At 35.0% G+C, this 63,399-nt stretch overlaps 1 protein-coding gene across 2 annotated transcripts; it reads left to right on the forward strand.

Moving 5' to 3' along the window:
- Nucleotides 1-15,322: 15,322 nt before the first annotated feature.
- On the forward strand, nt 15,323-58,772 carry ZPLD1 (zona pellucida like domain containing 1). 2 transcript variants are annotated; one of them, XM_087871571.1, is made up of 10 exons: nt 15,323-15,428; nt 34,666-34,886; nt 37,718-37,899; nt 38,582-38,654; nt 49,700-49,797; nt 51,609-51,689; nt 53,577-53,748; nt 56,547-56,655; nt 57,588-57,621; nt 58,449-58,772. In XM_087871571.1, the coding sequence occupies exons 1-10, from the start codon at nt 15,323-15,325 to the stop codon at nt 58,621-58,623; spliced, it is 1,251 nt and encodes a 416-aa protein (XP_087727697.1). In that variant the 3' UTR covers nt 58,624-58,772. The 2 variants fall into 2 exon arrangements, with proteins under 2 accessions (XP_087727697.1, XP_034271159.1); XM_034415268.2 differs by having other exon boundaries at nt 57,588-57,617; nt 58,445-58,772.
- The last annotated feature ends 4,627 nt before the right edge of the window (nt 58,773-63,399 follow it).

Below are 63,399 nucleotides of genomic sequence, written 5' to 3' on the forward strand. Positions count from 1 at the left end.
TACCCTCTATTTTAACTTGTATTAGTTTTATTCTTTTTTGTGTATGTCCCTCTCTGTGTGTATTCTACTACAATATGAGTGTTTCCCCGATGGTATTGCTAAATATCAGTTATTCCTAACACCCCTAGAGTTAATCAAGGGCTTTAATTAAAAAGATTTGGCAGATAGCAGAATGTTGAACTTACACCTGAGTCCTCAAATCCTCAAACTAGGGATGTGTGCCAAGTAGATTGATTTCACGCCACATCATGTTCTTCCATGCATAGTGATCTTTGTAACAGCTCCTTATTGAATTATTCAATTTTTGTTAGCAAAACATTTTCTCCTCATTCTCCTTTCCTAAATTTATATAATACAGTATAACTCATTATACATTTATTCTTAAACCTATGTTGATAGGGAATTAATTTTATAACTATGTGAGGATATGTCAATCCTAAAAAGTACACCAGAACAAGTGGTACATATAGCCAGTCTTTAAAATTTTGGGCACTGCAGCATCCTTTCAGTCATATGATTGTAATCTAGGAGCTAAGTAATGGGCTCAGACACATGGTTGACATGTCCTGTGTCATATGATTGTCATTTGTGACCTTCCCTGTTGGCTTCCCATACACAGTCAATGAGGAAGCTAGCTAGGGAATGTTGCAAGTTGCTTTGGCAAGACGTTCATATTCTCACAGCTTTTTCCTTTGATCATCCCAATATGAAATACAGGTAGTCCTTGACTACATTTAGTGACTGTTTAAAGTTACAACATCACTGAACAAAGTGACTTATGACCATTTTGCACTCTCATGATGGTTGCAACATCTCCATGGGATTCAGATGTTTGACAACTGGTTCATATTTATGACGGTTGCAGTGTTGCCTTTTGTAACCTTCTGACAAGCAAAGTCAACAGGCAAGCCAGATTCACTTAACAACAGTGTTATTAATTTAACACCTGCAGTGATTCACTTAACAACTGTGGCAAGACAAGTCATAAAATGGGACAAAATTCATTGAACACATTTCTCACTTAGCAACATAAATTTTGGGCTCAATTGTAATCATAAGTCGAAGACTGCCTGTATGAGATCTGTGGGATCTTGTATTTCAAAGTGCACACAAGTGTGCCTCCAACGCCTTCCTGCATATAGTGGCCACCTGCATACTTCACGCACCCAGCAGCAGCCACCCTTACTTCATTATGTTTGCATCCTGTTGGACTTCCATTCACTCTTTTGTACTCTCCTCTACCTGGTAGCAGCCACCTCTGACCCTGCTGCACTCATGATGGCTACCCATGCACCAGTGGTAGGATTCAATTTTTTTTACTTCCGGTTCTGTGGGCATTGCTTGGTGGGTGTGGCATGGCTTGGTGGCCATGGCTTGGTGGGTGTGGCAGGGGAAGGATACTGTAAAATCTCCATTCCCTCCCCACTCCAGAGAAAGGTTATTGCAAAATCCCCATTTCCTCCTGAACAGCTGCGACTTGGGAGGCAGAGAATAGATGGGGGCAGGGCCAGTCAGAGGTGGTATTTACTGGTTCTCCGAACTACTCAAAATTTCCGCTACCAGTTCTCCAGAACTGGTCAGAACCTGTTGTCATGCACCCTCAAGCACCTGGCAGCAGGCACTACTGCCTGCCAGCCTGCTTTCATTGCACCTGTGACTTGTAACTTCCTGTAAGCTTCCCTTCTGACTGAAGCTGAAGTTGTGAAGTTGTGAGGGCAACAACCTTGCTTTATGACCCCTGATCCTCCCTGAATGATGACAATGGGGAATGCTGGGATTATTTTATAACTGATCAATTAACAATGGAAATCCCAATCACCATTGTAAGTCAAGGAGTACTTGTACCATGTATCCTTTAATATAATTTTATAAAGCCTTTTGTAATAAAGTAATTCATAACCCTGCTAAGAGTAATCTGCTCCTTTTCTGATAGGAAGATAGAAAGAGGGAACAGAGATACCAGAAAAGCCCTGCCTCCTTTTTACTCTGCAGCACCCATGTCATAAAACTTTAAACAGGAACAAAGATGATATAGGAAATAATGAAATGAATATCAATTCATTCATTTTTTAACAGTAACATTAATTCCAATTAAATTGATTTATTTAGCTGAAGCTAAAAGTTTTTCTTTAAAAAAAATAACTATATTTTGGCTTATACTCACTGTCCTTTCTATCATGCCTTTAACTGAGGTATGTCTGTAGCTCTTTTGAATAATGGCTTATCAAACCACATTTTTTTCAGTAAACAGGAAATTATGTTTGCAAAGATATATCTTATTATTGCCTTATGTTTTATGCTTTCTGAAACTTTAATCAGTTCAATAGCTGTGGCTGTTTAACATTAGCGAAGGAGTGCAAAATTTTCAGCCTTTTATTTGATTAAGAATATTACTTTGTCTCCTTTTTGTCTACTTTAGCAAAATGTTCTGAATATCAGGTTTTTATTTATTTGCTTTTACTATGCTTGACTTTAGGCATTCTCTGTGATATGAGAATATGAACAAACACCACTTCAAATTTTTAAGAGAAGTAAGAGAAAAGAAACTAAGTTCCATAAAATTTTCTGGAAAGTTAGAATTAGGTATTAGAATTACTGATATCAAACAAAGTGCAGATGTAAGCATTCAGAGTCCCACATGGACATCTGAAAATAAAGGAAATGTCTGCCAATAATGAGCATAGGGCTTTGTAGCAGTGATATTTCAGGCATACCATAGCTAAGTCTCTCTTTTGCTTTCTAATCTTGTGATATATGAGGTAGTTATATGCAGTTTTATTAGTTCTGCTTACAATATCTGTTCACAGTTGCCATGAAAGGGCCCAAAGAACTCTCTGCTGGTTACATAGCAAAATTTTTCCTTTACAAGTGAAGACCATACAGCAATAAAAAATATAAACAGTTTACGAAGTTAAAATTCTTTGGGAATGGAATAGCTGATGCTGTTTTATGTATCTAAAAGAATAAAGGGAATAGGGACTTGATTTCTGTTTCTCTTGACATGTTGAAAACCCAATATTCTGCTAGTGCTAATGAATAAATATAATTCTTTTTTGTTATAAAATATTTATCTCACAAGATCTAAGAAGTACAAAATGTTTATTGTTTGGCAATCACAAACAGATCTTACTTATTTATTTATGGGCTGTTGTAAGGGAATATATTTGTTTCTATTCTGTGTGTCTGTTGATGGTGTTAATTTGCTAATTTTATTATTAGTATCTTTATGATCTTCTTTTGTATTATATGCTATACACCATGAGAAATATCTTGCTGAAAAAAAGGCTGAAACTTTCAATGAGAAATTGTGTTCTATCTCTTCTGAAGAAATATTCACACATATTCAGCATGGTGCTGCATTCATGTTCAACTGAGATTTAATTGCACCAAAATGGGCTGCTGAGTGCTGCCATTATTACTATCTTTGAATCATAGAGTTGGGAGGTCTATTTGGGGCACTGAATCTAATCTTGTTCAGTAGAAGAACCCAATTAAAGGATCCCAAGAGATGATTCACTTGACTATATCCAATGAAGGGGACACACCACTTCGCTAGGAAATGACCTGCTGTTATTATTAGGAATCACTCTCCCTATAATATAAAACCATTATTTTTTGGATTTTTATATTTCAAGTTTGGTATCATATATCTCCTTTGTTGAAGTGGTTATTTCACCACTGCTTCATCTTTTCTATTTTTTTCAATTATATTTTCTATGTAATTAATACCATTGAGATTGATGATTCTCTTGTACTTTTCTTTATTCCCTAAAGGACAATATTTTCAGTAATGCAAGAGAGGAATTTTCTGGAAAGACCATGCTTGACAGATTTTGTCTCACAGCAGGTGTTTGACAAATTCATTAGGATTTCATGATCTTTGAAATGCCTGAAATTTGCTTTTGGAAAATATCCTTCATACCTTTTTGGTTGGGAGTATGCTAGTAGGTATTTAGCATCATTGCCATTATTTTTTTTCTCTTTTATTTTACCCTGGTTGCTTTCTACAGTACTACTAAGTTTATCCATTTTGACTTCTGAAAAGGAATATATATGCTTAACATCTAGTGCAATTTCTGTTTGCTTTTAACTAGTCTGTTCTTTTCAAACAATTTTTTAATTGCTGTATTCCTTTTGTATGAGATGTCTCCCAGCCAGGGGTGGGTTCTACTTACCTTTACTACCAGTTTGCAACTGGGTTGCGCACAGAAGCTTCTGCGCATGCGCAGAATCATTTTGATGACATCGGGGTCGGTGGGCGGAGCTTCTTGTCGGTTTTACTACCAGTTCTGTAGAACCGGTGCGAATTGGAGGCAACCCACCACTGCTCCCAGCTCTTTGTTATACCTATTAAATCATATCTGAGCATCTACCCTAAGTATTTAATATTTATTTCCTGTACTTCTATACTAATGATGTATAAACAGTGAAGATGATGAATATTGAAAGCCATGTCATTTCAACCATTTTTAATTGTTTAAAAGGCCTAATTTCAGCACAAGTCTATAATAAGACCAAAAGTTTATAGGAACTGTAGGCATTGCTTAAATGACGCTGTTTAACTATGCGGCCATTACCGCAGGATTTAATTTTAATAATCCACCACATATAGTTTAAAATTTTATGAATTGTACCAATGATCAAATACATTTTACCAGTTCTTGTGAAGTACAACCCATCATGCAAAAACATCTGGACCTCTTAACTCGACCAGGGCAAAGCAATAGAAGCAATTTACATAGAGTTCTGTAAAGCCTTTGATTCAGTAGTGCACGACAAACTACTTCTGAAACTAAAAACTTATGGCATTTCTGGACCCCTGCATAATTGTATAGCTGCATTCCTGTCAAACAGGCAATAAGTGGTCAAAATAGGCAGCGCCCTATCAAATCCTGCACCTGTTAACAGTGGTGTTCCCCACTTTCTAGATCCAACACTCTTTCTGCTTTATATCAACGACCTTTGTGATCAAATTATAAGCAGCTGTGTCCTCTTTGCTGATGATGTTAAACTATTCAGCACAACAGACAAAATGACCTAAATTATGTATCTGAATGGTTAAACAATTGGCAACTCCAAATTTCTGCCAACAAATGCTCAGTCCTGCACATTGGCAATAGAAATAAGAACATCAAATATTTGCTGTCTGGAAATGATCTAAAAGTTGACCCACACTCTGTCAAGGACCTAGGAGTACTCACTTCAAAAGATCTAAGTCCCAGAGCTCACTGTAACATCATTGCAAAAAAGGCATTAAGAGTTGTCAATCTTATTTTATGAAGTTTTCTCTCTGGTAATGCTATACTTAAAACTAGGGCATATAAAATCTTTGCCATACCTATACTTGAATATTGCTCACCTGCCTGGAACCCTCACTGTATTTCAGACATCAATACATTAGAGACAGTCCAGAGATATTTTACTAGAAGAGTACTCAAATCTTCTGCTCGAAATAAAATTCCCTATGCCACCAGGCTTGAAATTTTAGGTCTGGATAGCCTCGAACTATGCCATCTACGTTCCGACCTATGCTTAGTTCATAAGATTATTTACCAAAATGTCCTACCTGTAAATGAGTATTTTAATTTCAACCATAATAACACAAGTGCCATCAATAGATTCAACCATAATAACACAAGGGCCATCAATAGATTCATGCTGGTGTGCATAAGCACACCAGAATGCCTACGGTCCCTGTCCTACTGTTCCCATTTATATATAATCATTCTACAGTATGTGTTTATGGCTATGTTTTACCTATTTATATCCTTTGTGCCAATTTTTTTCATGTGTCCATGTCTATGTCTATACTGTTACTTGTTTCCTTGTACTTGTTGACAAATAAATAAATAAATAAATAAATAAATGTTACAGCAGTCTACCATCTTAATAACTTAGAAGCTTGCCCCAGAAATAAAATCTATTCTGTCTTCTGTGCCATAGTAATCATTCTGCATTTTTCAAAAAGATCAGTTTCACATAGCACACTATAAAATTAAAACAACCTTTTTTCCCTTTGAGTCAATCCCTATGAACAAAGCATACATGATTCCTATTTCCCGGAAAAAGCGATAAATTAAACATTCCAAATAACGAATCTCTGCTGCTGTTTAAATATGAAAAAAGACAAGTATGTAGAGAAGTATGTATTACTCAGAATGGGTAAAAGTGATGGAACCTCTCTAAAGGCAGTTGCCTTTGGAATTCAGAATTTGGTAATAAAGATATATAGTGACTTTTATGCTAGTTAAATCACAGAAATAAGACTTTTCTCACTAAAGAACTCATGTCTCCCCATCATAATTTCTCTAGTGGAACCCGTATAATTAGGGTTGTGAAATCCAAATTAATTTTTGAAAAATTGTAACAGGATTATGAAATTTAATTTAGCTTGCTTTTTACATATAAGATGTATCTATTAGTTGATGGGTTTCTATCCTTTAATCAGGCATCTCTTTGTGTGAAGCCTAAGCTGGAGGAAAAAAAAGGAGAAGGAAAAGAAATCCATGTTTTTACTAATTGCATAATCTGATCTTTGGCTGGAATGAGAAAAGGATTTTGAACTCTCAGCTAGAGTCTCAGAGTAGGAATTATATTATGTATGCCTGCAGAACAATTGCAAAGAACACTCAGTCACTGAAATTGTAAAATAAGAAGATTATTTATTTTTTTATATAATAAATATATATAATGTATATATATATATATATATATATATATATATATATATATATATATATATATATATATATATATATATAATATAATAAATATAATAAATATATTATATATATATATATATATATATATATATATATATATATATATATATATATATATATATATATAATGTTTTCTCAGGTTTTCGCAGGTGTTTGTATGTAGGTCTTTGGTTATTCGGGTCTTCTCCCACGTAAAATTGGAAATGTCTTGGCGACGTTTCGACGAAGTCTCATTCGTCATCTTCAGGCTGGTGTTCTCGGCTTCGTGCTTCCAGGAGCAATGTGAAATCGCAGCTGTCTCTTCCTTTTAACTGCTAGTGGGGTGTGAGCTGATTGGGTGGGAACTTGGCTGTGTTCTGATTGGGTGGAGGTGTGTTCTGATTGGTTAGGGGCTTGGCTGTGCTCTGATTGGATAGGGGGTTGGTTGTGCTCTGATTGGCTGGGGGTGTGTTCTGTTTGGGTGGGGGCTTGGTTGTGCTCAGCTTAGTCTGAGTTGCAGGGGGATTTGAGCTGGTGAGCTGCGTTGTTGTTGTTTGGCTTCGTGTTTGTGGCTGTGCGAGCTCTTCATGGTGGATGTCAGTCTGCTTCATGTATGGATTGGAGGGGTTTAAAGTGGCTAATGATGCAGCTGCGGTCTGGCTTCTGGTCCTTGGTCGTGGCTCATTATCAGTGTGGGTTTGAGTCTGCTTTCTGCGTGGATGTGTGGTGGTGACATCCTGTGTGGCTCTCGTGAGTGTGGGTCTGGTGTCATTCGTCGTGTTAGGGACTCGTTTGTCAATAAGGGCGGGTTTCCAAATGGCTGGTAGGCGGGAGGTCTTGTCTCGTTTGTTCATGCTGTGTGGGCGTTTTTCTATCTCGATGGCTTCTCTGATTATTCTGTTGTTAAAGTGTTCAGTTTTGGCGATAGTTCTGGTCTTTGTAAAGTCAATATCATGTCCTGTGGCTTTAAGGTGTTGGACCAGGGAAGAAGTTGGTTCCTCTTTTCTGACAGAGTTCTTGTGTTCTTCTATGCGTGCACTTATTCGTCTGTTGGTTTGTCCGATGTATGTGGTGGGACAGGCGGTGCATGGGATTTCATATACTCCTTGATTTTCTAACTCAATTTTGTCTTTGGGGTTCCTTAGGATGGTGGATATTTTTCGGTTTGTGCAGAATGCTGTCTTGATGTTATATTTGTGGAGGATTTTGCTTTTCCAAAGAAATAAGATCACCAACCTAATCCAAAAAGAAACCCCCATTAAAATCCAAGACAGAGAACAAGAAAACGGCAAAGCCCTCCTCCCATACATAAAAGGCACCACAGACAGAATAAGCAACTCCAACTCAGGTGAACGGTGTAGGACTTACAGCAGTTTGCATATGTGCCTCCCACTTGTTAAGGGACCAAAAGTAATGGGACAGAATAATAATCATAAATCAAACTTTCCCTTCTTAATACTTGGTTGCAAATCCTTTGCAGTCAATCACAGCCTGAAGTCTGGAATGCATAGACATCACCAGATGCTGGGTTTCATCCCTGGTGATGCTCTGCCAGGCCTCTACTGCAACTGTCTTCAGTTCCTGCTTGTTCTTGGGGCATTTTCCCTTCAGTTTTGTCTTCAGCAAGTGAAATGCATGCTCAATGGGATTCAGGTCAGGTGATTGACTTGGCCGTTGCATAACATTCCACTTCTGTCCCTTCAAAAACTCTTTGGTTGCTTTTGCAGTATGCTTTGGGTCATTGTCCATCTGCACTATGAAGTGCCGTCTGCAGCATTTGGCTGAATGTGAGCAGATAATATTGCCCAAAACACTTCAGAATTCATCCTGCTGCTTTTGTCAGCAGTCACATCATAAATAAATACAAGAGAACCAGTTCCATTGGCAGCCATACATGCCCACGCCATGACACTACCACCACCATGCTTCACTGATGAGGTGGTATGCTTAGGATCATGAGCAGTTCCTTTCCTTCTCCATACTCTTCTCTTCCCATCACTCTGGTACAAGTTGATCTTGGTCTCATCTGTCCATAGGATCTTGTTCCAGAACTGTGAAGGCTTTGTTAGATGTTGTTTGGCAAACTCTAATCTGGCCTTCCTGTTTTTGAAGCTCACCAATGGTTTACATCTTGTGGTGAACCCTCTGTATTCACTCTGGTGAAGTCTTCTCTTGATTGTTGACTTTGACACATATACACCTCCCTCCTGGAGAGTGTTCTTGATCTGGCCAACTGTTGTGAAGGGTGTTTTCTTCACCAGGGAAAGAATTCTTTGGTCATCCATCACACTTGTTTTCCATGGTCTCCCAGATCTTTTGGTGTTGCTGAGCTCACTGGTGCATTCCTTCTTTTTGAGAATGTTTCAAACAGTTGTTTTGGCCATGCCTAATGTTCTTGCTATCTCTCTGATGGGTTTGTTTTGTTTCTTCAGCCTAATGATGGCTTGCTTCACTGATAGTGACAGCTCTTTGGATCTCATCTTGAGAGCTGACAGCAACAGATTCCAAATGCAAATAGCACACTTGAAATGAACTCTGGGCCTTTTATCTGCACATTGTAATTGCGGTAATGAGGGAATATCACACACCTGGCCATGGAACAGCTGAGAAGCCAATTGTCCCATTACTTTTGATCCCTTAACAAGTGGGAGGCACATATACAAACTGCTGTAAGTCCTACACCGTTCACCTGAGTTGGATATACATACCCTCAAATTAAAGCTGACAGTCTGCAGTTAACGCACATTGTGTTTGTTTCATTCCAACTCCATTGTGGTGGTGTATAGAGCAAAAGATGTTAGAATTGTGTCGATGTCCCAATATTTCTGGACCTGACTGTATGTATGTATGTATATATAATAAATATATATATTAAATATAATAAATATATATAATGGAACAACTATTCTCCCATTTACATGAAGAAGTTTTATTCTTATTGGCTCTAACTATAAAAATGAGTACTTGAGGTATTTTTTACCTTCTGACTCATTTTTCTTCTCCCTATGCAAGATCTATAAAGAGAAGATTGCATAGATTACAAGCATGTAGCTAGGATTTAGCTTATTATTGGCATTTATAAGTAGTTCTGTACATTTTTATTTGTCAAGAACTAGCAATTTTTCTTTTAAAAATGAAATGTTTATAAACTTACATATCATTAAAGAAATGCCCCAAGAAGTATAATCAGAGTAAAAATAAAGACTTAATAAAAAAATGATAAAGAACAAAACTATTCAATACTGATCATAAAAATATCGATAATATTATAAAAATGCCAAAACAAGGAAGGAAAAGAAATATTATGACCAGGAGAAGGAAAGGAAAGAAGGGAAAAGAAAGAAATATTATAAATAACACAAAATAGTCTATGTGCATTAAAACTAGAAGACAAAATGGCTGAAAAAGTCCATGAGTTTATAGCATCTGTTCCAAAAGGCCTTTCAGTATTAAAGAACTGTACTTCAAAAACCTCGAAATTTTCCTTACTTCATTTCTTCTTAACACTTTAGCAAAACAAAAACAGCTGTTTGTATTTTTTAAAATTCTAGGCTATAGAACTCTCTGCTCTTCTTACATCCTGTTCCTACATCTCATTCTTTCAAATTTTGCTTGAGAACCAAGCAATGGAAGTGATTCCTTCTGGACTGACATGCCTAATCAGGATGGACATTTAACTACCCCTAATTAAAATGACCTTTTCTAACAAGTCTATTTTTGTACATTAAACATTAGTTCATCATGTATTTTCTTTCATTAGAATTGTATAATATCTATCGACTAGAGGGGCACCTTGGTTTTATTTGGTATGAGGAATCATTTTGAAGAAAGATTCTGAGGGTTTAGGGATGAAATCATTCTTTAAACCTCTCTAAGGCAGAAAGAACCTGTCTGTTAATTCCCTTTCATCCCTTCTGTCAATGCATATTGAAAAACCCAGTTTAATTTTATATCATGTTATTATATTTTCAAATACAGATTTTCCCCTTCCCATTTCCATGCCACAAAAGTGAATTAAAAATCTGCAGGAGATTGTGTTTTAAGCTTTTTTTGTAAGCCAATCTTAGCAATGTATGCTGTTTTGCATACACATCACTACATTAATAACAATAAAAATTTGGAAACATATAAAAAGACAATAATGTCTTAAAGTTGGTTTATTTTGGAAATACAAACTACCTACAAACACAAATCATATTAAATCTGTCCTGGTTTACAATAAATAGTAAATATTACTTCAATGACATTTACAGTACAAATTCTGCCCTGTATCTCATTTGATCTCAGTACTGAATGCATTTTCATTCCTTCCCACTCTGTTGTAGACTATGAACACCACTGAAAAGAAGTTAGAAATTTCTCACAAAGCACAACGGTATAGTGATAACCTTGTGAGCTAGTGACCGATATTATCTCTCTGCTCATTTCTTTCCTCTTTTTATCTTTTTTTCCCTACAGATAAGACTTTCTTTCAATGTGCTGATGACAGAATAATATCTCCAGATTGATTGCTTACCCCACACGGACCTGTTGAAATATTTCTACCTTGGAAAGCTGGAGATCAAAAGCATCAGAAAAAAGAATGGGGGATGGGTGGGATACAAAGCAGAAAAAAGCTATCATAAAGAACCTACTCAACTTTCAGTCAGAGGATGAAGACACTTAATTTTTTTTCAGACCTGACAGAGTTTTCAATCTAAAATCCAGACATACCTAAATAATAAATAAATAATAAATAATAATAATAAAAAATCATAATGGGTACCTCTTCTCTTCTGAGGAACTGGTGAATTTTTCTGCAAAAGTTCTGTTAAGCTGTGATATTTAACACTTGATTACATGTAGCAGAACAGGATACATGGAATACTGCTAACTCAGCAGGTACACAGGATTTGGGTAAGTGACTTTTTATAGAAGCCACTTAAAATATTATCTCATTTTTAAAATAAACATCAAAGATTGTTTCTGAACTTTTTCCCCCACTATCATGCAGTTTATATTCAATGTTGGAAGTTATAATGGGCATTGTGAAATAAATTTCTGTCAAAGTTCCAATGGGCAGAAATTTTTGTTTTTCTTTTCAATTGTTGCTTTTGTTCAGAGAAGGGCCTTATTGTGGAAGTCATTTTGAGATGATGATGATGAAGACCTAAACAAAACTCTGTGAATCAGGGAGAACAGACATCTGTATGTCAACTATGCTATCACTCTAAAATGTACCCAAATTAGAAGCGTGAGGGAAGGAACCTTATAATGTGCGATTTTTAATCAAGATTCTACTGTCGCTGATGGATATTAATTCAGTAATTGGAAGAATAATAAACCAATTATCATTGAGTTTCTGATATTTTTAAAGGACATTTTAAGTGACAGAAAGGATGAATTTGAAATAAACCTCATTGTATTCTGGGAAGATTTTCATTTTTCTCAAGAAATAAAGTGTACATACAGATTCTACCATATTCATATAATTTATACAGAACATTTGATGCTAAATTAAGCACTTCTTTTGAAGTAGGAAAAACATGTTTCAACAATTGCTTCCAGGATTAAAGTATCTCTTAAATCCAAAATGAATACTGATCAAGATTTGAAATAAATAAATTCTATAAAAATAGACTTTTTAAAAAAAGTATCACCATAAAATTTGGCTTTTTAGTAATGAAATGTAGAAAATGTTTTTATACAGTTACTTAATGAAATATCAGAAAACACACATGTCAAAGGTATGAATGACTTTTGAGAATTAGATGGCTATGAAATGCTACAGCTAGATTTTATACGAATGAAGGCAAGTTTTTATATTCCCAATCTTGAGATCATGATTGCATGTAAAGCAATAATGGGATACAGCCTTTACATTCAAACCCAGACAGAACAACTTCACTACTTTTATGTTATTTCATGTGTTATAACTCAAAGAAGAAAGGCAATGCAATATCAACAATACAATATCCATAATTTAATATTAAAATGAACTATAATTGCTATTATTGCTAAACTTTCAGCTGCTAATGAAAGACAGATATTCACATTCTTGTTTACTTCCTCAAAAGTATTCAGAACAATTAAAGGCACCACGACAATTACTTTGATTTATAGACGCATTTGCAATTAGTGAATGTTGACCCTATGAATCTTTGCATGTTCTCGGAATAGTATTTATTATTCTAGTCTGGTATTGACTATTTGAGAGATAGACAACAGCAACAGCTTTTCTTCCACAATACTTTAATCCCAAAAATTGTATCAGTCAGATGAAAGCCATCTGCATGCGTTTGATGTTGATCTATGGGTCATTCCCAAAGGAAACAAAATCTTCAGGGTGCTTCCAATTTAGCAAAGTGGTTTGTTTAGTATGAAATATGCAGAGCATTTAAAAATGTTAATTAATTATGGCAGCTGTGAATACAATGACATTTGCTCCTTGTCAGAGTCCACAAATGCAGCTGTACCAGTATATGTGCTTATTAGTAATTGCACAAATATTCCCAAAATATACACCTTTGGAAAAGGTTAAAGCAAAAAACCATGAAGAAATGAGAATGGAAATCCTAAACACACCTGAGTGGGAGTAGCACTAACTGAATATACTTGTATTTATTATGAGTATTCAGTATAATGTCATTATTTTCTATTGCTTCAATACTGATGTGATTTTAATAAATATATATAAATAATGCAATGTTTCATAAATAATATTTTAAAAAATGTTTCTGAATGGAATAATGGAATGATTTTAATGGTCTGAACAGATATTTGTGGCTGTTTTGTGTTGTTGGTGATGTTAATACTTGAAAGACACTTATAAAGTTTTGGTAGTACTGTGATAAAACTTTTTAAAATACTACTGTGATTTTTTTTTAATAAATAGGAATAAATTATTCATTTTATTATATACTAATTATAATACTGACAATATATATGTATTAAAGAGTTAAATATGTTATTTCTACTAATTACTAACTTTTTATTCTATGTTTTTAATTTATATTGACCAAAATGTTTCCTACCAAATGGGACCAGATACACATAAATAAACAAGCAAACAGATCTTAGAAAGGATTGGCAAGAAAACATCTCATAAACCAAGCATGTCTCAACCCACTTTGCCCAAATTTAAGAATATTAAAAATTTAAGGATTTTTTTTTTCAATATTATGGAAATGGAAATACTATTAACTTCAGGATTGCAACTGGGAATGATTATTTATGGCTGTAGCATTCAGGCTGAATAAATATAAATGTAATGTTGAAATGCTATATATTATAAAGTTAATAAATATAAATACTAATCTGTATATAAAATCTATATATTATTTACAGATTTTTATTTTCATCATATGAATAATATTTCAATCTTGGGTTGAGACTCATGAATTTCTGGGGAAAAAATGAACTAACTGTTTTTCCATTTCTTACAGTAAAAACACTCAGGGTGATTGAGATATATTTTAGACAGTAGACATAAACAATAATTTTGTTTTTAATGGGATGTTTGAATACAATACACTTTAAGAGTTTGGATAAATATCAAATTACATATTGTTATTGTACTAGTATATTTTCTAACTGTCCATTGGTACAATAGAATATATTAGATATTTCTTTTCAGTGAAATGAAAACCAACAGATATTAGGAGAAATGTACTCATACCAAATGTAAGATTTTTATTTAATGAATTGTTTGGACTGTCTCATTAGAAGGTAAAATCTATATGAACAGTAGTCTATCATTATAGTTCTGATCTACTATTATTTGATTTTTATTATTATGTCCGTGTGTCAGTATTGTGTCAGTATTTATTCTTGTTGATTGCCTGGACAATTCCCTGCACTTTTCATGACAAGATTTTCAGAAGTGGTTTGCCATTGCCTTTTCCCAGGGCTAAGTGAAAGTGGCTGGCCCATAGTCACACAGGTCCCTATCTGCTTAAGAGGGACTAGATCTACATTTTCCTGGCTTCTAGCTTAATGCCTTAATCATAACACTAAATAGGTTGTCATTATTTGATTAGTGAAGATAAAAACAGGTAAAAATGAGCATCGAAGCTTATCATAAAAATATAGGATGTGTTCATACTGTATGTTCTACCTTCTGTAAAGTCTACCTAATTTTGCTTAGGCATTTTCCTAACAAACATATTGCTAGTTATCCTTATTAAACAAAACATTAAACAGTTCTAGCTTTTTATTGGTAGCCTTTCCTGTATATTAGTTACTATTAATTTATTCTAAATGACCTGAACAATGATAACAATTAAATCAAGTGTCACTACTGACAACAATCCATTTATCCATTCATTTGGAAAAAAAGAATTTTCCAAACATGTGTCCACAGCTCCACATAGAATTAAGTATACAGTAAGAAAGAAAGGAATTTAAAACAAAATATTTTTTTTTAATTTTGAAAGAAAGCAATTATAAAAGAAAATATTTTGAATGGAAGAATGAAAATAGATTTATCTTAGTTAAAGGATTATAAGCAGAAATTCACATTCTATAAGAACTACTTTACTTATACTGTGAGCGTCTATTCTAAAATCAGACCAAGTATAGCATCCTGTTCTGAAGCCTTCTTTTCCAGCTATGATCTGCCTAATATTTTCCTAGGTTTTGCAATGGAACGAATATGGCTCCTGCTTTTGCTGTCTGTAAAATTGCTGTCTGTGACTGCACAATTCAATGGATATAACTGTGATGCTAACTTACATAGCAGGTTTCCTGGTAAGTATTTACTGCTATATTTTAAATGTAAAGTTTTTATTCCCCTGCTTTGAAAGGATACTTACTCGTAATAAATGCCAACCCTTTTAGTTAAAGCAGCATATGGAGAATATTCATTAAGTGACTGAATTCCATTCAAGAAACATAAAAATATCATTCTGGTATGGTTCCTAGTAACGAAAATAAAAATAAGGGTTTCATGTTGTCATTAAAACAGTGAGTTTAATACATCAGCACATTATCCCACCAATACTGGAAGATTTTAGACATATAATTAGAAAATTTGTGATTTTTGTTTTTAAAACTCATATATACTTGCTAGTTCTGTGATAACCATTATTTAAGAATATTATCCTAAAGGGTATCATGAAAAGGTTAAAAACTGCCAGCAATTCTCACTTTAAGTATCTTATTTACTTTCCAATAAATATTACAAAGTTCCAAGTCAGGAGTATGAATAGATTATTTGAGCCTTATGTACATAATAATTAGAGGCAGAAAGTTAAATGACATAAATTTGCATTCTTTTGCCATCTTGAGACTGTTAAATCAAAGGGAGGAATGTTCAATAAATGGTTAGTGGAGTTCTTTCTGCTCCCAAGAAAACTTGCCCGTATTCTAAAAGCTATAGAACTGATCTATTAAAATATCCCTTCAGGATGGTTTGATTAATCCTATCTTTATATATTAAATATACCATATGATTAACAGCATAGCATATTAAAAATAATTGTCTATAATTAATCTCAGAAAAAAATAAATAGAAAATAAAATAGAAGAATAATTGACCTTTAAAAGAAATTTAAAATTTATTAAATGCTAGTACTTAGTGAATCTGAGCAGTTAGTAATGAATAACTGAAAATGATTTATGGTTTCTCTTTGACATGATGGGATGCTGACTTTAAGAGTTAGAATTCTGGATTAAATGGTAATCTCTTTACTTCTGGACTGCTTTATTCTTTAATGGGAAACAGAAATCATGACTGGTTTTTTTTCTGTCTAAACTGCTGGATTATGGGCTATATATTTTTTGTCCAAAATAGAGATGGCAGAAAAAATAAAGTTTCTACTCGCTGTTCTGATCAATCAACACTTCCAGTTAGAGCTGGTTCCAACCTCCAAAAGAAAAACCAGAAAGTTCACTTGGGCTTCTGATTGCCTTGAAAGTTCTTTCACATTATTTACAAACCTTTAGAATGAATGAATTCATGCAGATAAAGGTTTGTGCTTTGCTGGCTGTGGAATTCTGGGAGTTGAAGTCCTCCAGGCTTAAAGTTGCCAAGGTTGGAGACCCCTGATTTAGATCAAAATATGGCAGAGCTGAAGATTCTAAAGATTAATTTGCATCAAACAAGAAATACTCTGCTTGAATATTGTGATAAATGCTGTGCTACAGATGTGGAAAACCTTTGAAAGAAAACAGATTCAAAATGAAGTATCCATTTATTTAATTATCACTGAGATAATATGATCAGCCAGAAAAGCTTATAGCAGTATTCAGAGAAAAAATAATATGCCATTTGCTTTTACTGCTGCTCGAGTGAATGCTTGAAATAGAAGTTATTTTTGAAGCTAGTTTCCACTTCTACTTAGATCCAGCCTTCTGTGCTGCTCTTGTGAAATTTCTGCATTTCTCTTGCCAAGTGAAATTTCTCAAATAGAAGACAAAAATGATAATGATTTTTTTCCAGATGCCTTCCTCCCAACCTCTGGCAATTTAGAATGAAAGTTATTTAGGAAAACTCATCTGATAACTAATAGTAATAATTAAAAAAAAGACTGAATTCTTTTTCTACCAGTTTTTTGTTTAGAGGTAGGTTATTGCTTGAAGAAGTATTTGCACCAGATGCTTTGGAGAAGTTTATTGCCAGATGACTGAATTAGAGGAAGGTAAACCTTTGATGATAATTATAATGATAGTGAAGTTGATAATTATGGTTTTAATTTCTCACTTAGAAAAAGACTGTCCACCTTGGCTGTGGAACAAGACAAAACCAAACACTTTATTTTCAATATGCCTCGTAAGGAAATCCCAGCAGAAAGTTGGTTTTTAGCTTTCTAGACTTTTTTAAACAATATTTTGATTATCATTCTCTTTTATTCATTAAAAATGAAACTCAGTCAACTGGACATTTAAAAATGTGTCACAAATACCATTGACTGGTGCTAATGGTTGATATTGGTTGCTGCCAGCGTCCTAGGTATCAACCAAGTATTTTCTTAAAATATATGATGTTCCGAGTATTATTATATTATGATGATGATGATGATGATGATGATTTGGGGGAACATTTCTAAGAAATAATGATCAAATTTTAAATAACAGTCTTTCAAAATTACAACTAGTCACATATTTTATATGAACGTTTACCTTTTCATACAACGATACCATTAAATCTATGAAAGCACGAAAAGCTATTGGTTTTGAATGGTATAGGATACACATTATAGAATATACATTAATGTCCCAAAGATGCTTTTTCAAAAGGCAACTAGACTTTCTTTGTTTTTCTTTGAAGACATTTCACTTCTCATCCAAGAAGCTTCTTCAGTTCTCTTCAGTCCTTGGATGAGAAGCAAATGTCTTCAAGGAAAAACAAAGAAAGTCCAGTTGCCTTTTGAAAAAGCACCTTGGGACAACCAGGATCTGGTTGACTGAGAATCTCCAGAGACAATATACATTAATGTTTTTGCTGCAGTGCTATCATACTTTTATAAATAGCTGGGGCACAGTGGTTAGAATGCAGTATTGCAAGCTTATTTTGTTGACTGCCAACAGTTCAATCCTGACTGGCTCAAGGTTGACTGTTTTCCATCCTTCTGAGGTTGGTAAAATGAGGACTCAGATTGTTGGAGGCAATATGCTGAGTCTGTAAACCACTTAGAGATGCTGTAAACCACTATGAAGCAATATATAAGTCTAAGTGCTATTGCTATAATGATGTTTTTTGAAACAAAACCTTTTTTTTCAGTATTGATGCCCAATATTAATAGAAATTCGAGGCCATAAATTAGACATTAATATCACTAACCTGCACACTTAAGTTTATAAATTGTTGATAATCATTTGCTAAAAATATTACTCTTCAATGCTAGAAAGATAGTACAGCCCCATGATTACAATCTGTATTCACTTTCCATCTATAAACTGGTGTCTGTCAGTGTAATGGAAAGTCTGATCAATATAGTACTGTTTATCAAGGTTTAATGATTTGCTTAAAATTTGTAGCAAGTGACTTTCACTATGTTTCTGTTTTATTTCTTTGGTTTGCTTTGTTTTTATTTTCCTTTTTAGTCTTTCACTTTTATGCATCTTAAAGCACAGATGGGTATAAAAAGAATATTCTGATTCAGAGGAACAAATGTTTGGGTTTTTTGTTTTTTTTTAAACAGAGGCGCAAGTAAAACAAATTAAATGCAGAGTCTTGGTCTTTGACTGTGGAGAAGCAACAATGGAGTAAGAACAAATTGTAAAAGTGACTTCCCTCTTATGCAGTTATTTTGGAGCTTCTAAGGCTGTGCAAAGCATCCCTTTGTTCATGCTGAGACAGCCATGGGCAACTTTCAAAGCAGCTGTATGAAGCTTGTAAAGATGAAACCAATGATTCTTTATATGTGCACCTGCCCATTTTGAAGCAGCTCTTTCTAGTACTTTGTACAGCTGTGTTACTACACTCACCATGAAGTTTCTCCTGCTTGAAATTCCCCTTTGTGTTCATTCTTAAGATTCAAAATAGCCTTCCAAGCATGCATAAGAATTTTCAGTACTAAAAAACTTTTAAAATATTTTATTTTGTCAGTTTCTACGGAGCTTTTATCAGATAGTTAATTCTTTTCATTGTGCCAATGAGTTGAAACAGTTGCCTTCGCCCTTGCTTTTAGAGTAAATAGGCTGTGTATGTAGCATTATGCTAATGTGCTCCTAGGGCACCTTCCTCAATCTTTGATCATTTCTCCTCTTTGAAAAAACGGAAGGCAATACCTCATCATTTCTAGATTTAAATACAGGAAATAGCTCTATGTTTAAGGTGAATGTAGAAAAGAAGTCATGGAAATTAAGGCTACATCTTTGTACAGAAAATTATTGCTGTTAATAGTTCCGCCGGGTTCTTGAATAAAAGTAAACATATCACAATAAATAGTTCAAGGCTGACTTTCCATGCTTCTGTAGCATTAATATTATACACATTGAGTGTGGAGCTGATGCATTAATTTAATTTTACCCACAGATTTGAAAGCCAATGTAGACTTGTATATGCATGGGTGCTTATTTACTATAAATGGTAACAAAAAAGTATGTGTATGTTAATTATGAAACAGAATTGATTCAATCTTTTCAAACCTTGTTTGAAAATCAATTATAAGTCTTCCCAATACATAGACTCCATTAGAAGGACAATATCTATTCCAAGGGTGGGTTCTAAATTTTTTTACTATCGGTTCTGTGGGCGTGGCTTATTTTGTGGGTGTGGCTCGGAGGTCATGTGACTAGGTGGCCGTGGCTAGCTGGTCAGAGTCATTTCTGGAAGGTCCTCGCACTTACGACCAGTCCTCGCACTTACGACCCGACTCATTTGTTTGCTTTTAACACTGATCAGCTGTAGGACGGCCCTTTGAAGCCCCGCGGCAAGAGTTTAAACAGTTTTTTTCCCCTCTAGTCATCAGCTGGGACTCAGGAGGAAGCAATAGATTGGGGGTGGGACCAAATAAAAGGTAAGAATAACGTCGGTGGGTGGGGGGGGTGGGAGGCCAGGGGGGGAGAACTGGTTCGGTGATGTCATATCGTCACCGCTACCAGCTGGGCCGAACTGGACTAAACCGGGAGGAACCCACCACTGATCTATTCCCATGCTTTATACATATATCATTTCAAAAAATTATTTACCCATGATAAATAACTAAAGTAGGAATACATGAAAAGTTCTTCATAGCTCTGTACGATGTAAGTAAATCCCTTGATAGAAGTACTGTTTGTTTTGACATTGATTTATAACCATTTTTTTGAGTCACAGACTTTATATACCTTTTAACCAGATCTATGATTAAATATAGAACATTATAAAAAGCATTGTTCAATAATATTATAAGTCATATTTTTCACTTAAATCTACAGTGCTGTGAACTATTTTCATTATGTTTCCAGAAATATATAACTGTTTCTCCGTGCTATTTTTATGACTTTAAATTTTGTTTTACTCTTATATATTTTGATAAATCTATGTCTATAGATTGTTCCAGTACTATATTTGAAATGAATGAATGAAAATATGTTAATTACTAGTCACAGCAGTTTTTTGGCTTTTAGATGTTATGCAGAAAAGACTGAGAAAAACAAAACTGAACAATTGCTTCCAAAAGTTCTTCTCCTTAATACAACAAAAAATGAAGTTTAGTGGTACGTCTAAAATGTTACTGATTGAATAAAAAGTGTAATAATACTGGCAATAACTTTTGATAATAAGGATTTTGCACAGTGTCTGCAAGATAAAATCACTCAGATTCGGACCGGGTTGGACTCCGACTGGACAGAGTCCGCTGAGGAGACTGGGGCTAGTCTTGATGGGGACATCTGGGTTGAGTTTGAGCCTGTTTTATTGGATGATGTGGACAGGCTTATGGGTAGGCTGGGGTCCTCCATGTGTTTATTGGACCCTTGTCCCTCCTGGCTAGTTTCTGCAGCCAGAGAGGTGACTGGAAACTGGATCCAGACTGTTGTCAACACTTCGTTAAAGGAAGGGGTTTTCCCACTGCACTCAAAGAGGCGGTGGTTCGACCCCTCCTTAAGAAGCCTAGCCTGGATCCTGACGTTCTTAACAACTATTATCCAGTCTCCAACCTTCGCTTTTTAGTGAAGGTTGTTGAGTCCGTGGTGGCGCAGCAATTCCCTCAATTCCTGGAGGAAACAGACCACCTCGATTCTTATCAATCTGGTTTCAGGCGTGGTCACAGCACAGAAATAGCATTGGTCGCCCTAGTAAATGATCTCTGGCGGGCCAGGGATGGGGGTTGTTCCTCCATCCTGGTCCTTCTTGACCTCTCAGTGGCTTTCGATACTATCGACCATGGTATCCTGCTGTAGCGGCTCAGGAGGATAGGGATAGGAGGCACTGTTTTACAGTGGTTCACTTACAGGCTGTTTGGGTGGGGTATCAGGGATCCTCCCAGAGGCCCCTCACTTGTGGGGTGCCTCAGGGATCGGTTCTCTCCCCTCTGCTCTTTAACATCTACATGAAACTGCTGGGTGAGATCATTTGTGGTTTTGGGGTGAGTTATCATCAATATGCTGATGATACCCAGCTTTACATCTCCACCCCTGACCACCCTAGGGATGCCCTTTCCATGATGTCCCACTGCCTGGAAGCGGTGTGGGTTTGGATGGGGAGGAACAGACTCAGACTCAACCCTTCCAAGACTGAGTGGCTGTGGATGCCGGCATCCCGGGATCTGGAGGTTCCATCTTTAGTGATCGGGGGAGAGACCCTTACTCCCTCCGATAGGGTCTGCAACTTGGGTGTCCTCCTGGATTCTCAGCTGTCGTTGGATGATCATCTGACGGCCGTAACCAGGGGGGCCTTTGCACAGGTGCGTCTTATGTGCCAGTTGCGCCCTTTTCTAGACCAGGATGCCCTTGCCACAGTCACTCATGCCCTCGTTACCTCTAGGTTGGACTACTGTAACACCCTCTACATGGGGCTGCCCTTGGGATGCGTCCGGAGGCTCCAGCTAGTCCAGAATGCAGCCGCGCGGGTAATTATGGGGGCTTCTTGATACTCCCGTGTAACACCTCTCCTGCGTGAGCTGCACTGGCTGCCGGTGGCGTTCCAGATTCGTTTCAAGGTGCTGGTGCTTACCTATAAAGCCCTTCATGGCCTAGGCCTGGGGTATTTGTGGGACCATCTCCTGTCGCTCTCCCATTGTCCCGTGTGCTCTCACAGAGTGGGCCTCCTCAGGTGCCGTTGGCCAAACAATGTCGGCTGATGGCCCCCAGAAGGAGAGTGTTTTCTGTGGGAGCCCCGACCCTCTGGAATGGATTGCCCACCGAGCTCAGGACAGTCCCCGACCTCCTTTCCTTCCGTCGCAAGCTGAAGACGTGGCTCTTCCATCAACTCAACTGATCCGTTTGGGTATACACTGTTATAATTTTAAACTGTTTTAATTGGGGTATTGATTTTAATTTATTTGTTGTGATTTGTATTGGAAATTGTCATTTTGTAAGCTGCCTGGAGTCCCTCGGGAGAAAGGCGGCATATAAATCACAATAAATAAATAAATAAATAAATAAATAAATAAATAAATAAATAAATAATGATTATTACTGGGTACCTTGGGATTCCCAAATATTTATGAACTCTTCTTGTAACTTTTAAATTATATTGTTAAAAAAATAAAATAAATAATGATAGCAGACATCATTTGAACTATTTATATATAGCGAAAGATCTGAAATCAAAGTTTTGGCTGCTTATTTTGACTTAATCTCTGATATTCAGTCTTTTTTCTTTGATGATGGATAGGCAAGCATTCTTTCCACTCTTATATGTCCAACAACTTACTAGGGATTAGACATTTGCTATTTCTTTCATAACAACCTATCAAATTATAAATACAACACTATAAACACAAACACTAATAGGTATTGATTAATGATGTTTGATTTGTCTGTTGGAACCAATTTTATTACCAAAGATTAACTCCTTCCTTCCTTTCCCCCTCCCTCCCTCCACATCTCCCTACCTGCCTATTTACATATGTACCTACCTACCTTTTTAGTTTTTTCCTTCACTCTAGCCCTTTTCTTAGCAAAGCAAATAATTATAATAGTAATGCCAGTAATACCAACTGCACATTCTACAATACATTTATTATAACATGAAATGAAGAGTGCATATATTCACAGTTTATAGATAGCAAAATATAGTGGGGAACTGAGGCCATGCCAATTTATATTAGTCCTCTTCTTAGTTTGTCGGAGCTTCCATCTATCTGCATCATGGCTTCTGGAATGCATGCAAACTTACATATAAACTAACCATAAATACTATTTCATACAAAAATGATGAACAGAATTATATCTGCATGGACCTCTTGCTAAAGGAACCCTAAATGCATGGAGATTGAGAAAATGGGCCCAAGCATGAGTGTATCATTACAGGTGATACTGTATTTACAATAGATATTTCACACTTGGGAAGCAACAATATTAAAAATACACAAGCTAACATATTTTGTTAGAGTCAGTTATGGGGGCAGTGTTTCTTTAAAAATTCATACATGGTTTTTCCAAATCCTATTCCTTTGCATTGGAAATGCTGATTGAAATCTTATGCAGGAAAAAAAATTCTATTACTAAGTAACTGCCATTCCCCTTCACTTATTTTAATAATAGATTCCTGGATTGATAAAATCTCTTCTGCTCCTGTAGAAACTACTATTAAATTGATCTAGAGGCACTGTCACTTTTCGCCATAATTAGAACATGGTATATTTGTGTTCAACATTCCAGTATCGTCAGGTAATTGAAAACATAGTGCTATTATTCATTCTGACATACTGATTAATGTCAATATGTAATCCTTTTATTTTAAAAATACTAAATCATAATGATGATCTAATAAATTCTCTGTTTAAATTAATGATCCATATAGTGATATAGCATAAAAAATAATTACAGTATGCAGAAGATTAAATGTTTCTTGTTCAGCAATATTTATCCTAACATGTAAAAGATAAAGATTGTTATAGCATTGCTAAAACTGGTTCTTAAGACAAATTTAGGTTATAAAAGAAATCATAAATAATTCTTCAGATTTTCAATATTTTTGTCCAGTCATCTTTTCCACAGTAATTCTCACTGTTCATTTCTAAAATGTTTTACTCTGTACATCTTTGCAAATAGTTTAAATATTTTGTTATCCATCAAACATGTACATGTATGAGCACAAAAATGATGCATAGAACTGTGTAAGTAATTAATGGGAGTGGGTGGCGTAGAAGATATCTATTTTTTATTGTTCAGCAGAAGTTGGAAAGGACTTTCCTATAATGTCTATTTAGAACTGTCTCTTCACTCCAGTCAGGATAGTTATTACTGTTATTCTTCTCTTCCCAAATTTGTTGATTTCTCTCTCAAAAGTAGCATGGCACCGTATGCATGCATGGTTTGGATGTTTGATTTTGTGGGTTTTGTTGCAAGTGGGAAATGGGGAATTATTGCACATGAAATAGGAGTCATCTCTAACCCTTTGCTGCTTCCCAGAATCTTTCTGTCTTAGTTTCCCCGCCCCCAAATACATTCCATTCAAATTCTTCTTCCTCACTACTACACCTCTTGAAGATCTCTGCAAAAGGTGGAAATGAAAGAGTCATTGCAACAAACTTCCTTAACCCTGAGATATTCCGTAACATTAAGATATTAAACAATTGATGCCTTGTCTTATAGATTTTTAATACTGACCCCAAGCCTTCTCTCTGATCGGTTCTAAAATCTGGACTGGTTGATTTCTCTAAACAAGTGTTCCTTGGAATTTGTGTTGGATCATAGAGCAGGTTAAACAGAATGTCACATCACTTTCTTTTTTTCTAATTATGATAAAAAGTAAACAATAGTCCAATACTAATGTTATGATAGAAATGTTACCTTTTCCACAACTTCTATGATATGAAAACTAAGCACTCACTATACATATTCTGTAATGTAGTCCTTCAGGTAGCTTGGAGTCTGATGAATGGTGTTCTGGAGATAGGAATAACTTACCTTGTGGTGGTGTAATAGACACCAATGAGTGTAACATGACACACAAGTCTTTTTCTGATAAGGTGGACATCGTCATCATTATTTAGAAATGTATTATGGGATGGCTAGAGTTGTGGAATAATTCTACTGACTTGAAGGCTGCTTCTTTATGCCAGGATCATGATGCGGTGTATCTTTTTATTGTTTTAAGATTGTATAGTTTCTACATTTCTCCAAGTTTGAATGTTTGTCTGAATTTATCTGCATTTCATTTCATTACATACTTTGCCCAATCACCCATTGCTTTAAAACAAGGCTTCTTTGGGGGATGTTCAGCTGGACAGTTTAGTTGTGATTAATCTGCCAAAATTGGACATAACTGTTGCAAACCCTATATCGTATGAGTGTCATGATCTGCTTCGTAGTTGACAATGGGTCTAAGCAGTATAACTCCTAAGAAATTTGAACAATTATCGTTGTTAGAGAATACCTTCTGCTGTGAAAGTTTGAATGTTTGTCTGAATTTATCTGCATTTCATTTCATTACACACTTTGCCCAATCAAACTAGTTGGATGAATGGTTGCATTCTTTTTCAATTTCAAGTGACAACTTTATCCTGAAATGTGAAAATATTCTGGAAAATTCTAAGGAGTAGGTTAAAAGTATGTTAATTTCATATGATATAGTTGTTGTCATGGATACAGTGGTGATTTGTGGGGAAGCATGATTTCATTCTGACATACAGTAGTTGCTATATCAAAGTCAAGCACTGTGTTTATTTTGAACCTCTTTTTACAAATATGATGCCATAGTAAACTATTATGAATTGGGGAATGTTGCAAAAGGAAACTAAGACAATAGATGAGGCAATATCATCTGAACATTCAATCTGAAATATTGTATGTGTCATGGCCCTATCGGAGCCTGGGTCTGAGGCAGAGGACAAGGCGGAGTAGGGCTGATGGAGGAAGATGGCATGGCCTCTCTGACCTTGGAGGAAGAACCGGAGGAGCAGTACGAGGCAGTCCCAGATCCCTCAGGCCTGGAAAGGATTGACAGCAAAGGAGAGAAGGTGCAGGACAACCAAGCGAGGGGGGAGGAAAGGAAGGCAGTAGAGCAGAGGAGTGACAGAATTCCGGCAACGAGGTCTTCCGGGTGCGATTCAAGGTGCTGGTTACCATCTTTAAAGCGCTCCATGGCTTAGGATCTGGGTACTTACAAGATCGCCTTCTGCCACCGATAGCCTCCCCCCGGCCAATACACTCCCACAGAGAGGGACTCCTCAGGGTGCTGTCGGTCAAACAATGTCGACTGGCGACCCCCAGGGAGAGACCCTTCTCTGTGGGGGCACCTGCCCACTGGAATGAATTGCCCCCGGAGATACGTATGATCCCTGACCTACGTACCTTTCACCATGTCCTTAAGACTTTACTGTTTCAACAGGCTAGGCTGCTTTAAATAACGAATTTTAATGGGTGTTTTCGTTTTTTAATATAAGGGCCAAATTATTTAATATATTTTAAACTGTTTTTAAACTTTATGGATATATGTGTTTTATTGTGGCTGTGCACCGCCCTGAGTCCCTCGGGAGAAGGGCGGTATAAAAATTTAAATAAATAAATAAATAAATAAATAAATAAATAAATAAATAAATAAATAAATAAATAAATAAATAAATAAATAAATAAATAAATAAATAACCTGCCCCCCGATTCCCAAAAATGGAGAATGGAGAGAAGATGGGATCAGTGCAGAGTGACTTGATGATTCGGGAGGAGAGTGCCCTGCCCGTCTTCACAAGGCTCACCTGGGGAATGAGATTTAAAGAGATACTGTTGGGAGGGGGTGCTTGTCAGGAACAAGTGTTGACTTTTTCCAGCATCACGTGCTGTTACTGACGTCTGGATACTTTGCTTGCCTTGCCCTGCTTGCCTTACCCTACTTGCCTTGCTTGCCTGGCCTGGGTATGTGTGAGTTCGCAGTGACATAGGTCTGCTCTCAGAACTTTCTGCTCCTCTGGAGTAATAGCAGCTGGGAACTATTAAAGGTGCATGTTTAGAGCTTTGTTCCTGGACTTGCAGTGAATAGTGGGACCTTGGGGGGAAAATTGGAGCAATAGAGGAGAGTTAAGCCTTCATTCAGGCTGTGTTGCTTCCATGCCCAGTCCTGGGTCATCACAGTATGTTTATTTGCTCTTGACATTGTTGAAAACATGTGAAGTGGCTAGGGATGAGCAACAGACTCATTTATAATGATTTAACTTCTCATAGGTATTGCAAACAGTACTACCATTGCAAGAGTAAGACCTCTGTTGGATATTGTACCAAATCTCTTGGGATATTTTACTGGATTGAGCTGAGTATAGAATCTTGGTGACTGGTAGCTGAGATTTGCATAAAATGTATCTTTTAACCTGAGCAAAAAGGCTATACATTTATTATTTGCACTTTTATTTCATGGTTTATACCTGCAAAAGCACAGAACAGGTTAATTGATGCAAATATGTATGATAAGCACCCAGACTTTCCCTTTCATTGCATGCAGGTGTAAATTATAGTGTTTAAAACATATTTTGCAGGAAAACATGTATTACTGAGCAAGTACAAGCTTATCTTTTTCATAATCTTTAGCCCTTCTGTGTCAGGCAGAATTTTAAAAAATCTGAGAAATTTGAGTGACTAAGGTCAAAATCTTCAGGGAGGTTATGTGTGACTTGGTGCTGACAGTGGTGAATTCTTCTATGAGAAAAGGACTTGTCTCAGCATCTTTTAAAGATGCAGTGGTTCACCCCACTTTCAAAAAAACCATTGCTAGATCCAGTTATACTGGATAACCTTTGTCCAGTTTCCAAAATTTCCTTCCTAGGGAAGATTGTAGAAAAGGTGGTTGCACAACAGGTTTAGAGAATCCAAGAAGAAGCAGATTATCTGGATAAGAAAGTAAATTTACTTTAAGTAAAGTTGCCCTTTTGGTCAATCTCTAGTGGAGCAAGATAGGGGCAGTATGTCCTTGCTTTTGATGTCTCAGTGGCTTTTGATACCATCAGTCATTGTTTACTTTTGGATTGATTTCAGACTTTTGGATTGGGTGGCACTATGTTGGTTCTGCTTCTTCTTCTGGGGCTGATACCTGTTACTGTTGATTGTGGGAGAAAGGTTTCATCCTCAGTCCTTGCTTTATGGTGTTCCACAGGTTTTGGTACTTTCTAAGCTCTTGCTTAACATTTCCATGAAGCTGCTGTGTTGTGTCATCTGACAGCACAGCATAAGATACCAAAGGACAAAGGCAGTGGTGGGATTCAGCCAGTTCGCACCACTTCAGGAGAACTGGTTGTTAACTTTCTGAGCAGTTTGGTGAACTGGTTGTTGGAAGAAATCATTAACGCAGAGAACCGGTTGTTAAATTATTTGAATCCCACCACTGGACAAAGGTAAAGTTTACAGACTTTCATACAATGCTCCCATAAATCCCAGACTAGAAGGAGAATCATGTAAGGGAATTTAGGAAACAATACTTGATTACAAATTCTAGCTTAATAAATATTGTAGGATAGGAGAAAAAGAAATCAAGACGGAGACTTTCAGCTTCTATGACTTGCAGTATACAACGTGAAGAGCAGTGGTGGGTTGGCTCCGGTTCGGACCAGTTTGCAAGAACCAGTAGTAAAACTGGTGGGAGGCCCCGCCCACTGCCCCGGATATCATCATCAGTGACCTGCGCATGTGCAGAAGCTTCTGCGCATATTCAGAAGCAAGGCGCGCTTGCGATCCTGTTGTGAACTGGTAGTAAAGGTAAGTAGAACCCACCCCTTGGAAAGAAATATATGAATAGGTTTCAGTGAAAAACTATTTTACCAACAGTGCCAATATTATATCTTTTGAAGATAATACATATAATGCTGATATGCGGGAGGCAAATGGTAAGATGCAATCTTTGTCCCTTTCAAATGTGTATTGTGATATATGTACTGTAAGTAGACACTGTAATCTTATGGTCCTTGCTTTGGCATTCTTATGTACCTGTCAATTTCTGCAGATATTCATGATTGTTGTCTTCTAGGCTCCTGTTTCTGGTCAGGCCCATTTCTGTAAGCAGGTGGTCCCTTAAAAGTTATTTAAGCTAATGGGACAGATTACAAAGAGCACTGCATTTGTTGGGAAACAAGATATGACTGGCTAGGTGGCTCAATGACTGGCTAGGGGGCTCAGTGGCTAAGACACTGAGCTTGTTGATCAGAAAGGTTGGCTCTGGATTTGGTGGTTTGAATCCCTAGTATAGGTCTCCTGTGTGAGCAGGGGGTTGGACTAGATGACCTCCAAGGTTCCTTTCAACTCTGTTACTGTTATATCTTTGATTTGGTTTCAAACTACAGATAGAATACAAAGGATAGTTCTCTACCAGTAATCTAAATGTTCCAATAAACTTACGGGATACCAATCACCCTTTAAGTCTTCCCTTAAATGCAAGACAACCAGCTGAAATAGGTTTTGCAAAGGAGCAGTTAACCTCACTATACTGTAGAGGCTATAGTGAGCTCTTAACACTTAGTAATGAAATCAACAACAATAGAGGAGCTGTTTCAGTCACAGAAAAAAAGTGAATTGTAACAAGAGTGAAATGCAAAAAAAGAACATGAAAAAGCAACAAATAGAATCCTGCTGAACACTGGAAAAAAGTTTGAATTCTGATAAACAAAGGGTCTTTTACTTTTTTACCTTCTACTAGTGCTAAAATCTCATGTCCAATTTTTTCCCTTCACTATGGAAGAAAATTGATTGGTTTAATATCCCTATTATTGCAAAGGTACATAAGTGCATAGAGGTAATTGTCAACCATTGATTGATAATCCTAATCCTAACCCATTTGGCAGAAATAATAGCACGATACAGCACAAGGGTTTTATTCTGAATGAGACAGAATAAAAGCAGGAGAAAATGAAACTCACTGGCAGGCAAAAAAGATTTTGATGGACAAAAAAGGAACAAGAGCCTGAACGCAAAATAGCACTTTCCCTTGCATGTGTGATTAAGTAGTACTTGATAATTTTAATGGCATATGACTATTCATAGAAAGAAAAGAAATTATAAAGGTGTCTTGCAAAAATCTGCATTATATTACACTCCAAAACCAAAAATTGAAGCTGCCTTTGTAGATCAAGTATATAGCAAAGAATGCAACTGACATGGAAAGCCAGGCATACATACATTTCTCATTCTACAAATCCAAAGATGCAGAAAATGTGGCATTCTTTACAGAAACAGATAATTACTGCATTTGGAAAATAGTGTAATAGTGTAATGTTTTTCATTATAAGGATTGTGAGTATTCGTTATGAGCTCTATGCACTATCTTCGAGAAGAACTGGACTAATGGCTTTATTGTTGGACTGGAACACAAGTAATTATGTTTCCTACATGTATCGTTGAATAGTTACTGGTATGTCAATAACTAATGGACCCTAAGCAAACATAAATTGAGAACATATAATGGCAATCTTCACTGAAAAATTTAGCTAGTTGGAAGATAACAGATAATTATCATGTAGCTGTTAAGTTCCTCCCTGGCTTGAAGATTTCTTCCATTTGTTCCTTGAATATAACAACAACAACAACAACAACAACAACAACAACAGTGTTATTAATAGTAACAGTGATAGTTAATCTGTTACTAGTAACTGTTACTAGTTAATAGTAACAGTTACTAGTTACTGTTACCAGTTACTAGTAATTGTTACTAGTTAATTAACACTATTAATAGTAACAATGATACCCATTGTCATCGGGGCATTGGTACCATGTCCAAGAATTTTATAACATACACCAGCAAATTGCAGCTTCCTGCAATAACACCAGCGGAACTGCAAAAAACTGTGCTACTTAATACATCTTAAGAAGGTACTTGGTTGATACCTAGGACACTGGCAGCAACCCGTATCAACCATTAGCACCAGTCAATAGTATTTGTGATGCATTTTTGAATGTCCAGTTGACTGAGTTTCATGTTTAATGAATAAAGTATTAATAATAATAATGTGATAATCAGAGATCCCTGCTTTGCTACCTTAAAGACTCTGTCTTTGCTTATATACCTTGATATAACTAATATTCTGTCTAGACTGATACCATTGATATGTCAAATATATATATATATATATATATATATATATATATATATATATATATATATATATATATATATATATATATATATATATATATATATATATATATATATATATATATATATATTCAGCATAAGGTAGGTCCTTGGCTGGATGATTTAAAGGGTGCTAAGCTATTGTTTTCTAATCTTTCCTGTCTGTGTAAGGAATGAAGAACAATAGTTTATGGGATACATTCGCTAAAGATAGCCAAGTAAAGTAGCCATGGTTAATATTCTCTAATGATTTTATTACCCATGTAACTTTCATCTCAACAAAACAAAGCAGGTGTAGCTGTTTTGATCTTCTGCAATATAAGCTATGAATGAGTCCTGAAACAATTGAATTGAACCAGTTTAGCCTCCTACCTCCAATTATGAACTTAAATCAAATAATGCCAAAAAGCATTTGAATCAAAAAAGCTCTGATTCACATAGGTCTAATGTATCACCTTTTTTTTCGAGTAACTCAAACAACAACATTGTTGTTATGCACTGTAAACAGGGAAGGAAAACAAAATGCATCACATCATAGAAATATTTATTGGCAATATATGATAAATGAAAGAAAAAGCCTGCTTGATCCACTTGTAGCCAGCCAATTGCTCTCTGTATGTGGAAGAAATCCTGGAGACATTTACAGTATTTAGTAAGATTGTTTTCATACAGAACATTACAACTATTTTATCTATTCCATGGCTGTAATTCAAATTCAAACACTTCCAGGAAAGCTACACAAACCTGTTCTAAATAAGGAGCAACTGTTTCACACTTGAAAGATTTCGAATTTTAAACATTTTACACAATACTATATATTTTTTTTATTTTTTATTTTTTTTATTTTTTTTTTATTTTTATATGCCGCCCTTCTCCGGAGAGTCAGGGCGACTTACAATGTGTTAAGCAATAGCCTTCATACTTTTGTATATTTTATACAAAGTCAGCTTATTGCCCCCACAAACCGGGTCCTCATTTTACCCACCTTAGAAAGGATGGAAGGCTGAGTCGACCTTGAGCCTGGTGAGAATTGAACTCGCAGTAATTGCAGGCAGCTGGATGTTAAATGCTGCCTTAGTAGGAGGCATTAGCCTCCTACGCCACTCAGGCTCATTTTGAATATCATTCAATAAACATATTCTATATTTATTGGCCAAAACTGGATGGGTTGTACACATTCATGTGTGCATACATGCCCGTATGCTCACCTACAACTAACTATTAAAATAGATGTCCTAAACAAATATGATTACGATAAAGGATAAAATATGGAGGTGCGATATGTATGTATGATAAGCTGATGGCACTCATTTATTTTAATTAGATTTTATAATCAATAAATCAGAATAGAGTTCCAAGGGACCTTGGAGGTCTTCTAGTCCAATCCCCTGCTCAAGCAGGGGATCATTTCAGACAAGTGACTGTCCAGTCTTTTCTTAAAAATCTCCAGTATTGTTAGAACAATTGTTCATTGTTCTCACTGTTAGCAAGTTTCTCCTTAATTCCATATTGCTTCTCTCCTTGATTAGTTTGCATCCATTGTTTCTTGTCTTGACTTCTGGTGCTTTGGAAAATAAATTGACTCCCTCTTCTTTGTGGCAGCCCCTCAAATACTGGAATGCTGCTATCATATCACTCCTACTCCTTCTTTTCTCTAGATTAGCATATCCAGTTCCTGCAACTGTTCCTCATATGTTTTAGTCTCTAGGCCTTTAATCATCCTAGTTGTTCTCTGCACTTTTTCCAAAGTCTCAACATCTGGATGCAGTATTCCAGGTGTGGTCTTACTAAGAATATTTATAAAGCAGTACTAATACTTTATGTGATTTATATTCTATACCTCTGTTGGTTCTATACCTCTATGCAACCAAGGATTGTATTAGCTTTTTTGGCTGCTGCCACAGACTGCTGGATCATATTTAAGTGATTGTCCACTAGGATTCGAAGGTCCATCTCACAGTTACTGTTTTTGAGCCAAGTTTCACCTCATTTGTATTTGTACCTTTGGTTTTTCATGCCTAAGTGTTGTAAGAAGTTAGCACCCACCCCTTTCCTGGAAGAGTGAAATATTTTAGAAAATATGAAAAAGGCAGAAATATGAGAAGCATATTTTACAGACAAAGCAGCTCCCACCTTCCTGCCCCCCACCCTTTGTCATTGGGCCATTAAGGCCTGGGCCAGTCTACTCTACATAACAAAGATCTACCTCCTTCAGGCAGAGCCATAGTAGGAATTGTCAAAAATAGGATTAGCCCTCTACACAATAGCAGCAGAAACTCACCACATGTGACCTGGGAAGCACATGTGACCATCAGCCAGCAAGACCCACACCCCCTGGGAGTCTGACAACCAATCAGGATACTCTTTCGGGGCCCCAAGAAATGCAGAGTCAGAGAGAGCATAAAAACCCGAGGATTTTCTGTATCTGCCCCCTTTTCTGTTCAGGAACTCAAGCCATGTGATCCTGTCCACCATTAAACCATCTTTCCAAGCAGTCTCCATGTTTCCAGTGTCTGTTTTCCCCACTTGGAGCAGAACCTAGAAGGATGTTTCTTCCAACAGTGTAAAATCTTGCTTTTCTCCACATCTGGAGTGTTGGCTATTCCTGCTAGTTTAGTGTTATCTGCAAATTTCATGAGTTCTATTCCCTCATCTAAGTCATCTAATGTTTTATAATACAGCAGATACATTTGTTATTGTGCTAAAATGCTTTTAGAAAACTTTCTGCTATCTCAGCCTCCTTGATTGTGTTGAATAAAATTATAACCTGTAAATTTTTATAACTATTTACTAAAAATAAATAAACTAGTACTATGAATCATTATTTATCTGACTATATTTTATAAAGCTGTTTCATCAATTATTGCTTGCAGATCATTTGTGTGTATATAAATGTTTTGGTGCTGTTTAAAACTGAAATCTAGTATTTTATTCTAATTATTTATTGCTAACATATTTGCTTCTGATTACATTAAATGATTGCTATTTGGCATGGCTATTTAATGGAGTATTATCTGCAAAATACAAATGATACCAATATAATGCTCTGCTGAAACTTTTGGAGATATTTGGGGCTTGTTTTCTATGTATGCTGAGGGAAAACTAATAGGATGTGCAATGAAGAGAAGACTGCTTATTCCCATCATTCAAGGAAGTGCATGAAGGTAAATCACATTAAAGTCATGTTATTAAGTGTAGTATTCCGTTTGTTATTATTGCTATTTTTTTAGTTTGCTTCTTATATTGTCTGTTTTAAAATTGATTTGAAATTAGGCTTATTTCCTTAATGTAACATTCAAAAATATAACTTAACATAATCTGAATAGTTCTCTTTTTTTATTGTAGCAGAACAAGATATCAATGTCTACTGTGGAGTTCAGGCAATTACTATGAAGATTAATTTTTGCACTGTCCTGTTTTCTGGTTACTCTGAAACTGATTTAGCACTAAATGGGAAACACGGGGACTCTCACTGCAGGGGATTTATAAACAACAACACATTTCCAGCAGTGGTAATTTTCATAATCAATCTCAGCACTTTGGAATCCTGTGGAAGTTCCTTAATGGTAAGACAAGAATCTTCGGAAGCTACATACAATTGTTAGGCATTGTTAGGCACCTAAAATTGTGTGAAATGAGGGCATGACATACAAATATGAATGCTTTTAATTTAAAGATCAATAATGTTCTGACTGGTGATAGATTGCCTCATTCATTTCAAAGAAATGTTTATTCCTTTGTGCCCTTGGTTCTAATATTATGGAATGCAATCATGATTTCGCCAATTTCAATTTATGAAACAATAATAATAGACAACTCTTATTGGAGGGCAGAAATGGAAAATGTCATCTATTAATCGCTCTGTTGCCTTCAAAACCTATCTTATACCATTTTAATAAACAGTTTATATTTGATTTGTATATTAAATTTAAATTCTCACACTTCAAGTTTGCTAGTAAGGAAGAAATTTTCTGGGCAATTAATGTTCTCAATTCCATAATAAGGAGTACATAAGTAAGACCTATGATTTAGATTTAAATGTTTAGACTCTTCCAAGAAGACTCTCTCTCTCTCTCTCTCTCCTCTCTTCCTTCCTCCCTCCCTCTTCTCCTCCCTCCCTCCCTCCCTCCCTTCCCTTTTCATTATGACAGATCATTGCAATGAAGCTTTTACCTGCATGTAATAATAATCTGTATATTCATCCCTGTCCTATCGTTATATTTTTGCCAGAAGTGCCTAATAATATACTAGTCAACATCATTTGGAAGTGTGAGAGGGCATTCACAGTGATTGCTATTGTTAGTAGAAGTATGTAGATGAGAAATGAGTGGAGAAATTGAATTAGAAATGCAATAGAACTTTGGAGATAAATCTGAGGAGTGGAAGGGGAAGATCTTATGCAAAATCAGTGGGATGGTTTGACAGAACTGAAAATTGGAAGAGCTGCAACACAGCTGTATGGTACAGAAGTGACTGATATAAGAAGTTAGTGGAGAAGACATTCCTGCATATACCCAGAGAATTCTGACAGATGCTGTTGGAAGAACAGTGAATACCAAGAAAGAAGACAAGTATTGCATCAGCAGGAAAAGATAAATGATTGGATAGTAACCATCCTCCGATTAATTTAGGAAAGGAGAGGAAAAGAGAGTCTAAAATAATAAATGCCTCAGAGTTAAGCTTTCATTGATCACAATCAACCAAAAAAAAAAAAAGTGTTAGAAGTTAATCAGGGGGAAAAAAAGAGATGAAAAACTTACTGTTTGGGTTGGGCCATTGACCAGTACAGAGAGAGATTCAAGATTTAAAGCAAGTCTAACTATAGGAAATTAAGATTGAAATAAATAGAAAAGTAATATCCAGAATGTTTTGTATATAATTAAAATGCCTTTTTGGTAAATCCTATGTTCTACTTGGTTGCCACTAATTTACATAGGAGGGCTTATAGGCATTTCTTTCCCTTATCTCCTTCCTCCACATCCCCAGGCAAGGCTTGACATCACTCTAAACTGTTTTTCAAAATGAAAATATTCTTGTGAGGACAAATAATGACTTCCGAAAAGATTTTTTTTACACAAAAATGCTTCAGGAACAAGTACAACACATTACTAGTGTTGTGATTTACCATCATTCACAGCTGTTATTAGGAAATAAGCATACATAGACTTTGCTTGAGATGCTTTTTTCTTGAAGCTGGTAAAATAAGAGGAGGCTTAGCCACAGATAAAGAAATCATAATGATATTTTTTTCCCCTAGCAAACTCAATATTAATCCAAACATACATAGCTTATCTGTTGTACTTTCAGAAATAGGTTAACCACCCATAGTAGTAAAGAATGACTATGATAGAATTGATTGGCAATGATAAAATCTCTCTCTACTATTTCAATTGGTATGGGATAGGTGGAGTAGGATAGTAGGCACAAACAATTCTTACAGAATAGAGAGGGTTTTAATTCAAGCTAGGCTTACCTGAAATATTCTTAAATGTTGTGAGTTGGACCAATTGCATGAATTTGGAAATGATATTGTCTTGTAACATGGCCATATTATTCCCACTTTTTCCTCTTCCTCTAAATACAAACATTGCAAGTTTGATTGCTTAGCACTCCTGTCAGTTTTGAACTTGAAAGCCATATTAAAAATGTCAGAATGTAATACAATTCCAACAGGCACTTCTGAAGAGATAAAAATAAAAGACAATTGCCTCTTTTGGGCTGTTGAGTAAAGGGAGGAATCACCAGCTATTTTATTCAAATATTTGTGATATTGCTTTTTGTTGTTCTGAGTTGCGAAGTCGTGTCTGACCCATCACGACCCCATGGACAATGTTCCTCCAGGCCTTCCTGTCCTCTACCATCCTCTGGAGTCCATTTAAGCTCACGCCTACTGGTTCAGTGACTCCATCCAGCCACCTCGTTCTCTGTCGTCCCATTCTTCTTTTGCCTTCAATCGTTCCCAGTATTAGGCTCTTCTCCGGTGAGTCCTTCCTTCTCATTAGGTGGCCAAAATATTTGAATGTGATGTTGCTTACCTTCTACCAAAAGGCCAAATATGTCCCAATGTTTTCAAGGGGAATTTCACAAAAATGTTTTCAATCAACAAACTTTGATTGGTCCAAGATTCTGTATCGAAACATAACATTCTGCATGTTTGCCAGAGGTGGTTACCTGTAACTTCATTTCTTTCCCTGATGATTGTAAAGAAAAGCAATAGGGTTGGTTGGATAAGTCACCCAAAAATTATTTAAGGTGTACTGAATTGTTGAGTCAGTCATTCAGATGAGATCATAAAGATGGTTTTAAGCACTAAAATACTATCTGTATTATTTTATAGATTCTTCTCTACTATAAGCTTTAACTCTGTAATTTCAATTTTCTTGCTTTATCCTAATAGGTAACCTCAGTTCCAGGTATCAATGTATATGGCAATGCATCCACAGTCCAAATAGGTAATATTTCAGGATATATAGATACCCCAGATCCACCAACAATCATCAGCTATTTACCAGGACTTCTGTATAAATTTAGCTGTAGCTATCCTTTGGAATACCTAGTCAACAATACACAACTTGCTTCGTAAGTATGAATATTAGATTGATTTTTAAAGAAATAACTACTGTTTTATAATCAAAAGTTACTATGATTGCTCCATTTTTATTATGAAACTGTTCAGGTTTTAAGGAAGTGGAATTGGTTGCGTTCTATAAGCATATTATATTCTCAGCACAAGACAGATGTATGAATGTTGGCTCTTTCCCTTTCCATACATAAAATTGTCATCACTCATGAGAATCTAGAGAAGGGAAAAAAGAAAGAAGACATGGAGAAAAACAGTATTAAAAGAATGTGATTACCAGATTTTAGTTTACTATTTGATTTGAGCTAGGTCTATTGTTTCACAATAAAATTTGCTTCCAAAATATTTATTAATCACAAAGCAGCTATTCAGATGCTTTGCTGCGCATAACTGAACAAAACAGTTGTTGAACTGATTTACTTCAGGTATGATTAGTTTTCACACAACAAAGTTTTAATATACGGCTCAGAAATAAATGCTATCCTATAAATTACTGGATGACTATTTTGTCTTCATTTTCTAATTATTTGCTTCATGAATTCATTGTTCCTTCTGTGAGGAAGATAAGCAGTTGCAAAATTTGATAAATAAATAAAAATTAGCTTATATGTCTTGTGTTAATAAGAAAGAGCATTGAATATGTGACATATTAAATAGTTTTGCTTTCTAATCTATTTATAGGTCATCAGCTGCAATTTCTGTAAGAGAAAACAATGGTACATTTATAAGCACTTTGAATTTGCTCCTTTACAATGTAAGTAGAAATAAATGGCTTAAATATATTTGTTCTGTTATACAAATGTTCTTTTTGTAGACATCTTTTTGCTATTTATTCATTTTTAAAAAGTCTTTAAACTTGCATGAAACTTCTTTCATCAGGATAAAAGGAAATGTATCTGGTTTAATGAAACCTTCTGAAAATCCTTAACATCCGAAAGCCATTTACAATCAATTTCCTAAGGTGGTTAAGAGAGGAAGTATGAAAACTGAGTGTACATTTGAAGATGCCAAACCTTGACTTAGGCAAGATGACTTTCCCTCAGCTTGCCAAGCTCTAAAACCTGCAAGAGACCAATGTCTTATGATGTCCTCATGGGAAACCTCTGGGTAGGTCTCTTTTAGGCAATCCTGGATCCTTTCTTGCTCTAGAGAAGAATTCTTAGCAGCTGATTTGTTCAATGACTCATCTTTCTGTTGTGATTCTTGGCTCTGGATTCTGCAGAGCCATCTTCAGTAAACTATTGCTTCCCTGGAAGTCAGAAATTAGAGAGTAGGTTTTCATCATCTCTTTTCAGGATTAAAAAGTGCTATCATATCCTTCTTCTTTTTCCAAAGTAAAACTGGCTGAACCACCTTTTAAGCTTTTTTCATACAATTAGTTTCTAACATTTAATCATTGCTTTTGGACCTCTTTAAATAACATGGAGCTCCCATGTAACACCTCTCCTGCGCGAGCTGCACTGGCTCCCGGTGGTCTTCCGGGTGCGCTTCAAGGTTCTGGTTATCACCTTTAAAGCGCTCCATGGCTTGGGACCTGGTTACTTACGGGACCGCCTACTACCATCAACAGCCTCCCACCGACCAGTACGCTCCCACAGAGAGGGGCTCCTCCAGGTGCCGTCGGCCAAACAATGTCGGCTGTCGGCCCCTAGGGGGAGAGCCTTCTCTGTGGGGGCACCGACGATCTGGAATGAGCTCCCCCCAGAGATACGGAGGATTCCGGATCTGCGCACCTTCCGCCGCGAGTTGAAGACGCTTTTGTTTCATCAAGCTGGCCTCGCCTAAATCTCCTCCCTTCTAAAGTGTAAATTCTAAATTTTTAATGGATTTTAAAATATGGGTATTTTAAATTGGGTATTAATTCAGCCAAATTTATTTAATTCATTTTATTCGATTTTAAATTTTGTATATCTATGTGTTTTATTTCATGGCTGTGCACCGCCCTGAGTCCTTCGGGAGTAGGGCGGTATAGAAATTCAATAAATAAATAAATAAATAAATAAATAAATAAAACGAATTCCTTAAATTAGTATAGTTGCTAGAATTTTACTTTGATCAAATTACAATAAAATGAAACTTGCTCATCACCATAATTTGAAAATGAAACTAGATAAAATTGCTCCTGTCTCTTTGATAGCTATGTGTCACACTGCTCATACTCAATTTATAACCAATTAATATCCTATGATCTTTTGCACAAACATTGCTACCAACTGAGGTGTTATCTTACACTGGAACATCTGAGTTTTATCTGATAAATGACCAGTTTTGGATCTGTCTCTGATAAATTTCATTCTGTGTAGAATAATATCTCAAACATATCTTAAGTAAGATTATTTTGAGTTTTATTTCTGTCAACTTGTATATTAGCTATGCCGTCAAAATTTGAAAGACCTGAAAATGTGATGAACATTTTCTCAATAAGTTTAACCAAGTCATTAATAAACTTTTGGACTAGTACAGAGCCTAGGATTGTACTTTCTGGCATTGAACTTGATCCAATTTAATATAAAAACTCTTTGATTGTGATTTTCAAGCCAAGGATGTATCCAAAATCATGCCATCCAATCTACATTTAATTAGTTTGCTAATCAGGATGCCATGGCACACTTTGTCAAATGCTCAGTAAAGCAAAAATATTTTATTACTACACTTTATTAAGGAAAGCTGTTATATGAAAAGACGGAGAGAAAGTCAGCCTGTCAATAAAAGTTAGACAATTACACATTGTTACTACATTGATTATTGCCACCTTGTTTTTAAAATACTTACCGATTTACCACTTTATAATCTACTTCTGCATTCTCTGCAATTTCTTTAAAATACATTTGAAAATTCTAGTTTCTTCTGTGTCCTGGAATGCAATTGGAGTGTCTTCAGATGAAATTCATTCAAGGTATATAGAAATTCTATGTCCATGTCTATCAGGCTCAGTCTTCAAGGCAGGCCCTTTGCTCTTCATAAGTTTAACATATACATTCTTGACAAAAAAGATTATATAAAAACAAGAGATGAATTGACTGTTCTCCTGATCTTTTATTGCTCCTCAGCATTTTGCATTCTTCACTCATAATTCACACATAATTTTTTTATTTATTTCCTTTCATTCTAAACATATACAGTATAAGGAAGTCCTTATTCAGTTCTTAGCATCTGCTATCATCAGCTTATTCTAAGCTCTAACTTGCTTAACATGTTTTTTACAGTTCTGGACTTTGTGCTTACAATTTTTAAAATGATCTGGCTTTCTTCCTATCTTCAGTGGATTCTTTCTTAATTTCAGTTCCAGGCCAGATTCCACTGAAATCAACAGGATAAGTCAGTTTAAAATTGATTGTTCTTATAGGAGTTGCTTGTGAATACATTCTTGTAAGTAGACATTAGAAGCCTTGTACTTGGCTTGAATTTGTGTTCTTAATATTTTTCATCAACCTTAATTATTGCTAAAATAGTTTCTGGATATACTTTTAAAAGAAAAAAATGTCATGACTACTGTTTCCACAAAAAATAGGAATGACACCAAATTGATGATATCTATATAATAACACCATCATGTATGCTGTGTAATTTTCCTACCCTCTTTCCATTAATGCTTGCCCAAAAATACAAAGATAGATGTAGGAGGGAAACTTTGGGCTATGAATTCTTGACCCAGTCAATAAACAAAATTATTATTATTATTGGTTATAATAATATAATTTAATATGGAATCATAGTATTGGGGCTATGTTCTGTTCAAATTTTAATTTAAAAAAAAACAAGATGACAAAACAGTCACATGAATAGAATAAAATATATTGAAAACATAGGTAAGGATTATAATCTGAATAATGATGGTGATAATGAACAACAACAACAACAATAATAATCCAAATTTTGTTTTCAGTTTACAATGGAAGCATTCTGATTAATCAGCACTAAGATTGGCCCATTTGGCACCAGGCAACAGGAATTCAACTGATTCAGTTATTCAGCTTGGATGTAGGTTCCACAAGGGTTCCACTAGCTCAGTGGTGGGTTTCAAAAATTTTTACTACCGGTTCTGTGGGTGTGGCTTGGTGGGCGTGGCAGGGGAAAGATACTGTAGAATCTCCATTCCCTCCCCACTCAAGGGGAAGTTTACTGCAAAATCCCCATTTCTTCCCTATTAGCTGGGACTTGGGATGCAGAGAATAGATGAGGGTGGGACCAGTCAGAATTTTTACTACTGGTTCTCTGAACTGGTCAAAACTCAAAATTTCCGCTACCGGTTCTCCAGAACTGGTCAGAACCTGCTGAAACCCACCTCTGTACTAGCTGCTTCAGAAATCCTACTTCCATTGCAAAAGAACACGTTTTTCCTGATATCCTAATCATGTTTAAACTAATGACCTGATTTAAAAAAAATCTATGGTCATAAGTACTGATACAGCAAATATAATTAGTTTTTTAAACTTGGGGAAGCAACTTGTGTCATTTCAGAACTTTAACTCTTAGTAATTAGGGATTCTGCAGCTTGTACTTCTTCATCATCAGGAATGTCAAAAAACATTTACCCCTAATATAAATCAATGTTAATTTTATTCTCTTTGCTAGATTTTGTGGCAGGGCATTAGGATAGCTAATATTTTACATGGTTCTTGATGGCAGATAATGCTTTCTATTTATTAGCATGATAATTAAATTTGAATATATGTAATTGAAAAAATTTGTATTGAATAAATAGGGTCATTGAGTGGGAAATGTGAAAAATTTAACTGATTTTTATTTATAAGGCCAACGCTAATCATCCAAATCTTATTTTGTGTTGATTAGATTTTTTTCTTTATCCATTCAAATATATAATTTAAAAAATTATCTTTCCATCACTCAGCTGGTATTTTACTAAATTACAATTACATTTTCAATATTATTATTCATCTCATCATGGATTTAGACTATAATTCATGCAGTTGATTTAAAAGTTTGTGCTTTAGATTTCGAGTGTAACAAATGAGCTACAAATATCATAGCAGAATAATAGTAACTGTAGTTAAACAAATGTTTTGTTTTGCTTTCTAGTACATGCAGTTCTACCGACTACATTAAAAACTGTTAGATTAACAACTAACAGCTGTTCCACTCTTAAAATAGTATATGTACACAATCAGAGAGAAAGGAGCAAATTTCTTAAAACTTTGAGAAGAATGAATATTATATTGTGCTGAAAGGATTGAAATAAATTAGTTTCATTAAAATTCATGCTAACCTGCCTTTAGTACTAATAGTAACCAGTACTATTTTGCCAATAGTACTGATTTTTGGTTTGCTCAACATGCTTTTGCAAGTAAGTTTTATACACTGACCTTGTAAATGAGAACCAATTTAGTATAGTAGTTAAGTGCTGTTCTAGGCATGGTAACTGCCTGGGGGACTTTGGACCAGTCACTTTCTCTCAACCCAATCCAACTCAGAGAGTTTTTGTGATGGATAAAACAGGAGGAGAAAACAGTATTATGTATATTCACCACCTTGAGTTATTTATAAATGTAATAAAGGTGAGATAAATCTAATATAAAAATAAAATAAATAAAATCCTGTGGACAAGATGTACCTCTCCCCATAGCAGGTTGCTCTGCCCCAGTAACGTGTAACAACCTTTTCTTCTTGCAATAAAGCATTTTGGTAAATAGCTTTCTGATGCAAAGAGGTGTGCAAATTATTCATCTTGGGTTTTTTTCTCTGTTACTTGTAGAACAGATGAGCTGCTAACCTCTAAGATGGTAACATCTATTAGATATTGTTCTAACTATAATCAGTTTTTCCCTTAAAAACTAAGAATTGAACAGAATTTTTACAGCATGTAATATAACAGTTTATTTTTCCAACTGACTCACACCCCAAAACATTAGAGAATCATGTTTCTCACCTGAATAACTCAAAAATTAACACATTCACTCACCTCCATGTATGAAAAGAACAATAGAACTGTTAAGCCATTTACACTACTTTAAATATATAAAGGCTAACTTCATTCTGAATGGTACATTTCTATTTATAGTTTAAGCATGATATCAAAAATTAGGAAATAGGTTAGATAAATGTAGGGCAGGGGTGTCAAATTCATGTCGTCACGGCAGCATCACGTGATGTATCGGGACTTTTTCCCCTTTGCTAAACCGGATGTGGGCCTGGCCAGTGTGTGACACATCCGGCCTGCAGGCTGGGAGTTTGACAGCCCTGCTGCAGGGGATTACTATTCTGGATTGTATAATTTCTTTTGGATTTTTTAAAAAATAATCTAGCTTCATTTATTTATATATTGGGTTACATTCTCTCATACTGTAGTCTAGCATGAGAAAAACATAAAAGAACAGAGGATCTTTTTGTATTGAATATAATGAATTTAAAGTTTCAAAACAGATAAACTTTTATTTTGTCGAAGAGGGGTATCAAATTTGACAAAAAGGAGTATATGCATTTTGAACCTTTAAAATTAGATAGTGTTAATAAAGGGAGTTGTAGCATTACAAGAGCTGAGGTGGCGCAGTGGTTAGACTGCAGCTACTTCAGCTGACTGCTAGTTCAGCAGATCAGCGGATCAAATCTCACCGGCTCAAGGTTGACTCAGCCTTCCATCCTTCCGAGGTGGGTAAAATGAGGACTCAGATTGTTGGGGCAATATGTTATTTAGTATACTGTCGATTGTTGTAAGCCGCCCAGAGTCCTCGGAGAGTGGGCGGCATAGAAATATTATTATTATTATTATTATTATTATTATTATTATTATTATTATTAATAATAATAATAATAATAATAATAATAATAATAATAATAATAATAACTCTGAGATTAAAAAAAATGAAAGTAGCCTATATGGTAGGAGTGAGTTGTGCCAAATTTTAAATAGATAGTTGAGAAATTTTAAATAAAATGAAAGGATGTTGATAAGAAATTAGTCTGTCCATTCATGAGTGCTTTGGAAATAATGGTTATAGGACTGCAGCAGAAATGCTAGCCCAGATAAATCCATTTTGGAACCATTTAGTCTTAGAGAGCAAGGTGACAGGAAACTAGTTAAGGAAACAGTAATATAAAGATCTTTCTTCACTTGTCATATTTCTCCACTCCCCAAGTCGTAGTGAATGGCGGAAGGAGGGTTACCAGTAGTGGGTTCCACTTACCTTCGCTACCAGTTCGGAATTGGGAGCACACGTGCGTGCTTGCTTTGCTTGCACACGGCGCTTCTGTGCATGCACAGAGCATCTGTGGTGATGTCCCTCTGGGTGGGCGGAGTCTCCCGTCGCCGCCACTACTGGTTCTCCTGAACCGGGGTGAAGCAGTAGAAACCCACCACTGAGGGTTACCAACCCTTGTCTTATTGCAAGGCTCAGTATAAATGCATTGTTCACTGAATCCAATATCCATTTTCTACTCATTTGCTTTCTGCAGCAAAGTGTCATTCCATTTTGAGCACACTTCTTTGTTTTGTTATCTTTGGGACATTCCTAATAAATAGATCATGATAGTGATATGATATTTGGAAGGACACAAACTGGAACAGAGTAGATTCAGACCAATTTGCCCTGGTGGTATGTGTGTCTATCCCGAACTGACTCATGATCAGAAGTATAGTAACTATAATATAGCTCCATAAGCAGTGGTGGGATTCAAATAATTTAACAACTGGTTCTCTGCCTTAATGATTTCTTCCAACAACCAGTTCACCAAACTTCTCAGAAAGTTAACAACCGGTTTTCCCGAAGTGGTGCGAACTGGCTGAATCCCACCACTGTCCATAAGCAATAATCTAACTGAAGCACTCTGAAAAAGAATGTGTAGCACTTCGGGCCCTCTTTTATCCTCAGCTTTCACATACTGGAATGAAATGTTTGTAAGGAAAGTAAAGATCATTATGCAGTGCACAGCAGTGAAAAATTGTGGTTGCAGTTTCTTGCAGATCTGCCTTGTTCCACATTGAAAGGTTAGGAATGAAGAGCCAGATTTGGGAGGACAGCTTCTCTTTCTTTTCCTAAAGGAAATAAATGCTGATAGTATGTTAAAAGTACCTGAAATTTGTCAAAGCTGATACTTGACATTCAATTTGCGGATTATATTTGCAAAACAAAATTCACATTCTGCTTAAGTAGAGGGTTGCAGCATTGGATTAATTCCTTTTGTGGTGTTGGTGCTCCTAATGAATTCATACATATGTATAAATCTACTATTGGATTTATTAGGATTACTTGGTGAACAAGGGATGCTTTTGAGAAACGACTGTGTTGGGGTCAAGATATTACTCTATGAGGAGCATAATTAATTAAGCATGAATACGAAGGATACTAATTTCCATATATTAAAATGTAATATACTCTAGTGCTGTGCTGTGTTTGCTTAATGAATTAAGGTACAATTATCCACTATTACTTCTGAGTGACTTAAATACTACTTAAGAAGCATGCATTTTCAGATTAATAAAACTAAAAGCTATTGGTATATTCACTTCATTATCCTTACTTTTTTTGACCACAGAATCACTTAATAAATGCAAATACTCCTGTAAACGTACGTAGACATTTTCAAACATGACAATTTAATAAAAAAATATAAAAGGGAACATAGAGATAAAACAGAGTTGAAAGAGGCATCATTACAAGGAGATAATAGTAACGCCCTCAGGGCTAAAAAGAACTGGCAGTCAGCAATTTGAATTTATGTCAGAATGCAGAAGAACAAGCTGCTTTGGGAAAGCACATGACTTAAAATATAATTTGATCTATATCTTTTATATCAATGTCATAAAATATGGCTTAGTAAATTTATAGGTAGTTCAATCCAAGTGATAATTTAAGTGCTCTGCAGGCTGCTACTCTTCCTCATGTACATACATATTTTTTTTTTATCAGCACAGCATTCATATATAACCTTGTAATTTTCCAGTTGTAAAATAAAGTTACTTGATTTTGGTGCCCCACTAAGCGAGAAGGGATTTCATTCAAAGCAGGAACTCCAGATTTTTAACAGATGTTTTTACCATTTAATTGGACATTAAAACTTGGCATCTGATTTTGTTAGCCTTGTATTATCTAAAGGCATTTTTATTTTTAAGAATTTTAAACTAATTAAACTAAAATATACCCTCATGCAATAGAGTTCATGAAACAATAAAATTATAATGTTTATCATCGCAATAATACTTAACCAGGAAGAAAAGAAAAACGGATGACCTTTGGTAAATTATGCTATAACCATATTTGTTTAAATCATATTTCTCTTCTTTTATCCCTTTGGTGGGAGAAAACTCTTTAACAACTATCAGCTTTCAGTAATCCATTATGGCAAGCAGGCCGATAATGTTTTCCTGTATTGCAGGAGCAAACCCAAATCCTAATCCTAAAATCCACTGTTTTCAATTTTGTTAGAGGCCTGATGTTCAGAATATTGTCAAAAATGTCTCTGTAACAAGCAATGGTTGGTCCAACCATATATTAATAATCTTACTGATTTCACCCATCAGTAATAATCTTACTGATTTCACCCATAATGTAATAACAGAACAATTCCTATTAAAAATTATATAAAACAACTACATAATCAAACCTCATTTTAAGAAAATAGAAAATTAATTTCACTTAATTGCTTAAAGCATTTACCAAAGTACATTGTTTTATGAAGACATAACTTTTCAGAGCTTTGTAAATCGTAAAAACATATTACTAAATTTAGAGTTCACAGGTTTTTACTCCAAAATTTCTAACTACTGTAGAACTTCAAAAGCAAAAAAAAAAAAGAAAGAAAAAGAAAAGAAAAAGAAAAGAAAAAAACATCTGGATCAAGTATACAGAATAACAGTTTTTTAAGATGGACAACTAAGAGGTAGTATCTATATCAAATTAATTCTTTAATAGTGCAATATTTAAAAAAAGTTACTTCAGAACTGAGCTTGTCCTGAATAATGTAGCTGTATGATAATCTCAGTTTACTCCCAAATACAGTTTTTGATGTTACTTTTATCTGTGATGTTGTTATAATATAAACATTTCATGGGAAACATATCAAAATTATATCTGTGTCCCAGTATTTTCCATATATAGTATGTCTTGACATATTCAGTAATCCCATTGAAACATTATCTAATACAAGGTTTAAGTGGGGTCAGATATAACTCTTAAATTGAGGCAAAATAATTTTGAAATTCATTATTCCAACTAGTAACTAAAGCTAGTATCTAGAAGGATAAACATAATGTTTACAAAAGAATTGTAATGCATGTAATCAAAGCAAGATATCCTTGCAAAAGAAACTAATTCACAGTCCTCTATTTTTTCTTAAATGCTGTGATAGGATAAATATGAGAAAACATCTCAAACTGTAAATCGAAGCAATTGATTTAAGTATTTGTTCCACGTTCATATATTCAAAGGAATCCTAGAGAGACTACCTAACTAAGCCATCTTTGATTTGAATCAGAATGGGGTAACTTTAAATCTACTAAAGTAGATTTAAATAATAACTAGAAATTATTACACCGAAATAAAGGTCATAGAGTTGTTTTGCAAGATTGGCATAGATCAATATAACAGAACTATGTATTTGGGAATATATATCATTGCAATTTTATGCACACTTATCTGGTAATAACCTATTAAATTAAATATGCCTTTGTTTTGTTTAAGGTCAAACTGCATTATAAGTGTGATTTATTTGCTTATTTACTTGGTTTTTTAAAAATGAGATGCTACCCAATCTTATTTCAAATTCCAATTCAACATCTAGAATTCAATTTAGTTTCTAGTATAAAATTTCAAATTATCAAAACCAAGTATTAAATATGTAGTTGATAAGATGTAAAAATCTAAATGTGCTTTCTCTTGAATGCCAATGAGTTTCAATACAATAGTTTCAACAGAAATTGGTTTGTATATTAGCAAAAAGTAGGGATTATAAAAGTAAAACTGTTCTTACTGTCTCAATATCTTTTTGATATTAAGGAAAACTCTAGATAATTATTTGTATGTTGCTGCATTTTATAGTTTGATATATAGATTCAATGTGACACTTTTTAACCATTCACATAGCTTGAGTAATGTTTGATTTAGTTCCTTTACATACTGTCTGATACCATTTGTACTTGCTACAAAATTTTCTGAAGATCTTCTCTTTAAAAATCCTGACATATGGTCCTTATAAACTACAACATTAAGTGCATTCATGCAAGTGCATTTGGTCATATTGAATTATGTCAGTGCACTGTTCCAGTTTTATGTGGTGCCCAATACACAATGTAAATCAGTGAAAGCTAAAAGCTATTTGTTTCCACAAGTTTTTATTTTAAAATGATTGCAACAAATAAAGAAATCATCATGGATTTGTGTCTTATGTGAAGGCCAGATTAAATTTTTATTGCAGACATGGACCTACCAATGTGGACTACAACTTTTCCTCTGAAAAATGCCTACAGAACCACTATTTAAAGGAAGAAATATAAGATCAGCTTAGACTTCTTTTAGTATTTTTCTCAATAGTCCCTTTACAGTCATTTGGTTAGTGAGTATGTTTGCTTTTAAGTGGATAAAAAGGTATTGAGGGAGCAATTTTGAAGAAAACTGTATAAACAAATTATAAATTACACTTTGTTCAACACTATTTCCCCTTCCTAGGAGGAGAGAAATTCCTAGGTTTCTTTCCACTGATATTTAAAAGTTCCTTGCCTTGCAGAGAACTAGGAATTATCTTATTTCTTTTCTATTAGAAAAGATTACATTTTACATTTCTGTAATTTCACTGTGACTTCTATGTTATGACATTGCTACAATATTTGCATTTACTATCTTCTTGTAGGACTCCACCTACAGTCAACAGCTGATTATACCTAACATAGGACTACCTTTGAAAACAAAAGTTTTTGCAGCTGTGAGAGCAACAAACCTGGATGGAAGGTACTGCCAATTATAATGATAAGTTGGCTTTGCATTTAATACTCCTAGACACATCTCTGCCCAAGATCCTTGGGATATAATGAGTTGTGAACTTATGAAGTTGTTCACACTGGTTGAGTTCACAAATTGTGTCTAACCAGCCTGATTATTGACTAACTTGTTTTCTAAGTTGATCCAGCATTTCTGTTAATGAATCAAATATTTTATTTTATTTACCATATTTGTTGTACTTTGCTTTTATGATTGATTCTGGATTGAGTTAAATAAATAACTAGATGGGCTAGGTTCATCCAACCTGCTAAACTACAAAACACAAATCAAACAAAAAAACAAAAAAAACCCCTCCCATGAACTCTCCAAAACAAGCAATGAAGAAATCTAACCAGAATATTCAAGATTATTAAATTGTCCAAAGCATCTGGTTGGTTTTTAGTTGAATGCTATTTGAATAAAAGCAGATAGCTGTCTTAGCTCACCCAGTATCATTAACTCTAATGTATCATGGATAACACATCAGGATATCAGCCAAAATTTATTTTCCATGATATGCTCTCCAATTCTTTAAATAGGAATTAAATAAACTTTAAATGTATAAAGAACTTGAGCACATAGTTTAGGCATATGACATATCACATTCAGAACTGAGCTTTTCTTTGGGCTTGTCAAAAATCTGTACTGTCATACTTTAATTGTTTCATAGTTTACATTACTTTAAAGTTGTGGATATTGATAATTGGCTGGGCTTACATATTAACCTAAGCTATAAACTATGCTTTGCCAATTAGAGTGGCTAGTCAATTCACATATCAAATCCAGTCCCATATTATGACAAGTAGGATATATGAACCCAGACAATCTGCAGGTGTTTTTTGAGTTATTTTCTTGTATGTTCAAAAGCAGAATCTACCTCCATAGAGGAAAGGAGATAAAAATACACATTGTACAGCTAAAACGTAGAATTGTGTGGTGCACATATCTATTTATTGGAGGTGTTTTAGTCCAACTACCTGCTCAAGCAGGCAGTCCTATACCAGTCCAGACAAATGGTTGTTCAATCTCTTCTTAACAACCTCCTGTGATCGAGCACCTACAACTTCTGTAGGCAAGCTGTCCATGATTAATTGTTCTCACTGTCAGGAAATTTTTCTCTATATTTCTAGGTTGGTTCTGTCCTTGATTATTTCCCCTCCACTGCTTCTTGTCCTTCAATTGCTTTTGGAGAACAGCCTGATCTCTTCTGCTTTTTATTTTATTTTATTTGATTTATATGCCGCCCTTCTCCAGAGACTCAGGGCGGCTTACAATGCGTTAAGCAATAGCCTTCATACTTTTTGTATATTTATACAAAGTCAGCTTATTGCCCCCACAAACTGGGTCCTCAATTTACCTACCTTAGAAAGGATGGAATAAATGAACCTTAAGCCTGGTGAGATTCGAACTTACAATAATTGCAGACAGCTGGTGTTAATCACAATGCTTTCAGTCTGCTGAGCCACCAGGCCTCTGTGCTTTGTGGATATTGGAACATGATTACTTAACATGATTACTCATTTTCTCACCCAACACATAGAACCATAAACTAACCAATTGGTCTGGCTCATGGAACTTACTAAGTCACAAAAAGTAAACAAACAATAAATAAAAAGGAAAAAAAAAACTCTACCTAAGTTAACATGTTGTGCAAATCCATTTGTAAGGTTTTACCCAAAAAAGTTACGTATGTTATAAGTTACTAAAAACACAGTATATACACGAAAGATTGTAATGAATGAGAAATAGTGTTTTAACTGTTATTACTTTTTCTTTGGCAGATGGAATGTTTTGATGGATTACTGCTACACTACTCCATCTGGAAATCCAAATGACAATTTGCGATATGATCTTTTTTTTAGGTAAACATTTTTAAACATCATGTTTATATTTTACATGGTTGTGATAGATTACACAAAAATATTGATTGTTTTAAAAGTTAACTCAAAAGTTTTAATTGCTTAGATAAAATATTAGTTTAATAATTATTTACAGTGTTAAAATGTCAGCTAATATAATAAATAATGCATATAAAAGAACTGAATCTTTGGAATCAGTGCAGAAATATGCATGTAAATAATGGCTATTCTATTTGCCTTCATCAATAAATATATACTAAGAAAATATTTTCAATTGATGACTTCCAGTTTGCATTGCATTCAAAGGAAAAATTTATGGAGAATAGTGTGATAACTGGATAGAAGTCACATTGACTATATATTTCTTCCAGTACTGGAGGAAGTGTATATATCAATTCCATTTATGATAGAACATAAGCAAGAATGTAGTTATATCTGTTTACAATGCCCTTACAACTGTTAGGCCATTAGTTGTACAGGGAGAATACTTTGGTCTGTTTTAAGTTGGTCTTACTATCAGCTTTAGTACTATTTGTACAGATGTTAAATGCTTAGCATCAAATACTACAATCATCTCTGTCCAGACCTCTTTGAATGCATAATACCAACACTGAAGAAAAAGAAATAATTGAAGAAAGACTTTCTGCAGTAATGATTCTTGGAACATCATTTGTTTCATTTTGCATTTTAAAATAGTATTTATATCTCATATTGATGAGTCTGCATGCATGATTTACAGTTCTTACAGATTATTGTGGTTAAAAGCATTCAGAATTATTCTTGCACATTATTGAATGTACTGTATATGTTCAATCAAAAACACACATACCTATAGCCATGTAGATAAAATTTATAAATGAAAATAAATAGTGCTATTTTTGCTTCAGAGTTAAGTGGACGTTTGAATAGCATTCTGTGATAAGCATTCCTTGCACACAATTTCCTTACAACCCAACATTCTATCTCCTGGCCTGTTCTGATTTGTCAGTAAATCTGGTCATAATTTTTGACATGTACAGTATTACTACAGTTGAAACTGTATGTTATATTACATTGTTACGTTCAACAAGAATTTGTCTGTATCGTGGAAATATTTATGGATAAAAACATCTGTGAAAAACTGAACAAGTGTCTTTCATAAATTGCTGAATCTACCTTTCTTGCTTTCTGAAAAGTCAACACTTTTCCAAACTTTTTTTTAAAAACAACAACAACATGAAAGATGTAAAGAAATCTTATTTAGATATTGGAGTACTATGTTGAAAATTCATATGTGATATTGACATAATTTTCTTGATAAAAAGAAATACAGGCATTTTGGGATAAATGTTCCTTTAATATATGTACACATTTTACAATGAAAATTTTGATTGTAAGATATAGGGAAATGTGAAAAATGTATTCTTATTACTGTACATGTAAGTCCTATAACTATGAATTATGTCAATTAATATCTAAATTATGAAGCAAATTAATTTTGTTCATATTCTGAGTTTATATTTGGCCTAAGGATGAGTTGCTGTAGCAAGACAACTTGTCTCATATGGTACAAACAATTTATATCTGCAATAAGTTTGATATTAAACTTTTGAAATAGTCATTAAGGCAATACAAATAGGGTATGTTCAAAAGGAAGGTTATTCATTTATTTAAATATGTAATATATGCTTTGTCATGGAAACCAGTGTTCCTTATGTGAAAACTCTAGGTAATATCCAATTCAGGCTTTTTTCAGAGGCAGATATTCTTGCATCTTGCTGTATCTTGTATTCTCAGAAGATATGTGGAAAGAAATGACAACAATTTCTAGTACTGTTAATGAAATGCTATTCTTTTTATATGTATTTCTCAAGCAGTGAAAGTTACTCATTTCATTTATTTCTTTTTCAGTTGTGACAAAGACCCTCAGACAACTATAATTGAAAATGGGAAGAGTCAAATGGGCCGATTTTCTTTTGAGGTGTTCCGCTTTGTGAAACATAAGAATCAGAAAATGTCTGCAGTTTTTCTACATTGTGTGACAAAGTTGTGCAGAGCTGATGACTGCCCCTTTCTTGTTCCGGTTTGTTTTAGAGTTTGTGTAATAGTGCAACTTGAAGGGCTTAACATTAGTGGGTGATAATAGATGATCTTTTTAGAAAGTAGTTGACTAGTGTGTAATAAAATCTATAGCCTCAATGATAGATGAATCTCCAATGTGGTGGTTACACTAAGATGAAATAATCAAACTGAGTTCTGTTAGCTTTGGTGAACCTTGTTGTTCCTGGTTGATTCCTTCCACTTTCAGACACATTATTTATTTAACAGAAAGATAGGGCTTGGGAAATTATTAATTATAAACTATCAAAGAGTGATGTGAAGGCCAATATGTAATATGAGTACCTAAAAATCTAGATTCATCTTCCAATAAGATTATGGTGAGCAAAACTGAATCCAAAATAAAATCAACTTAATGTATGGAGGGACTTTATATAAATTCCTGAAGTGCCAAAAAACTAATTTTTCAATGATATCCAGAGGCCATTGAACAGTGTTCAAAATACAAGGAGTGTTTGAGTTTGTTTGTTTGTTTGTTTGTTTTTTAGATTTATATTGCCGCCTATTCGCCCATGGTGACTTAAGGCAGCTTACAGAATATTAAAAAACCACATTTAAAAAACAGTAAAACTCATAAAAAAATCAAATAAATTAATGTAATAAAATCACCCCTGACCTCCACCTCCCGCCCCAGTGACAGCTGATCACACAAACCATTTAATGGGCTCTATCCCTCTCTGGGTTCCCAAGGCCCGCTGGCAGAACCAGGTCTTCAGTGCCTTCCAGAAGAGAATTAGGGTGGGGGCCGTTCTAATCTCTGGGGGAATGATGTTCCAGAGAGAGGGAGCCACCATGGAAAAGGCCCTTCTTCTGGGTCCCACCAGGTATCTCCCTCAGGGATGGAGATACACCTGGTGTGACCCGCAGCATCCCCTGCTTCCCCACTCTAATGGGTTGGGTAGATGTGACTGGTAAGAGATGGTCTCTCAGATAACCTGATCTCAAGCCATGAAGGGCTTTAAAGGTGACAACCAGGACCTTGAATTGCACCTGGAAGCAAATCTGCAGCCAATGCAGCTCCCGCAGGAGCGGTGATATATGTGCACTCCAGAGTCTGCACAAAACCATGCGGGATGCTGCATTTTGCACCAACTGGAGCTTCCGGATGCTCTTCAAGAGCAGCCCCATGTAGAGCGAGTTGCAATAGTCAAGACGGGAAGTGACTAAGGCATGAGTGACTGTGAGCAGGGATTGCCAGTCCAGGAAAGGGCGTAACTGGCGCACAATTCGCAGTTGCGTGAAGGTCCTCCTGGCCATGACCGTCACCTGCTCTTTGAGCAGGAGTCGTGAGTCCAGAAGAACCCCCAGATTACACACAGGGTCTGTTCGGGGTAGTGCCACCCCATCCATGATGGGAAAACTTACTCCTCTTTCCTTTTGTGCTCTAGGAGATATATATTCATTTAGAAAGGTATGCAACATCCCTCCTAGTATTATTATTTCAACTTTTTCCCAGATTGAATCTATTCTGTTTAAATTAAACTGTTCTATTTATATGTGGGTTGAATGTCTCCATAGTGAATCAAATAACAAACCTGCTGTTGATAAAATAGTGGGTCAATTTGGATTCAGTATTTCAGTTTTTGAACTATTTTTTGCCCAACAATTGTATAAAAGATATTCAACCTCTGTGAATATTTGTTAAGTCAAATTTACTTAAGTTTACAATTGAAGTTAATAGATTTTTTTTCTCAGCCAAACTAGTATAGGCTTGTAGTAACATTAATACTTTTAACTACTCTTTTGCACCTAGCTTAGATTTATTTATCTAAATGTGCTTATTACTTGGAATGATCATAGGACTGCCTGGAGTTTATCAGGGCAAAACCCAAGAGATTCCTTTGACTCAGCCTGATCTTTCTTTTCCCTTTCTTATGCTTAATTGCTGGAGTCTGTTGGAACCTCATCCCTCTCTGTTTTATATTCTTCCCTTAGTAATCCAGGTAATTAACAACTGTTATAGTAGGGTATATTATAGTTTTATTATAGAGACTCCATGTTGTGCCAGTTTGTTATCCCAACCTTTTGATTCTACTTTTGTATTGTATATTTTCAAATATTCATTGCTGACCTTTTTTAATTTTATTTTGTAAGTATTCAAACTGAGAAAAGTATTCTTTGAATGAAACATTCCATAGCCAAGGAATATTTCTCTAATCTTTTATTTTAAGTTTTCATTTTTCTTCCATGTTCTGCTGAAGTGCTGACCAACTCTTCAAAACAGATTTTCTGAGTATGTAGAAGAATGTAAGTTATAAAGAGGGTAATTATGTTCTGAAGGGTTTGGTAACAGCTCAGCAAAGCCTGGAACATACAGAGAACATTCAAGTGTAAGATTATGGAAATAATTTCCTACTTAGGTTTTATGGGAGTGTCTGCTGGATGGAGACTCTTCAGTGAAGAATTAGTGAAAGAAGCATTCAGTAGCCTGAATTTCATCTGCTGTTCACCAACCAAATGTGGATTAATTTGAGAAACCTCCTAGATGGATTCCGCAAGCACCATAAGAGAAGACAATGCAATATATAACCATTATACAATAAAATAAATTCTGAATATGTTAAGGAACAACCAAGAATGAACTAGTATATATTCAGTCGTTTTCAAATTTTTCGGGGCAAGGAAGCTTCTTTTAAGCAGGAGGATTTTGCTTTTAGTATTTTTTTAAAGATCCAGTTTATATGCAAAGTTAAAATAGAACACCAAAGAAAAATATTATTTCTACCTGTTCTGAATCATAAATTCTTTGATTGAAACTTCTAGACCTGCAGTAATAGAAAAAAAAGAGATGCGGTGAAGCGAACCACTTGGACACCTCAGAGCATTTCTGGAAGTGCAGTAATATCTGCTGGTCCCATAATTACTAGAACTGGTAAGGACAATCACCGTACATAATTTCTAAAATATAAAGTGGAAAATTTCCTGTTCAAAAATAATTTCTTGTTCAAGAGTAGACTCAACACTTGTTTTTGATTGTTTAATTCTCATATGACTAAGTATGTAGTCATATGTAAGGCAGTTTTGACTGACATGCTCCTCATGAAGGAGAAGACTGAAGTGTTTCTCGGGAACAAGTTTATTTATGTAACCTTGTTTGACAATTGTCATAATTAGAAGAGGGTTTTGCAAGACTCAAGCATAACTTGAGTAGAAGCCTCTAAAACCACTAGAGGAATTAAGCACTAGATGTAAAGCAACGTGGGTTCTTTGCTTTTAGAAGTAAGGACTTCATTTTGCTTTGAGGAATAGGTTTAAATTGTGCAGCTTCAGAGATTCATTGGTTTGAGGAAAGAGGAATGGAACACTGTCCATCATTTTTAGTAATAGGCAGTATGAGTTGTCTGTAAATTGGATGTTCTCAACTGGGGACTGCCTGCATAGATTCAAAAGATTCAAAAAACAGATTATGCAGAGATGAGAATCCTGCAGAGAACCTACATAAATCTAGCTGGATCTTCATTGCAGTTATTCAACATCCCTAAAACCATCAACTTATGTATTAAATGGGCTCAGTAAAGCAACTAAAAAGCCCACATTTTTATTTTCCTATTTCATTTTTTATAGTGTACTGTACTTTGAATGCTACAATAGCACAATGGCTATAACTTTTACATTATAGATCGAAAGTTTTCTGGTTGGAAAGCTGGTAGAAATGTTTGTTTTGATGAATATCTCTGTAAATGTGAATTTAGACTTGGGGTGTTCGATTAGTTATTCCTGTTTAAAGTATCAATGATTTTGTCCAAACATAAAGAAAATGAATACCTTCAAACTAAAATGAATCTATTTTTATATTTCATACAGAAGAGATCCCAACCAACAATTCACAGCTTGGTAAGTTATAGCAATAGCAATAAATTTGCCGTAATTTTAAAAGAAATATTTGAATTTAATCCTAATTACTAGTCAAATACTTTAGGATGTATATATCACAACATTTTCTGCTAATTTAAATGACAGAAAATGTTAAACATCCAAATTAAATTTTTCTGGATAGCTTTTAAAAGCTTATTAGATCAGATCTTTTAAAAAGCATATGACATTTAAAAAGCCAATCATAGTTCTGTTGATATTACAGTGATCTGACATAATATATTACGATCAGATATATCTCTGATTGTATTCCATGGGAAATGGTGAGAAAAAAAATTATGTGGAAATGTGGCTATGCCCAAATATTAAGAAAGAAGACACTGAGCTGAAATCAATAAAGCAGAGCCACTGCTCAACCCCGAATTCTGCTAAGCACAAAGCTGAATGGGAAATGGTTGGGTATTTTTTCACTGACTTACCTCCAGAATCTTTAAAAAAATCTATTATACTGAAAACTATGGAAGGGAATAAAGACTGCGAATTCTAGAGAGACAGTGAGATTTATGACTTCTTTGAGAACACACTTTGAGAACACAGTTCCTTTGGGCCTAGAATTTATGGTAATTAATTTTATTTAATTTTAAATTTATATAGTGGCTGTCTCACAACATGTATTTTATTTTGAGTCTGACTCTTTTCTCCTGAAATCTCTATAACTGTTCCTGCTTAGGAACAGGTTATTTTTGCCCATTGATTCTTTAATTATGAATATTGAGAAGTCAAATATATGTACCTGGATTGTTCTCAGGGCTTGCAAAATATTTTTAACTCTTTCCTTTCCTTTGTAGGAAGTCCAAATGGATTCTCTTTCCAGCTGAATTCAGTCACCAGTGCATTGATTTCAGGAATAGTAATTTTAGGAATTATCAGCACCATTTCTTGTGTACTATCCCTTCTCCTTTTCTACAGAAAAGGGCACAGCAGTAACCTTATTTTGAGTGGTGTAAGAAATCCAGTTTTCAATTAGAAGGAACAAATAATTTGAACATTCTCCAATTGCCATAAAATGTATTTGCCTTAAAGTGTCACCAAGGTATCACTTCATTGTTATCAGATTCTAGTTATTCTTTCTAGTAGTGTTATGCTATTACATAGTAAGTAATAGAATTAGCACTGTAGCTGTTTTCTGTCATTGATGTACCGTGTATGTGAATGAATAGGTATTTTGATGTTTTGCCAACGGATAACTGAATAGAATAGAATAGAATAGAATAGAATAGAATAGAATAGAATAGAATAGAATAGAATAGAATAGAATAGAATAGAATAGAGTAACAAAGTTGGAAGGGACCTTGAAGGTCTTTTAGTCCAACCGCCTGCCCAGGCAGGAAACCCTACATCACTTCAGACAAATGGTTATCCAACATCTTCTTAAAAATTTCCAGTGTTGCAGCATTGACAACTTCTGCTGGCAAGTTGTTCCACTTATTAATTGTTCTGTCAGGAAATTTCTCCTTAGTTCTAAATTGCTTCTCTCCTTGATTAGTTTCCACCCATTGCTTCTTGTTCTACCCTCAGGTGCTGTGAAGAATAGTTTGACTCCCTCTTCTTTGTGGCAACCCCTGAGATATTGGAACATTGCTATCATGTCTTCGCTAGTCCTTCTCTTCATTAAACTAGACATACCCAGTTCCTGCAACCGTTCTTCATGTTTTAGCCTCCAGTCCCCTAATCATCTTTGTTGCTCTTCTCTGCACTCTTTCTAGAGTCTTTTTTACATCGTGGTGACCAAAACTGAATGCAATATTCCAAGTGTGGCCTAACCAAGGCATTAGTAACTGCCAACTGATAATAGAAACTGAATCATAAAGGTTAAATAAAGCAAATCCTTGTCTAAATCTATACATATATAAAAACCAGAATGCTATGAAACTTTCATAGTTAAATTATCCTTTTCAGAAAAGACAATTTCTGTACTTACTTTCTACAAGGTTAAAACTTTTTATGCATATCTCTAGAGGCATATATTTTGATTTTTATATCTTTATAGACATATAATTTTGAATTCATATCAGGCAACACAAAACACTTCAGAACATCCAAAATAAAAAGTGATTATCCTTATAATAACTTGGGAAATAAAGGCTGAATGTTGTAATGAAGTCTTTTGCTTTGTTTCAGCATAGTATCTATTATAGAACAATGAATATTTTGACTGTACTTTGCCTAAACTAAATAATTTATATTGCAAATTCAAAACTCAATAATATGGATTGAAACTCTTCATTGTTTTGGATATGTGAGGGCACGACAGGGCATCAAGATTCCTCTCTCATTCTTTTTTCTTTGGAATTGTTTGAAAATTGTTTCCCTATTTTTTAAACTGGTTCCTTCTGTTCTGTTTTAATGTAATCAGTAAATACAGCTAAACCAAATAGTCAACTGCAGGAAACCAGTAGAAATAGTGTATCCCCATCCCATCCCTTCCCTTCCCTTCCCTCCCTTCCCGTCTCCTGTTAATGGAACCTGTCATGCATAGGCTAATGAAGCATGGAGGTTCTTTCTTTTCCATTCATGGAAATTGCTATTATCATTTATTCCACTCAAAATTAATTAATCCTTGAGAGACTTTTCTGGAGATGTTCCAAGGGCAGGATAATGTGAAACATTAAATAGCTAAGAGAATGATTTTGAACAAGAAAGTGGTATTTCATTCTTATTTGATGAACATTACTTAGTTGTGTGTTCTCTCGCTCTCTTCTACATCCTATCTCTAGGATGGTGAAAATAGATTTTCACTTAGGCTCAATATTTTCCTGCTTATTAATGGAACAATCTATACCAAAGGCTGTCCAAACTTACTACTACTTAAGGAAAGAAAGCAAAAGTGCCTGTAAGATTTATGATTCTCATTTTGATTTACAGTAAGGTAATTTAAACTTTTGTACTTTTGGTTAGGTATGAAGCTTTGGGTTACAGCTCATCAAATTGGTTTATAGCACAGCTTATTGCTCTACAAAACCTTTAATGTATTTTCAAAATTCTTTTGCTTCCTAATTGTGAAGGAATAGCTTGCATACATTTATAAAGGAAACATTTGGATAAGCCTTAATTTGTTCAGCAAATTAAGCTTAAAGAAAGCAGCCTGCACATTGCATTAATGGAATGGCCTGCTTTAACTTTTGGCTCTCTACATTAATATACTAAGATTATAGAAAATGTGAAGTTTAGTGAACTTTTACATAAATACTTGGTTTAGAACTATTAATTTATAACCCTAATATCTTCATTAAATTGACTGACAGCAGCTTTATTTACCTTTAACCTTATAGCTGAAACAAAATTGAGATATGTTATCATCCAGTTCTACTTTGCATCTTTGATAAAAAACAATCAGATCTAAATGTAGATCAACCAAAACAGAATTGGAAGGTGTTCTGTTTCTATTTCTTGGATCAGTGGTAAATATCAGTGGAATGTAACTATCCCTTCCCATTCATGGGCAACTAATGCTAGCAGCAACAAGCTAGGATTTTCCATTTAAAATTCCCACTATGCTGTGGGAAACTAGCAAAACATTACTGTAATTTGCTGCATTGTGAGTATTTTTGCATGGTGGCTTGTAGCCACTAGTGTTGCAGGACTAGCACACTGTAAGTCTCAGTGTTGTTGCATTCTGACATTCTACCCATTTCTTAGCAGTTTCTGTTTTTAACACCAATCCTAGAAATTGAAGTCTAGAGGTTATTTCTGAATTATGATCTGAAATATGTGATTTTAATTGCTTAATGTATATGGCCATTTTAGTTCTAAAGCAGTGTTTTTCATACTTTGCAATTTAAAGATGTGTCGACTTCAACTCAGCATGCTGTCTGGAAAATTCTAGAAGTAGAAGTCCAACATATCTTTAAGTTGCTAAGTTTGGAAAACACTGTTCTAAAGTATCTGAAGTGGATTGTGTCTCATGAATAAATTAATTCTTTCATGTTCTATGCTTTCATAGTAAAAATATGTTTTTTTACTATGAGCAGATCACTGACTGAGGAAAAATAATTTGAAAACAACAAGCCAAAGCCAAATAACAGGCCAAATATTACTATTTTTGCTTTACACCTAAAACTACTCTGATACACTTTAGGCATGTCTTTCTGAACCTGGTAGTTTTCAAATGTGTTAGGTCTACACTTTCAAGAATTCCCAACCAATTAAAGTTAGAGAAACAGTCTCAAAATGTCTGGAGTTTTGCTGCTTTATTATCCAATGCTTTAGTTTTTAATATCAGACATCAAGAGATGGAAAGTTAGACATAGTCTGTACCATAAACCAAAATATGTCACAGTGTATGCTAGTCATAGGCAACATAATGCAGAATGCATGATAACATATAGGATGAAATTTGACTGTTAATTTTATGCTAACAACTTGGAACTGTGCTCAATATCACAGTGAGCAAACTGTATGACTGTATTGTACATACTGCTCTAAACAATGTTGTGTATGGGTGTGTGAATGTACAGAAAATGTCAGGGTCATTTGAATATCATGATATTAAAAAAACCTGTCATGTCATTTAATTCTGAGTTCCAAATACCCATCCAATACCTACCTACTAAACACTGTATTTTTTTTTTTTTACATGAAACTTGTGCATGGTTTTCTCCAATCTTAATACCTCAGAAACATGTACTTGCAATTCAGGGTATAGGTCTTGATGACATGTAAAATATGATTAATAAAGTAATTTGGAAAATAATATCAGAAAATGCTGGTGTGTTGTCTTTGTTCAACAGCCATAGGTAAATATCTTCCGGTTTGGTGATCATATGTCTCAGACGCTCCAACAATGTACAGAGATTATCTGTTATTTTAAGATTAGAAGAGTGTAAATAAGGATTTTTGCATATTGATTGATTGACTGTGTACCATCAAGTTGGCATTGACTCTTAGCAACAGGGGTGGGTTCTACTTACCTTTACTACCCGTTTGCAATGGGGCCGCATGCATAACAAAAAGAATCGACCCAAAGTACTAGACCTTTATATATCTTTACAGAGATAAAATACAGAGCTTCCCACAGGTTCTTTAAGATTTCAGCCATGTATCATGAGAAGTCTGAGGACATGGTGCACCCTGCTTCTTTTTCAGCATAAGAATTCCTCTGCGTTTTAAAAGTATATATATATATATATATATATATATATATATGTATATATATGTATATTTAATATTTAATATTTAATATTAATTAAATATTAATGTTAGTACTTGTAATTAGTTTAATTATGTATTATTTTGAGTGTACAAAAGGATCAAACATTTCCGGACACTCGGGCATTCCCAATAAACGTCCAGAAGAAAAAAAGATGTGTGTATATATATATATATACACACATATATATACTCTATCTCTCTCTCTCTCTCTCTCTCTCTCTATCTATCTATCTATCTATCTATCTATCTATCTCCACAAATATTTGATCCTTTTGCCTGGTAAGAAATGTACACTCAAAATAGCAAATGATTAAACTAGCTACAAGTACTAACATTAATATTTAATTAATGTAATTGTCACATTTAATATTTTTAATTATTTATATAGTGTCCCGTTTCCTGTTTCAATGTGACTCCTGAAATCCTGTTCAAAAACTGATGCACTTCATCGTCATGAAAGTTGCAATCCTCTGATACATCATAGTTTATTATGAAGAGAAACAGTCTCCGTTGTCCAAATCCAACATAGTTCTTTACGGAATTTTTCTTCTCCTGTTCTTATGTTTAACTGATCTGCATTATTTATGTTTGC

This window comes from Pantherophis guttatus, chromosome 5 (genome assembly GCF_059756535.1).
Source record: "Pantherophis guttatus breed Tessera chromosome 5, ASM5975653v1, whole genome shotgun sequence".
NCBI lineage: Eukaryota > Metazoa > Chordata > Lepidosauria > Squamata > Colubridae > Pantherophis > Pantherophis guttatus.

Excerpts from the sequence above, each read along its gene's own strand:
- ZPLD1 (XM_087871571.1), top strand. The coding sequence starts at position 15,323 with ATGGAACGAATATGGCTCCTGCTTTTGCTGTCTGTAAAATTGCTGTCT. Across the intron at positions 38,655-49,699 it reads TGAATTTGCTCCTTTACAAT|GACTCCACCTACAGTCAACA; the intron begins GTAAGTAGAAAT and ends ATCTTCTTGTAG. Across the intron at positions 53,749-56,546 it reads ACTGCCCCTTTCTTGTTCCG|ACCTGCAGTAATAGAAAAAA; the intron begins GTTTGTTTTAGA and ends TGAAACTTCTAG.